A 72,089-nucleotide genomic window follows, 5' to 3' on the forward strand; every position below is an offset into this window, starting at 1 on the left:
CTGCCCTGCATAGCGGGTTGTAATAAAGTCAAAAAGCAAATATCCAGCTCAACCGAAATTGAAATGAGATCCGCGCCAAAGTTCTCTGTTACCAAACGGAGCAGTCCAACACTTTGCCAACCATTTCATCTGCCTCATTTGATTGTTTTTCAATGCCTTTCACCAAACTTACATTGTAATAAAGCCATTCGTTTGAAATACAAACCAGCGCTCCACACACATACACACACCATCAGCTGCGAGTGGCTTGATCGATGAGGCTACTTTCGTGATTGAATTTTTAATATCACTCGCTCGGTGCACTCCATTTAACCCGACCCATCTGCACCGTACGCGGGGGGGATTCCCACTTCGTCGTGTAAATAATATTATTACATTCTCCGCGGCGCACTTTTCCACGCGGCTGCAATACAATTACATCAACTTAACAATAAATTAAACACTCCACTGCCGCCGGTCCGAACGCGGCTGCTGTTAATTGTGGGTTTTGTTTTGCTTAATTTCATTCCGAAACAGAGCCACAGTTTTTTGTCGTCTTCTTCGCAGCAGCAGCATATTTCTTGCATCCAGCGAAACCGAAGTGTTCGTTGAGTTTTGGCATTGTCCGGGACGACACGGTCCCGTCGTCAGGCATGTCCGGCTGGTTGGTGTGCACGACTGCATCAAAGTGCGCCCGTCTACACGATGATCATCGTTCGCTGGCGTCGTCATTTCAATGTAGTTGATTTGTTCTTTGTCTGGACGTGTCTGATGAGACGAACTGTGCTGGGGCTTGTTTTTTTTCTCTCTCTATGGGTTTCTCTTTCTTAAACCACCATGCTCGTTAACCGTCACAAATCAACCAGCATAAAAATGGCGCTAAAGTCTGTCCATGCTTGTTTGGGGTAGCAAAAGTATCCGCCGTACGGTGGGACAATAAGAAACTGAATGTTTTTCATCCCATTTTTTCTCTCTCGTTTTGTGATATACTATTGCTTTCCAGCCATTCGTAGCCGCTTGTTGTTCCGGGAACATTTTTGAATGTTGTGCATTTTCGGGGAAAACTTTTGTTGCCCCGGAACCTCGTTTCACTGGAACCGATCGGCAAAGAAAAATAGAATGTGAAAAGGCCCGAAAATGTACGTCGGAATGCAACCATCAGCGACGCAAGACCGGTGTATGTGTGCGAGAAAGGATGCACAAAACAAAATGGCACTGCATACGCTGGGCCCGTTGAAGAAGGGGGAAAGGAAAAACTTTTCCCTCCATCCCACCACCTCCATCACCCAGCGGGAACAATACGAATAAATTGAGTAGTTTTACTCGAGAGCGGAACGAATTTCCGCCAAATACGGCGGACTAATGAATAGTTTGTTCATTAAAAGTAATACGGTTTTTGGCGTGTATGTGGCGCAGTGAGAAACAAGCGGCGCGCATTTCAATCGGCACAACGAAAGTTGCTGCCAGAATTTAGCCGCTATGGCCAGCGAAAAGGGGCTTTCGGTATGTGCGAGGAAAGAGAACAAAAAAATGGTGATCGTACAAAAATGTGCTCCGCAAAACAAAAAATCCCAAAAAACATTCATTCCATTCCACGAACGATCGAAACGATGGCGAAGGTAAGCCAGAAGGAAATGGTTAGCAGCAATGTTGGGTGGAAGTTTTTCTTGCTGCCAACGTACTGTCACTTGATAAAGCTGGCCATCACCTTAGGCACTCCCAATGCGACACGCTCACGTCTAACGCTGACGACGGGGCACCAAATGGTTCCGAAAAGCCCGAACCGAATGGATCAGTCCGGCTAAGCGGATCGGCCCTAGTAACGAAGCGCCACTGGTTACAGCGCAATCAGCCGGCTGCATGGTGAGTGGGAAGGAAGGAAGGAAGCACGGTTGCAGTAAACGAGACTCAGAGCGATAGAAAAAAAGGCAAGTGGATGCAAGAAGAATGGAGAAAATTTGAGAACAATTTCTACCTTTAGGATATGCATTTGGGATGTACACGACTGTCGGATTCATGTCGAGTGCGGTGGGATGGTTTCGGTGGAAAAAATGGTGAGCAAGAAACAAGCTAAGCTTTTAGACTTTCCAGAACAGTGGGTTATGCGTGTGGTTTGGTATTATTATATTCTTATTTTATATTTATCAGTTTTTGGAAAACACCACTGAGTGTAGGTAGTACAAGCATAAATTTGTCTACCAAATTATAATTTAAATGCCAGCTATAATTTTACAATATGGCTGCGTTGTTCTTCAAGAACTAAGAAATGTAAGGAAATATTTAACGCCTATTTGTTTATAACACTTATTAAGAGTTCTTTAAATTGATTTATCTATATACAATTGCTCTAATTCCAATTGTATGGATTCTAACAGAATATACATGCTCATTTTGAACATCAAACGTCTTTTCAAACTGCGCTTAAATGCCAATAGCCTTAAAAAAATTTTTAAATTAATTTTTATTTTAAATAGGTCATGCAAATAAATTTAATGATTCTGGTAGATTCTGATAAAGCATTATTTTTATACTCCAACATAGAGATACAATACAAAGAGTCGAGATAACAAGTGCGATGTTGAATATGAAATTCAATTGCACTTCATATTGGACAAAAGGGACAAAGGGGATAATTGGACAAAGGGGAATTTTAAGGATTGTGTTTAAGGAATTTGTTTGCATAGGGTGGCTTAAATAGGTAATTATTAATGTCAACTAATAGAATTTTTTGATTCCAACCAACGACGAAGATCAATGTTAAATACTATTGATAGTACACCCATTATCGAAGAACTACTATTCTCCTTCTCATTCAAAGACGATGACGAAAGACCTACATTTGTTCAAAACAGTTTAAATAAGCTTTTTATTAAGGAACACGAACAATACGGATCACTGATCATAGTTAAGCTTTAAATAGCGCATAATTTATCATACATTTTTTCCAATGTTTAAGTCGCTGAATTCTTTCGTCACTTTCATGGCTGGCTGCTTACACAGCTGATGGAGTGTATGCTAATGGTATTACTACTGTTCGTAGGCAAGAATAAATAGCAGGCATTGAAGTAATATCAGGAGGATTTCTGGAATGTGCAATATTCTCCGAGCTAGCTTTAAGGCACTGCTACTCCAACAAAGTAACTGTTTGTCAACAAAGGTAGGAGTTTTTATGGCTGGAATATGCAAATGAAGTGCTTCCCAAGTTCCTGGAAGCACTAATTGGTGCACTGGGACTCTTATTCTTCGAGAACCATCGCATAGACAGCATCCCAAAATGTTCGACATTGTACCACGAGTCTAAAAGTTAAAAGTAAAAACGTATTCCGTAGTTGAACATATTCAATAACAAACAGATCTCAAACTAAATGTAACTTATAGGTTGTTTGACATTTTTTTTTTGATTTTTTTTATTAGACTTTTGTCTTGAGTCATTATTTGTCCAAAATTCGTCTTGAAGCAATGTGCAGAGCAGTCGAACCTGTTCCTTAGTTTAAACCCTGCCCCTTTGTTTCTTTGTCCGAATTGAGTTTCGCCACCGAACACAATCCAAAAGCCGTAAATTACGATCTCACTACGCCGAAGGACAGATTAATGTGCCTTAACCCTTAAATACTATCGTGTACACGCAACTTCATTACGCCTTGTATTACCAGTACAGCAAAAAAAAGAATCAATCTGCATGTGATATAAAACTTTATAGCAAAAATAGCAATAAATCAAGACAAATGAGCTATAAATGTAAAGCTGGAAAAAGGGCATTCCATTTACCGCTTATCTATTGAAGCGACACTTTTCGGTCCGGTTGAAACCTATACACACACACACACACACTATCCGCTGAAAACTTTCGTTGACCACATTTTTACCCGTTGTGACCACCCATGCAGCTACTGTTCCGTGCAAAAGGCGCGCCGGCATTTACAGTGCTACGGGCTGATGATTAAGTTGTTTGTACATTATGCTGTGTCGTTCCGTTCCGTCCCGTACGCCGGATCCTGGGGTTCCTCAAAATGAACGTCCGATACGTCCGGACCGCTTGCTCGAGTGCGGGTGGTGTTCTCATGACTTGAGGGGATGAATGTTTTTTTTTTCTTTTTTTTCGTTGCATTCGTCCTTATTTTTTGTCATTTGTCGCTTTGAGTGTATGTGATATTCCGTATTTCGGTTGTTTTCTTTGGGTCATTTCTCCCGCTGCTTCGCCATCTCATCTCGCCATCCCCGTGAAACGTCGTTTCACATTGGTTGCATTTTTATCGCTCACCGCTCTCGCTCGCTCGCTCTGTACAAATCTCTCCAGGTACGTGCATATTTACTCATCTTGTTGTATTGCTCTCACACTCACAATTTTCCTGCCCGGTATCTTACTCCTTCTCACAATTCATTTGATTGCTCTCCTTATTGCGATGGGGGTGGGATGAGGGGGTGAGAACGAGGGCGATGAAGTGGGCAATTTTTGGGAGTTTTGTTTTGCTCGTCACTATCGTTCCATTTTCACCCTCCGGCCATCGCCCCATCCATGCACAAAATGGGCCAAAAACTTGACAGAGAAAAATCGGCCAGTTTTGTGACGCAAAGTAGCATGGGAAAGCAACAATAACAACAAAAAAAACCAAGGCCCAACATAAATGATCCCCTGCCATGATGCAGGACAATCCATCGTCATAACGGAGCTGACCGATGTCTTCAGGAAAATGAGCCTCCAAGGGTACTGGTAGATGGGGGCGGGGGCGGGGGGGTTCTTTTCCGGGAATGAACGTATTCCAGCATCCTGCGTAACGCGCTCTATCTTCTAATGGATCCGACCGGTCTCCCTTTGCATGGTCATAACCTGAAAATCTGCTCCGAGTGGGACATTTTCGCAAGATTATAGTAACCGACTCAAGTGACCGGAATGACTCCGGCTGCTTATGATGTTGGTTGCAGTGTTCGGTGTCATAGCCGTTGGACAAACTTCGGGAAGAATCCCCCCCCGGTGAAGGTCTCCGAGTGGACCGCCGACCCTCCGTGCTGTTACGTAAGAGCACCATCCGGACTCAACTCTATTTTTCCGGTACTCCGCCGATGATGCCGCTTACTTGCGCTCTGCTTGACTTATTTAATCGGATATCAGATTCTTATCGTGTTCGGGGAGTTTGCCGGTGTTCATTTCTGGCTTTTCTTGGGTATCGCTGCACGAAGACGGTACCGTGTGCGTACCGTGTGGCTGTGCTGGGTGAGAAAGCCCAAACCCTGCTCCGACCAATGCGGCGAAACGATCATCCACCGTAGGATTATTTTTCTTCCTGCCCGTGAGCGGAACAGGGGGGCCACATACCCACAGGCCGAGGGTCAGGATGTGGACCGTAATAAATCGCCCGGACTATTGAAATAAATGCAAACATGTTAAAACGGTGATTTACCGAGCACTACAGCACCGTGTAAGACGCTGCAGCACTGGCGAACTACAACAAACCAGCTCGCGGTGGCTAGGTCAGGGACAGGGCGCTGGACGGTTATGGATGGGTTGGATGGCTTTGGGTTTTCGGGACGGCCCCACTCGGAGCGTGAGTGAAAGAGTTGCACTTGAGCGAGGAGAGTGGGAGAGTGAGAGCGAAAGTGAACGAGGGTACAACGGATGGATGGCTCTCAGATTCGGCATATCTGGTTGTAAGTTTTCCAGCTCAACGCCAGACATAGACATGGTGAGTTTTCCAAACATCCAAACAACTGCCGATGCTCCACAGTACCAGAACCTGCGGGGGAAAAGTCGAGCAGAGAGCTATCTCCGACAATGGCCGACGCATGCGCCTTCCGTGTTCCAATAGGACCAAGAGTCCTCACGGTGGTATCTCCACCATGGCACAGGTGAGCGTGCGCGCTCACACACGCTCTCACGAGACCACCGAGCTAACCTTGGGATAGAACAAGAGCCACGAACGTCGTGCCCGCTCGAACGCATACCAACACGTCCATAGCACACCAAGATTCGGGCTCTTGCCTCAAAGAGCCTCGCGCGAGTCCTCCTGTGCCTGTGCCAAACAAACGTAACGCCCGCTCGCGCTCACCGATGGAGCCTGCCTAGTGGAGCGACCAGGAATTTCTAGGACTGCGTGCGTTAGACGAGTGTTAGCATCCGTACCGTGCGCACCAGTGTATGCCAGTGCTGTCCCAGTGCCCAGTGTGTCGACCGTTTTGCCAGCGTGTACGTCGCCTAACGAAGCAAGAAAAATCACACGCACGCACACAACGCGAGAAGTTTGGATTGTTGGGTGTTTGTTGTGTGTGTTTTTTTTTATTACGCCAAAACGCGGTCAGCCTCGCGCGGGTCGGTAACAAAGAAAAAGCTCCGGTTTTAGCAGCTTCCGGTTTTGTGTTGTTGGAAAACGGTTGTGTTCGTTCGCGGTGCAAAACCGACGGCTATGGCACCATGGTGAAACTGATGTGACAACCGATCCGACCGTCCGACCGAGTGCGGAGTTGTGTGAGTGGGTGTGTATATCTGTGTCTGAGTGTGTGTGTGGCTAGGTGTGTTAGTATGTGAAGGGCCTTGTTGTTGATATTGTTGTTTGCTACCTTCGTGATGAGCCTCCGCGAAGAAGAACAACAACGCACACACACACACGCATACACACGTAGGCTGCTCGTAACAGCAACGCAATTGGTGGCTCAAGTGAAAGCTGTCAAGCTGTGAAGGAATTAGTATTGAAAACAAGGTGAACTTGACTGTTATTTGCTCGAACTCGCTGGTTTGAGGTAGCGTTGAGCAAGGTGAACTCAACCCAGCCGGGCGTTCATGCGTGCGTGCGTTCGTGCGTGCTGTTCTTCCTTCATCTGGTTCGTGACAGAAGGCAGAAGGTTCGTCACATTCGTGCGACGGTTACCCATCAGTCATTTAAGAGGATTATCATCAAAGCCCCCGTCGTAATCGAGCGAACGATTTACTCGGCACGCGTATAATTAAGCACGTTACGAAGGCGTGCACCGGTGTGGGGTGTGTGCGGGTGCAAGGGGTTAAGTGTGAGTGACGAGGAGTGCAAAGTGATAAAAAAGGATTATTAAAAACAACAGTCAATAACAGTGGCGCGGCAGTGTTTGCTTACCGGTTACGTTATTGTTTAAAGTTGAAACACCGAATTGCCTACATTTAGGCGCAATTTATATAGCATACTTCACTAGCAAAGTATTATTGAAAAAGAACAGTTTTGTTCGAAGTAATTATTTATAATATTTGAAATGAAATAAGTGACTTTTCAAGCTCTTTGTTTCTACTGTCTCCCTGTATGGGATGGGCTTTATGATTTAGTGAGTGGACGCTGCCCAAAATCGTATCCCGCAAAAAGGACCGGGCGCCTCCATGGTGCGGGACCCACGGGGTTGGGCCGAGAAAGGATCGATTGTGAACAAGGCAAAGTTCCGTCCGTTTGCCAAGTTTCTTGTTTTGTTGCGGCATGCATAAGCAATGGCTCCCGGGTTTAAGCGTGTCTCCGCAACGTGAAAAAGGACACCAAAACAAGACAAAATAAAGAAAAGCGCACGGAACAAAAAATAACCTTGTACGGAGGAAAATTCTCGCACCGAAAAAAAAAACGGAAAAGATTTTAAGAATGTTTTGTCCCCCCCCCCCTCACCCTCCGTCGGTGGGTTCTTTGAAGATACGGGGAGGGTGGATTTTTTTTTCCATCCATCCTGTCCCTATGTGCGTGTCCGGTTGCGTGGAATGTGGAACGATTCCAGTGTGCCGCGTGTAGGCGAAGTGCGTTAGAAGGGTTTTTTTTTGTGTTAAGCGAAATGCAAATAAAATACCGACCGCCAGTTAACCGCAAAAACCAACCAACACGACCATCAAGATAGTGCGCATAAAAAGTACGCGTAGCGCAGAAGGCCAGGGGACAGTATGCTTCCTTTTTTCCCCCCCCCCCCCTCACCGGGCGGCAGTGTGACGTTGGTGGCGGCGATGAGCTCGGCACAATAAGCGGCCACATCTAGGGGTGGCAAGGAATACGAAATCAATCGGTGCCGTAGGGGGCCCTACGTTTACGACGTTCAAACGCAACCTACCCCCTCTTCCTCTTGCCCCTTTCCACCGCCCGAAGTGAACTACAGGACCAAACCTTCCCCCTTCCGCCCTTTCCCACCCCCATTACCCCTGAGTGAGTGGCGACCACCCGCCTGCTATGCTGGTGAATGTGCGTTACATAATCTGATCTGATCTTGCGAAGAAGAGCTTTCGCTACGTGTGCGAGTGAGTGCAAGCGGCTGTCCGGTGTGTGTTTTTGTGTGCGGTGTGAGCGAAACAGTAATATCACTCCGTGGGATGAGTATGTGCGATTAGTAAGCATTGCGGGAAAGGTGAACCCCGTGAGAAAGGGAGGCAGTGAACGTGAGAGTGAAAAGAAAGAAAGCGAGAAAGAGAGCAAAAGCACTTTAGCATACTAAAAGCCGGAGAGAAAAAGAGAGAGAGAGAGAGAGAGAGAGAGAGAGAGAGAGAGAGAGAGAGAGGGAGAGAATGATGTTTCTGTGGCCCGAATGTGCTACCCTTATCGAAAGCTTTTCGCGAGCATCCGCCGCGTGCGTGCGTTGGTGTGCGGGCTGACTCAGACGAGATGCTGAATACAAATAAACCTGTTCCTTTTTTTTAACTTCTTCATTTTTGCTTCTCAACAAAAATCCCTCCAGGAAAGCAGATCGGTGTGCAGACTGAGCGGGAGCGAGATAAAGCGCAAAGTCTTCGTGGTGGTGATGTTTTCCTTCCTAGCGAGTGTACTGTGTGCATGCAGCAGTGTGTAATAAAACAAGCAAGAGAGAGAGAGAGAGAGAGAGAGAGAGAAAAGGAGTGAGAAAGCGAGAGAACCGATAGCCCATGCGGCAAGTGCGGGACAGCCGCATCGCGGAAGAAACGTGGGAAAATATTATAAAATCCCAAATAAAGCAGCACACACCTTTCGTGTGGGTTGGGTGGGCTTTTTGCTGAAGGAGGGAAAAAAGCGGCACAGTGCAGTGTGTGCGTGTGTGTGTGAATATATTAATGTGTGTGTGTGTGTTGTGTGGTGCTAATAAAATCGCATTTTCCAACCCCGGCACTGAAAACTGAGTTTGGATAATTTAAGTACCACGGGGCCTCGCCTCGGGATGGTGAAGCAGTGAAAATACGGGGGCGCGACAGGCGACAGTGGTGGAGTAATCTACATACCAATAACATACAACTTTACCCCCTTTTTTATCGGTGTTGTACGTTGTTTCGCATTTATTAGCAGACAGCAGCAGAAGCAGCAGTAGCAAACGGCAAGGATACATATACATTATTACTTCTACACTACATCGAGCGCGAGGCAGAACAATTAAGCTGCGAACAGGGCAGAAATAAAAGGTAACCGAAAAACCGAACCGATGCTGTGCGTCATTAAATTGTAGCATGTGTATGAATGGATAATTTTTATTGTGCGTTTGCTACTTACATAACCTTCCTGCCAGCGGGCGCGCGTTTGACGTCAGCTCAGAAGCGCATTATAATGTTTTAAATTATTCGATTCGCCGAACCCATCCCAGCAAAAACATCGACAGCTCGCCTAAAAAAGGGAACTCACACCCCAATCATACTGCCATTCCGTTCCCGCTGCTAATGCGAGCTTTTATCATTCCGCTCGACAATCAGGCAACATTAGGCGAAGCAACAGTGCGAAATATAAATTAGGATCGTACCAAAACAAAAAAAAAATGATTGCCCAATTTGAAGAACGAACCAAAAAACGGGGGGAAAAAAACACCCGGCCCGTCGATTAAGTTCAAGGCTGATTGAAATCCTTACCCATTCGTTCCTTTTCTTTACATCTGCCCTGCGATGTGATCCATCATTTTATCCGAACGGCCAACCCTTGAGATTAGACACCATTTTGAATGGCAAAGTTCAGACGCTAGGCATTCCGCAGCGGTTTCTTTTTGGTGGCGTCTTTTTCCCTTCCCCCTCCCCTAGGGGCCTGTGTTTTTGCCGATTCGCGAGAGGCTGGCCAGTGCTAATTAATGAGAGCGCTGAATAATTAATGGAAAGACAATGTCAAATTGGTGTTTGCATGGGTAATGGTTGGCACCGAACTGGTCCGAGGGAGAGTAATTTATCTGTAAGTAGAATGGAAAACCCGTGTGGATAAAAAGGAATTATTAAAATTGCGTCGCTGGGGCACCGATGGGTGGACATCTTTTCCCGGGCAACCGGAAATAATTAAATCTCCCCGGACATCTCGCTGCCTTCTCGGCCCAGGATGCCGGATGTCGATGGAGTGGTGGTGGCGGTTTTTTGTTCTATGTTACTTTTTGTTTTGCTTTGTCACGCGTACGATGCGTTCCGAGAATTGGGAATGTAACCTTCTAGGTACGACGCGATGGGGTAGGATTTCACTTCATTTTAATTGATGATTGGGTGCGGCTCGTTCCTAGCGCCAGGTACATCCGGCAGATCGACGAAACTCTTTTACGATGGGATCATATTTTTTATTCCACGTAATGATGCAGACATTTTTGATGTTTTCATGCGAATCGGTGCGAGCACATGGAAAAAACGACAAACGTATGAATATTTGTTTGCGTCGAAAATTATTCCTGGAAGGATTGGTTTTACTTTTCCAGCTTGTTGAAGTTGAAGCAGAACAACAAAAACGAAGCCAAAGGTTATTTTTATGGTCGAGTGGTAGTAATCTGATTTTCACATGAGTTTTTCTAATAAAACACGTTAAAAAGTTTCTTTTGAAGTTTGCTAACATTTTCGGCAAACAGAGAACCGAGAATTTTCTTGTCGCCGTAAAGTGAAGAGCAATGCCTCGTTGGGCAATATATTGCAATATTCCAATCAATACTAAGAACAATTGTTAAAGGTGAAGTAAATGGATTTCTAATGCAATTTAGCTAATACTCTTGGTACTTGAACTCTACTGCCTCTTGTTTGATAAATAATGTTATTCAGAAAGCTAAAGAGTTAAATAAAACGTGTTTATTAAAATTACATACTTCTAAACAAAAGTTCGGGAAGAGGTCTATGTTATATTATACGGTAGATACTGAAAATATAATTGGATACAAGAATCACATTAATTTCTTACTCTCAATAAGTCGTGATTTGATGGATAGAGTAAGCCATAGTTAGGCGAATGAATTAAACATATCGATTCACACACAATGTCGGGAGTATGAGTTCGGGGAATAATGTTGAAACATAATGCAACTCTATGAAATTGCTTATAAAATAATCACAAATGACGATCGCTTTATAATTCTTGACGTCTTGGGTAAGCTATACCAATCGAAGAATAATTTATCACCCTATTACAGCCCACGCGTACAAAGTTTACATCCAAGTGGGATGTAACTTTCTAGGACAGCTCGAAAATTCTAGAAACGCTTAGGGACCCCATCAAATTCTATTGAAATCTATTGGAAGTTTGCATAAATTCTCCTTCGCCTTCGTGTTCTCGTTCTTCTCTATCTTTCACTTCTTGTTTTTTGGTTAAAAAGCAACTGGGCATGACCGTAGCCGGATAATTTGTCGTTGCTATGGAGGAGCAAAATGTGGATGGAATTTGGTACCGATGCTACCATGACTGAAGCCGCTACCATCAATACCTTCGGGCCACCTTTCAGGATTTAAGTAAACATATCATATGCTGATATTCATTTTACTTTTGCTTGATAATCTTAACCGAGAACGTCATTTCAGATTTAAATTTATATATCTGATATGATATCAGAAAGGTGTACAACAGGAATAACTCTAAAGAGAAGTAGTCCTTTCCTTCAAATGCTCTGTGAAGTTTAAAACAATACAATGTAACAATTTCGAGTTACCATTAAGGTAACGAGGTTAAGGTTGCTGTTTTCGTTCGAATTGGAATTGTTATGCAATTTTCGTGATGGATTCTTCATGCAAATCGTCGAAGTTAGTTAGTCGTCTTGAAGAATTGGTCTTCTTCTCCTCTTTCTTTTACAATTTCTATGAAGATTTCTACTTATACACTTCATAGCATGACGGCATTTCGCCGTATTGTCAGCTCTAATTAGGCTGAAGTGAGTACAATAAGTTCACAAAGCTTTTCCATCTTTGTGAGTGTTTCTTCATTTGTTTTCTTCATTTAATATAATATCAATTATTTATTATTTACCTCAATGGATTATAAAGCAAGACTTGAATTAAAATTTACATTTACATTTACAGGAGTGCATTAGTTTAATCGTAATTTCATTTAATTTGACATCTAGATGAGTTGTCAAGGTGTTTAGCTTGCTAATCCAAGGTTATAAACTCATGTAACTATTTAATACGTGTGGCAGATTTCCTATGTAATCCTTTACTCTCATAAATAAATAATAATTTACAAAATCAATTTAAAAGTACTTTGTTGCTTGGATGAAATATAAAATCAGCAATGAAAATTCAAATACTAACCGACTAACTTAGTAGGCCATTTTATTTTCATAGCAAACTATCAGCATTTAATTCTCCGTATTTCAAAACGAATACAAAAAATACTTGTTGAAGGTGTAACGAACCTCAACCACCTGTTCCCGTTCCAATTGCGAGTTTTATTATCCTGCATTACTGGCGAAACACTGACCTGAAATGGTCATTAAAATGTTCTTCCGCGCTAATGTAAATATCATACTCCCTTAAAACCACATTCATTTTTATTCTCACTGCACTATAAACCATTAAAGATAACTTCCAACTAAAAATCATATCTTCCACCGTTGGCTTTGTTGTGTTTTGTGCCGCCTAACCATACACCAGCAGCAAACAAAAAAAAAAACAATGTCCCACCAGAACGAAACGAACCATTATGTTCCCTTTGGTACGTGTTCGCCTATGTTCTGGCGTAATGTTCCGGCTGTTTAAAGCAAAGTGTGGACGATTTATTGCATCAAAACGATCACGGGCGCAAAAATAAAACACATAATTCAGCGCACGGCGCAAACCGTTTGCACCGGGACGACGAGAAGTCCGTGTCGTGAGGTTTGGTTTCCCTGGCTGCCTGGTGGTACCGGGCAAAAGGACAACATCTGTTGCGCACGGTGCCGTAATATGGTGACGAGAGTGTCATGTTTACACCTTCTTTTATGGCCACCGAATACGCGGTTGGCAGGTCCGCTTTCTCGGGTCGCCCGGCTAAGAATTCCACCATCCACCAGTGACTACCTTTTACGATACCAATCTCTTGGCAGCGAGTTTATGGCTGCGCGCGCGAGCGGTAGTAGTTGCCGAGCGGAGGGAAGCCGGAAAACGTTGCGACCTGAAATCCGACGACCTCGGCCGACCTCGGCGCGTTTTTATTTGCCTTTTGCGCCGTGCCGAACACGCACTGATAGTTGACACTGACATTACGCGTGTAGTGAATGTGTGGCCACTATAATGTCATGTTACCCTTGTACTACTTGTAAGCAGGCTGGTTCGGGGTTAGGGTTCTTTTGTTATACGGAGGGGTGGTTCTGTTTTTCCTCCCCTAATTATGTGTCCCCTGTACTCGGCTGTGTGAATGCTCAAGTGTTCCACGTCGTGCTACATCTCTTCGCCCGTGACGTGTGCCGTGTCAGGCTCGTGATTGCGCTTCAGTCGTTTCGAAGCGGAATCGAATTATTCAATTTACTACGCTGACGTGCGAGCCCGTAAATGCCGTGGCCCCGGTACCGAACGTCATTAGAAGTCAACTCTGGTCGCCATCAAACGCACTGGGCGTTTTTTTTTTGTGTGTGTGCGTTTATTTATTTTATGTCACACCCCTGTCATGGAGCAAGCTTCAACAAGTTCTCCGTGTAATCCTCCGAGACTACCTCCGGGATTCCCAGACACGCCAGCCTGTCAGATCGGCCAGTGAGTGGCACGTCAGTGCCGTAAATTCCCCATCGGGGGTAATGATTCTTGCAGCCTCGCTGAGGGACTGAGGGGCCCCAATAAACCGGGTTTCGCATGAAAGTGGGGGGGGGGGGGGGGGAAAAAGCGCCGTAACGAACCTGCCACGGAGCAACTTTTCCCGCGTGCTGCGTCATGACAAGTGCGTATTTGTTGCGTTGAAACTTTTCCCGGGCCCAAATCCGGGATCGGTGTGTTGCTGGTAGATGGGAGAAAATAAAAACACTCACAGCGCTCACGTTCGCTGTCTTGACTTCTTCCACTTGCTCAGCTGTCACCTTTGCACGGTCGGTGTACCAGACCGGCCCGTGTGCTATCAGCCCGCAAAGCCCTACTCGAGACCGTTCGGTTCTTTACAATTCGTGCTACAATTTAACCAGCGCGTAAACATTCGTTTCGCTTGCTCCATCTCGACCACCCAATGCTGCACATTTATGCACACGGTTTATGTTGCGCGCGGACATTAACAAAAGCGATGACGACGACGACGACGGCGACGACGAGAACCATGCCATCAGCGATTGAATAAAGAAAGCATACTGAGAGTCGCTGGCACGGAAGATGGCTGAAATGCATTTGATTGCTCGAAAGTGTGGCATCTCGGTGCATGCGGTTCGGGGTTTTTTTTTTTTGTGCCACCGACTGTCCCGGAGCCATCCCGGCACAAGTGGCCACTCGTGCAAGGATCCACTCGAGGCGACACGACACAGAAAACTTTACACAATCCATTCGTTTTCCGGTGCGTTTCTATGTACTTCCGCGTTTTTTATGGAGCGTCTGCACCGAGCGGGCAACAACTGTGGAGGGTGCTTGTAGCGGGATTTGGCTTCGCGTACTTTATCCTCGCTATGTATTTTTTTTCCACCGTTTCAACTGTTTATCATTTTATCTTTTTTTATTTTGCTGGTGGAACAAAAAAAAACCTGGGAACGTCGACGAGCGACAAAGATTTGTATTTCGTTCAACGCGGAAGAATTCTTGGTGAGAATACTCATGCATCGTCGGGGTTAAAAGGTGAAACAGGTACAAATAACACCTTTGGAACCGTTTGGTTGACGTGTTTTTTTTTTTTTGCTTTATGGCTCTGATTTGCTGTGAATTCCATGGTGTGTTTTAATTTTTCTCTATTTTTCCCGTTTTTTCTACCTTGACAGCATGAAATTTCCTTTTATGTCACTAATTCATATTGCGACGAGAAGCACGTCACGCTGTTAATACAGACGCAGGAAGAGCGGAAGAAATTTTCGTTTCGTAATATGTAACTTTTTCCAGTTGCATGAACTTGGTTTTGAGAGGTAAACTGAATTCACGTCATTTTTACCCATTAAGCATGCTGTTTTAAGTGGGAAATGTACGAAACCGATTCTGGACCCTCATAAAGAAGGGGAAACAAAAATTTCCACCATACATGAAAAAGTTTATTGGTGGAATTAAAATTAAGTTTTCTCGTTAGTATGTTTTCCATACATATCGCTCCATACACGCTTGAGCTTTTAATTTTCTATTGATGAGTTTTATAACCGGGCTAGATCAAATGCTTACATCTAGTGTGCAGCGAAATGGAAATGGAAATTTTGTAACTGTAATTGTATGGGGGTTTGTTGTCCGTCACTCTGTACATGCAATTTTTATCACCATACATCACCCACCAAATATGAGTACATTATGTTTTGTGACAAAAAAGCGTTCAATGAGCGAAGTTGTGCACTAATAATTATCACATATTTAGGCATCTTTAAGATTATGGAAAATATATCAAAATGTTCATATATTATGGCATGACATGGTGCAGTGGCGAAGGGAAAAAGTACCGTCACCATATTCGCTACTCTCGAATATTGTTTACTACATTTATTCGGTGCTTGCCGTTCAAAGAATATATAATCATTAAATATCAAATAAATCGACAAGTAACCAACGAACAGCTCCAGCTGTAAAATAATGGCTAAGCAAAGCAGTGCATGTACTCAATGTTTAACAACGATTTTTTCTCAAAACAGTGTTTTACAAAATGGTATTCAAAATTCAAACAACAAAGTGGTATTCAAAATTAACAAAATGATATTCCAAAGTTGGAAAAAATGATTGCCGTGAAATTTTTCTCAAATGATTTGTACTCTATAGCTAAATAGTGAATTTAAAGTTTAAATTTTGGGGTTGAAGTTTAAATATTTACCCTTTCCTTATATATTAATAAATAATTTAATATTACTATTAGTTTTTTGATGACATTTTGTAATAATTGCAAGACGAAGATTTTTTCTTGATGCATAATATAGAAGAACTTTCAGAAGAAGAAGACAAAGAAGACAAAGAAGAAGAAGTTTCTGATGAATAACTTTTTCCAACATACTAATTGGAATATTAGTCTCTGTAAGAAATCAATACGCATATTTCTCCTTAACGAATCTTTTGAGAAGAGTCATTGATGCTTAGTTAAAAACATTTGGAAAACTTTAGAAGATCCTCAAGACAGTTTAGAAATCAAAAAAAAAATTATAAAGTAGGTATGCGGTTCTAAAACCACGTTTTGGCCTCTAAACGTTCTCACGGTCGAGCGCCATCATTTGCCAATCTAATGTCACGGCCTTTCCAGCGGACACATCTGCCGCAAATTGGCTTGGAGCTATCAAACCTCCTCTAGCAATGTGAACGAGTTAGATGGATTTTACGATCTGGGTCGTTTGGTGTCATTCTCATGACATGACCAGCCCACCGAAGCCTGGTAGGTTGTGAGATCATCCTAGAGTTCACAGAGCCAGTCATCCACACACGCTGGGTAAACCATCCTTCTGAGCATCTAGAGAGTTTCATGAATTTTCCGCAAAGATTATGTCTCAGATGCAATAAGAATAAGATGATGTTTAGGATGCAATTCCAGCTACGTCCTTCATTGTTCTTAAATGATTCGTTATTCCAGCTTTTAATAAACAATAAAACAAAACTAATTAAGACAACGAAATAAGATTCAAAATAGATAAATAAGTATTTTATATATCTTTTAAAGAGGCTAGTGTAAATAAATTAAATAATCTTTACAGATACTTTACTAGCCTCTAAAAGACTTCACTTGTAAAAAATTGCATCCACTTGTATGTGTAAACAATCATTTACATTATTTTTTCGGACTATTTTAATTATTCAAAAATAAATAAAGAAGCTGAGAGTTCCATAAATGTGGTGTAGTTGAAAATGTAGTTCATCCACACGTAAGCACTCATAATACCACGCAATAAAACAATACGGCAAATAACCAATCAAAACCATAATGTGTGCATGTGTCCTGGTTTCCCGCTGTATCATCAGCACCAATCAACCTCAATCACTTCTTAAGCCTCGAGTGTCACCTACACCAACAAAGTGTGTGCTTTTATCATCCTTCCCTACATGACATATGCCTTGTAACCGAGCATCGTATCGATCCGTGCCGGTCCGGGCCAAACGGTCAGCAGCGGCCGGCGACCTACGGCGCGCTGGCCTCGATTGATTTTTCTCATTAACGACGCTACCAGAAAGGCTTATTGCCTCCTTTGATCCAATTCCGCTAAAGCGATACGACACACGTCCAACCATTCAAATGAGATTATGCTTCATTTCGGTGCTCAAATTGGCAGAACAACACGACTGACACGAGCCGAACATCATCATTCAAATGCAGAAGCAACCCGTGGGCAACATGGTTTCGCATTGCACTCCCTTCCAGCGGGGGGGTGGTACCGTCCGGGGACAAACTGTTCCTAATTGAAAATCCTTTCTTCATCGGAAAAAGACGACGGCAGAGAATGAAGATGAGAAACAAAAAAAAAACCAGCAGCAAAGCAACTAAACCTGAGTTGCCGAAGCTCAGTGAAGCTTTTTTTTTCTCTGGAGGGAGGGGTGGACAGGCTATCGTTATAGCTTTACCCGCGGAACACGGGTAGTTTCTGCTGCTGGTGACGGGTCTATTTTGGTGTCCCGTCAAAAGTGCTATTCGTTTTGTTCCAATGCGAACGTGTGTGTGTGTGGTGTTGCTTTTTATTCTTGCTGCGACTTCGACTTTATTGTTCGGTTGTTTGGAAGATTGTATTTCCAGGATTTTGGGAATGATGGGGTAGTGGGAGGTGGTATTCTTTTCACCGTATACCACCTGACAAGCTTAGTTACGAGCTTTTGCTGCTTTGCAGCAGTTGTGGGAGATGAAATTGTTTTTCGTCCGCAACACGGTACGCAACCACCAATCCTCGGAAAGGTGAAAGAGCGCACGCTTGGCAGCGCTCGGCTTTGAAAATTCAGTCGTACAAATTTAGGCCTTCGGTGGTAAAATCTTGCGCCGCTGATGTTGTGGCTTGCTGTTTGGAAAACGGGGGTAGAGAATGCGGTGAGGCACATTCCACGTACAAGCAATCTGCCACTCCTGCTGGGTTTTGGGGGATGAGGTGACAAAATCTAATAATCTAAAGTTGTACACCGGGACAAACCACTTCCCGACCGGGGGGTTTTTGGTCTCACACACACACACATACGGCTTAAACCCGGCGAGCAAACAAGCTGGCTACAAAGCTGGCAAAGGTTGAAAAATCCGTTGACAGCTTATTAAAAATCGATCCATTCCAGGCACGTCTCGGATTGGCTTTTCAGCCAAGTGCAGAGCTCGATAGTGCCATCCGTATCGCGTTCGCCTAGAGCACGAGCTGAGTTAAGCGGATCAGAAATAGCGACAAGAACAAGCCCTTGCTCAACATCACACACGGTCGCCGCGTGCCAGCCCGGAAAAACCACGCGTACTGGGGGAAAACTGTCTTGTCATTGTGGGCAGCTGTACAACCGCCGGCCTGCTGTCCGGCCCCGAATGAGGTACGCGAGTTGACTGCCGCTTGACACATTTGTCGAGCCGAAGGCGTTCGTCCGGCTAACGGTTGACGGGGTTGACGGTTTTCTTACTAAGCGGGCTTAATTACTCGTGTGTGGCACTAAACTTCCCCGACCGCGCTCTCGTTAGCTGCAGCTGGGCATGATATCTTCAGCGGTAAGTTTGGTCCGGTCACCGCTGTTGGACACACATCCAAGAGACGACCGAACTCGGACGGATGTACACCCGACCACCGGGAAGATGCATTCCCCACGCTCGTCCAGCAGCACATAATTATAGCTGGATATTTATGAGCACCCAAACCCCCCACTGGCCGACGCTTGTCGCTTCGTTTTGCTACATTGTCGTCATCGCACCATCGAGCCATCGGGTGCGTTTCAGATCCACTTGGCTTGGAAGTCATTTCAGGAGTTCATGACATGACCATTACATTAACGGGAATTGTGGCCGGAAATGTTGTCCGTCCGAGTGCTGTACTTTGCACGCTGATGATACTTTCATCGCAGCCGAAACCATTTGCACATTTCGCTGCGCGCGGACGGAACGTAACATTCGACGTTTATTGCTGTTTGCCAAACATTGATGTGTCTTTTTTATTGAAACCGTTAGGACGGGGTTTTTGTGTGTTTTTTTTTTGGGTGCCGCTGTGCGAGAAAGTTTTGATTCAATTGTAATGTTATTTTAGCTTTTTGTTTCTTGCATGGAACCGGCATCGTAGCAACCGGCCCACGGTTAGTATCTTTTTAATGCTGCCCATTGATGAGCAGTGCCATAAACACATCTCCGCACAAACAATAACATGGATTGGGAAAGTAAATAATGGTACGATATAGTTGTAGCGCAATAAAAAAAATGTGCTGATTGAAGTTGGTACAATTTTCGGTGTAAATGTATTTATGTGGAAAGATTCACATCGAATCTGAGGTAGAATTTGCTATAAGCTTTTCAATTCATTTTTATGCTTAAGAACAAAAAGGACAGTTAAATTATAATATATAAGAAAGTTTTAAAAAATCGAAAAACATCTAAAGAGTTTTTTAAATATTTTTGCTAAAAAAATGTTTGTAAATTTTTACAAACACTACATATTTTACATATGTTATCACACTATCATCAGGTCGAAGAATACTCCAAGGCAGCATAATTATTGGGCCGTCTTAGAAATATCAAATTCTTCAAAAGTGTACTTGTTTGATTGTTTATTAAAAAATACTTGAATTATTAGAGACTTTTGGAGTTTTTCAAAAAATTATGGATAAAAATGTCAAATGCCAGATGATTTGCTGCTAAGCAATTAGTATTTATTTTGTATTTGTTTATTATTTGAAATATTTATCTGTTATTACTGCATAATCTACCCGTAAATGATTTAGGTTCTTTACGTCATTTAATTTTTATCGATGCCTTTAACTTTATTCGCGTATCGTTCTAAATTATTTTAAAATTTCTCAACCATTTTCATTCTTAATGAAAGGAAAAGGTCCAGTGGACTTACCATTATGTAACGCACTGTCACAAAAAAATAATCTACCAGAAACTGGAAACTTTCCATGCGTACGAAGCTCATCAAACATGCATATAATCATAAGCATTAATTGAATTAATAATGAGCTTCCGTAGGTGGGCTCCCGCTACCCATGCATGTAATAAGTTAGTATTTATCTTTCACTAACATGATACTATCACCACACTGTACCCTCGCATCACACTGCGTAACGATGAACACTTGTGCTCCCTGTTGCCGAAAAGTTTTTCCTAATCTGTGCCTGTAACGGGAACAAAACGAAAAGGAAATAATACACACAAAATCACCCATTGCCAACGCGGCCAGTCTCTATCCGATAAGCCCCCGGGAAGCTTCTGGACGGCTTCTGTTCGTCAAACACACACACACAATCATCATCTTCAAACCGGCTCAACTCGTCGACAAACGCCTCTTGGCATAACTTTTAATAAGTTTGCCCACAGTGCCGGCTGTCGTTGCAACCGAGTGCAACAATCCTGACGAGTGCTCAAGTTTAGTGGTTCGCTTTCTGGAACGGAGTGCAGCCAACTCTCGTCATTACAGCGAATGTAAGCCGAGGGAGTGGAAGCGTTCCCATCTCGAGGGCCCCCGTTGAGTATCCGAAAGATTGTTTGGCAGCAATGGCTATTGTTCAAAGGGAAGTATTTATCGTAAACTGATGTACTTTCGCTTTGCTGGAGTACCTCTTCATATGGGTTTCGGGCGCAGACATTGTGATGTGCGCGCTTCAGCGTCAGCTCAACTTGGTGCCACGGGTTGGTAGCTGAACCCATCCAGTGTGCTGTTTGACTTGCTAAATAAGCGTTGTTTTTTCCGTATGTGTGTGTTCTTGTGACTCTTCTGTGATATCTCACTTTAAACTGGATGCAAAGATTGTTTGGAAAGTTTGCCGTGCTGCTATAAAGTTGTTAACTAGAATAAATAGAGTCTGCTCATATGTAGCGCTATGCCGCTTCGTTCCACAACATAAAACTACAAATCGACAAAAACTTTCGCACAAGTGCCTTTCTTGCTCCCGGGAGATGCGGTACGATCCATGTCCAACCGTACACGATTTGATGGGCATCGTCACTGGCGTGACGTTTCTAGTTATGGGGTGGTTTTTATGGGATCAAACATCATCCAAGCCGGGCAATTTGTGAAAACCCTTCCCCTTTGTACCCGATTCTAAGTTGGGTGGGTGTGTGTGTTTTTTTATAATGGTGTGCTCCTTTTTGCTTTATCTAAGTTTGTTAGTTACGGGTGTGGAGATCGAGCCATAAATATAAATTGAGCGAACTCAATCCTTCCAATCCCGAGTGCTGCAGGGGTTTGTTTGCTACCCCCATTCCCAAAAACCAAGTGGAACGCAGTTAGTTAACAACATTCCGATTAAACTCGGATTACGTACCGTCATTTGTTTTCTTTCCGCACTCGGTCAGTGGTCAGCGTACCCATTCCCCGGTCTTATCGAGAGCCGGCACACAAACCAACGGGCCTTTCTGGATGTGAAATAATACCGAGCGCCCCGAGATCATTTCCCACCGACGCAATCGTCGCACGAAAAACAAAAAAAAAACCCAGAACCCCAGCAATGCCGAGAAGTTGAGCTGAATGATTCGGGGTGGGCAGACTCAAGCAGACCGAACAACAACAAAAAAGTAGCGAAATGGCAAGGCTTAAGGTGGGTTAATAAATTGCGTAAGGCCTTTGCAAACGAAACCGGATCCGAAAAATGGTGGAAAAATCGGGAAATAACAACATGCAGCTCCAACCAACGACAGATATGAAGATTGTTTCTCCGAAAGCTCGTTCCTTTTCGGTTCCGGTCCATTGAAGGGGGTATTTGTTTTTTTTTTGTTATTGTTGGGAAGGGCCCGCCTTTTAAGGCGACTGATGGGATAGGAGGATGCAAATGGGTCCTCAATTCTGACCATTACCGGGCCCGGGGTAACGTACGGTTCGCGTGTATCTTGTACTTTTTGCCTGTTTTTTTTCTGCACCTTTCATCGTTTATATTCCACTTTGGCGATGTTGAGCCGAACGGTGGTACCATCAGGGCCTATCCCCCGCCGCGGGCAAGGTTTGACCGAGCTTACCCAAGCTCGCACCTTCCACAATACCCGGAGGGTGCTCGTTTACACCCAGTGCAACAATTTCTATCCAACCGGCATTCAAATCGATCCGACCCCAAAACAACTTTCAGCCTTGGATGGGGGGTAAGTTTAAAAGTAAAAGAGTGGTAGGTGTTTGTCCACCCACATCTCCGCCCTTCCAGCCAAATACAGCGGACCGGTGCAAGGTGTGAATGTCGCTGGATTCGTCTCGCTCGTGTCAACCGTGTGTCGTCCGTGTGAAATTCATTTTTCAATAACCTTTTAGCTGCACCGTGTGATGGCTTCATTTCCCGGGCTGCAAATGGCACGCCCGGGTTTATAAAAGGTTAAAAAGGTGGTGTGTCGGAGGTGGCCCACAAGTTGTCCAATGTCCGGCCCCGGGTACGTGACAGCTGAGTGACAAAGCTATTTATGGCTGCCACTGCACATTAGTGTGAATGGGTAGCGATTTTTCTCTCCCTTTTATCGGATAGTTAATACACTGTTTTGCTGCGGAACTTTAGTTTCATATATATATATATGTATACTTTTTTTTTGCTGTACACTTACCCTTTGGGCGGTTTCAGCAAATGGAACAGCAAAAGCAAAAAAGTTAAAAGCACTTCCGATGGGCTCGTCATTTTTTATCATTTCTGGTTCTGGAGGCGAGATGAAATGGCTGAATTGCGAGATAACGTTTACGATTTATGATTCCAATTTATGCTTCACATCTACCACTAAAAAACACTTTACAACTTTACTAACCGTTTTGTATTTTTTTTTCCATTTTCTACCTCTATTTCAGGTTTTCCAGTATATAGTACATAAAGGCAGTAGCTGTAAGAGAATCACAACCCCTACCCCGAGTCACACTACACGGCGTATATAGCTTCTACTAATCAATATTATCATTACTACTGTTATTGTAAAGAGTTCGTAGAAGTCAAAGGCAACGCGATCGCTCATACATATATTCCGTAACCCGATAGGCTTGTGTATATTTCAATAATTCAGTAGCAGTCACCGAACGAAACACAGCCAGCTGTTCACTAGTTACGGAGCTACACAGCCGTTTAAATCACGTACGAGAGCAGGCGCCGACGTACACCCCGGGCTAGACACATCCATCCAGAAGCAAGCGGGTGGAAGATTGGAAAATTAAGCTCCTTCATCTCCTACGCAATAACGCGAGCGTAACAATAGCGGAGCAGCATGGAGTAGAAGCAAACCACACGAGAAAAAAAAACACTGCTGGCAAGAGTAATAAGTGTTAATACCTGCGAGGTACGTGTGGGACAGAGCGAAAAACAAAAACTCACATCGAGAGAAGGAGTGCAAAATTAAATCCCTTTTCCGATGAAAACCCAGCCAAGCACCGGGAGTGCTTTTATATATGTAGCAAAACAATAGCCAAACGAACGCATTATTACGGTGGATACCGTATAAAGCAAAGCAACAACAGCAGTAAGTGAATCAGATCAAGGGTGAGATCAAGGGCTGAGTGACCGAGAGAGAGAGAGAGAGAGAGAGAGAGAGAGAGAGAGAGAGAGAGACAGAAAAAAAAGAGTTCCCCCTTGTTGGATAAAAGTTTGTGGTAATTTTTTGGACGAGATCATCGAATTTTGTGTAACGAAAGTCACGGGCGCAAAAGGCAAACACTGCCCCGGAGCTGTAGCACATTGAAAAATAAGCGAAAAAGCGTCATCACCGTGCCAGACAAGTTCAAACGATGTGAGCCGTAAGCAACCTTTTCTACAAAGAAAAAAAAAACCCACACTACCGCAACACCGGAACAGGACGATAACAGTAACTCAACTTCAACAACAGCAACAACAACAACAACAAAAAACACACACAAAAGAAAAAAGAAAAAAGAAAAAGGGAAAATCTAACGGAAAAGCAAAAAGTAAAGCAACAGTAGCAAAGAGAAGAGAAATAAGACGAAAAAACAAACAGCAAAAAAAAACCAACATACAAACAAGGTGAGTAAAATATTAAGAGTTCAATTTGGAAATGAGTTTAAGATGAGATGCTAGCTTTTGGTCGACCCCCCCCCCCCTCTCCTCCCATTTTCATCACCCTTATCAACCCTCTATAAGGCGGTGGGTAATATGTGCTTGCGCTGACGTTGTTTGCATGCCGAACCAACTTTAGCTGGGGTGTTTTTTAGTGCGAAAAGGAGCTTACAAAAGTTTCTAATGAATTTAACATGAAAGGAAATCAAGTCAACTGTCTCGCCCGACAAACTTTTCCCTTTATGTTGATGTTTTTTTTTTCTTCTCGCCCACCCCTCCCGCCCTCTCTTTTGTTTCGCTTCGCTTTTCCCACCCGTTAATCTTACAGATATTCTCTTTCTCACTCTCCGCTCGGCGCGCTTCATCTCTTCTATTTGCAAAGTATAATTATTTTAGAGTTTAATTTCTCGTGCAGCGTTCAACCGGAAGGGACGGTGGCAGGGTGGGGGGAGAAGCTTTTCGTGTGCTTTTTTTTCTTTTGTTTGTGTGAGGGTGGCAGCTGTGAGGTGGGGGCTTTCATTTTTGCTGTGGCATCGAGATGATTGCAACGATTACGTGGCTTGTTTTCAATTTATTTCAAATTACTGCCTGAATGCCTGGAACTAAGCGCTCCGGTGCGTGGGTTTTTACAGTTACAGGCAACCATTGCTTAATTCCACATTAAGCGAAATATCCGCTCGGCAGTGGTAGACGACACGAGAAAGCACGGGGTGGGCAAAAGAAAATATAATTCTTTACAAACGTTCACCTGGTGGGTGGTCTTCCGGTGTGCATTAATCCGTTGTACCCTTGTTAAGATGAGGGGGGCTGGATGGGGAGAATAAAAATCTAAATCGCCCACAGTCACCCACAGCGATAAACCATAGGTACCACTGTGTCGGTCAGTGTCAGTCTATTCACAGTTAGACACTATATTTTGAAGAAAGCCGAATATTATTCCACCCAAAGACCGGCCGGACACATGCAGGAGACGAAAAGGGAGTGGAAGAGGCAGGGGGGAATTTCAACGACAATTTACACCCAACTCCACAAAGAATCTCACCCCTCCCCCCCCCCCCCCCCCCCCCCGCCAAAAAAACGCTCATTATGTTACGATCGTTTGGCCTGGCCCGGCCATTCTCGTTATCACACGGTCCCACCCGGGGAGTTTTCCATGCGAAAAGAAAAGGGTTTTTGTGGTTGTTTCTGTGGCCAGGCGCAGCGCAGAAATAAAGTTGACAATTTTACAACATTTAACCATTCCACCCTGACCGTAACTTCTGGTTTTCCTCCCATACCCCCTTGCCCTTTTTTCGGCAAACTTCTCGCACCTTGGGTCAACACCTCGAAACGGTGCGTTTGGTGCGCTTTTAAAAAATGAATATTTATATGCTCGGCACCGTTTAGTCACCGCAGCGCGCAAGTGAAAGGGATGAACATGTACCGGTCGAAAATAAAACGAACAGAAGAAAATAGTCCTGCGAAGTAAGCAAAAAAAAAAACAAGCTTACCAAGTTGGTGAACAATAAAACAGTCAGGCTCTGGCGGTGATACCAACGCTCAACCGGGGCCGCTCAAGTCGACTCGGAGTTTGGAAGCTTTCGGTAGGCCTTCTTTTACATTCAAGACGAACACCGACGGTAGCGCCATGCGATTACGGTGTAAAATGAATGCATAACACAGGGGGTGCCCTGAGAGACTCCCGGGACCCCGGGTGGCAGCGTGCAGCAGTGACATGGCAGGTGTTGGGAAACTTTTGAATAAATATTGCTATTTTTCATTCCCTGCCGCGGTGTGACGATCGTGGAGGGTTTTTTTTTCGGTGAAGTTTTCACTTGTCTTTCGTTTGCTAACGTGAAATGTCCCGTGTTCCCGTGCGCGGCTTGAATTCGCTGACAGTTGTCAACTCTTGCGGTTTTTTTTCTGGGACTTTTTGGGGCTCTCCAACACTATTCGTTGTGCTACGTTTCTTATTCGTTCACATTTATTTCGTGTGCTTGGTCTTAACCACAGTTTTGTTTTTCTTTTCTATGTGATGGAGAGATGCAGCCCAACAAAGCAATAGCTTTGTGGGTTTGACTCTGGGAATGACGTCTACGGGCACTACAGAGATACACCCAGGTCGTCCCGAATGTCCCGAAAAGACCGAAAACAAGAGGACTTATCGTGGACAAAAGAAAAACTAGCGAAACACGCAAGTGAAGATGAAGCAAACACAAAAAAAAAACCCCGAAACATTTCACATTCAACTACACAGCTGCAACTCACCTTGTTCTTGTGGCGGTGTTTGGAGGTCGTGATTCAGAAATAACTTCTAGTATTTTCCACCAAAGCGGGATTGTTTTTATTTTACTTCTTTCTACTCGGTGTCCTTAAATTTGTTACACTTAAAGGAAGCGAAAGAGAAAAAAAGAAAACAATGCGCCCGAGCGAGATAGCATGAGGGACAAGCAGAAAAAAATCACACACACACAAAAAACCCAATGGTCCTGATGATGGCGGTTTCCCGGTGGCCCGGTTTGGTCCAAATCATGGCCAAACCATTATAATCCGGCTCGGGGTACACCGTTCTTGGGCGCGCGAGGGTTTTTCGTACGTTCGCGCTCTCGGGCGAAAAGCGCTTTTCATTTGATTATAATTTATGGGTGGCAAAAGTTTTCAAAATTGCTTTCGCTCATAAATTGTGCAAAATTACTTTAGGTTGTAAGAAGCGAAAAAAAAACTAACACGAGCAGGAAGAAGAATGATGAAAGTATGGCCCCAGCAAACGGGGCCACGTGGGTAGGGATGTAACTACGCAGAGAGAGAGAGAGTGTAAGCGTAGAGGAAAACAAAGAAGATAAAAAAGCAAAGCAACCACCGAAGAACAAAAATCGTACCAAACCCGCACACCAAGATGGACTTACACATTCGCACAAGTGAGGTAGAGAAAAATTTAAAAAATGACGGTGCCTGCTGGTTGTCGGCTTTTCTTTTTTCCTTTTTCAAAAACCAAGCAATGTGGTTGTCTACGGCAACACCACCACCGACAACAATAATAAAAAAAAAACTCGAACGTCTTCGCAAGGAAATACGGTCATCAAGTTTTTCCAACCACAGCCACCAGGAGGCGTCCATATTTTTTCGTTTTGCTTGCTGCTGTCCTTCCCTTCGTTGGCAACCTGGCAGTTCCGGGGACCTTTTCTTGGTGGTTGGTGCCTACACATTGATTACGTTTAACGGTGGTTGTGCATCCAACTAAAGACGAATCGGCCGTATCCGTGCGACGCACGCACCCCGAAGGAAAATGACAAATGAGGGTGAAAAAGTTAAAGTTTTTCCCAACCTGCCGTGTTTCCATCCTGGCACAATGCTTGCTGTACCGTGCAACCTACCATTTGAGACCGGCACCGGTACACACGAGTGCCGAGTGTTTGAGTTTGCTTGCTTCCGATTTTCTGCTATGGGTAAAATGGTACTCAGTAACTCGACTCTGCAGAAAGGTCAACCGATCGCTTCGAAAAGATCGCTGTGCGCTAAGGTCTAATGCACAGTGGACGCAAAACTTGATAGAAGTAAATTTTTTTATCAGGTAGGATGACAATATATTCATTATACTAGGCATTCCAACTATTCCCGATAATGAGAGTAAATAAATTGTAAAATGGAAATAATTTTTTTTCCTTCCTCATACACTTTGTCCAAAAGCACGATATTACATTCTAAAAGACACTTCTGAAATTATAATTTTTGACGCTTTTTCAAGAAGGTTACTTAATTTTAAGAAGAAACGCAAATTAAATATTTATTTTGTATAAGTATCCTATATAAAGTTCTAAAACTGCATTAAATTCTGTGCTTGTCCTCAATATAGTTCTGAGACGTGCACGTTGTCCAAAACTGGCGAAGCCATCTACTGCGCTAAAGGATTTTTCTCCCCGTAGGACGAACTCCACGAGCTGTACGACGAACTCACTATCGTACAGTTAAAGTTGTCAGATTTCAGGTGAGCTGGTCAAGTCAGTGGAATGGCCCTGGATGACCTCAGACTAGATTCCAGTTAGGTCGTCTATATGGAGAGATGAGGCATTGTAAGCCCTATTTCGAAAGCAGATATGGCCAACCGGTATAATGGCTCAACCAAGAGGATTAATAAGAAATTTTAATATGAAAGGAAAGCAAACAGAAATCCTCATACAAAACTCCACGAACTGTCAAATTAAAAAAAGTACGTGGGTTTCTGAGTCCCCGCTAGTTGAGAATCGCTTAATTCGCATTTGTTTTATTCCAGTTCCAAGAAATACGTTTAAAATTAGTTTAAAAATGTTTCTAAAGTCCTTTTGCGTACGAAACTGTCAAAACCTTTTAATTTTGTCCCTGCCTTCCGATAGGTTGCACCCACTGTGCAATGGTGACGTGTGACGAAAACTGGACGGTTGCGAAAGGGATAAAGATACGAAGTGGCCGAGTGGGTCAAACAAAATTTCCTAATTCGATAGAGTTTACCGAAAGTCCAAAATAAACACAGAGAAATTTAGTTTCCTCGAGCCTTGCGGGGCTCTGAGCAAAATGGAGCATCGTGAAAAAAAAAACCCGAGGCAGTTAAGCGAGCTGGCCGTGCAAAGTTTAAGGTCTACTGTGCTGCTGCCCTCCCCGTACTGCAGCCTTCCCGTAACACCGCAACGCAGACAGTGCCCGACCGGCTCCGGGTCCGCGTCGCTATCTGTCTGTCGGATATAAAAGGACAACTAATGAACTTATATGAATTTTTATCCATGCCCAAGCGAAACCGAACGAAGAGTTGGATGGTCTGGCCGCCCGAACGAAATAAGAAAAACACTCGAAATACGGTACACAAAGTTGTGAGGGCGGAAAATTGGTTTTTCTGGCTGACCAATTCTGATTCGTCTCGATCGGTCGTGTTAGGATGTTGAAGTGCTGGTGGAACGTAAACCGCCGGGTGCCGTGTTAGCCGGGAGCTTACTGTACGTGTGCGTGCTTTGTGTGCACGTGGAGAGGGTGAGAGAGGGACACAAAAAAAATGCATGAAAAGGCAAGAGAATTTTCACTTTTGCATAATCAACCCCCGGTGCTCGGTATTATCGAACACCCGTGCACCGCTTCGATGGTTGGGCGTTGGTGCTTTGGGGGGTTTTCCTTCACAATAGTTACGGAATACGGATGTGTTTGTGCTGCTGTGACGCTGTACCAAAAACCCTTACAGTAAACCCTCGGGGTCAGCTCGGTAACGATCGTGCTCGGCGATCGAGTTGAATTAGCTGAGGTCGGTCCCATTTTCTGCACAAAAGGTTAACCAGGCCGGGAATGGCACAACCAGCAGTGGGAACAGAAAATATTATGATGATGAGAATCAATCTATTGTGTAATAGGTTGGTGAAATTTGATCCTTTATCGGTGGCCAATCCGCTGGAAACACTTTCCCCAACGCCTCCCTTCCCCTCCCTCATCCTCCGGGGGACAGTATTATTGAATTTTTCTCTCTCGCTTTCACCACCCACTTTATCGCAACTCATTTTTATCGATATGGAGGAGAGAGACAAAGAGATAGGGAGGGGGAAAAGTCAAAACCAACTCGTCGAAACTTTTTCCCATCACCAACCATTGCAGCATCCCGCAACGATACGGGGACAGGCAGGCCGGCAAGCTGTGCAAGCGCCAAAGAACAAAGTGTCGTCGAAGCAATTAGGTGACATAAAGTGTGCCGAAATTGAATTTTAATTTGGGCAGCCTTCGGTTAAGCGCGGACCCATTTGCAGCTATCAAACGATTCGTTCCCGGCTTGTGTGTGTGTGTATATTTCCGTCGTACGACCACCGTTAATGAGCAGCAATGCTGTGCGGTAATTTAGCGGCAGGCCATTTTCATGCACCACATTAAGGAAGCCCCGGAACGGTGTGTGACAGTAATGTTGGAGTGAACACGACGAGACTAACAAAAAAAAAGGGAAAGAAATGAAATCATTATAAGAAAGTACCCACATCGTACCCACCCCTCACTGGTGCAAATTGGCAAAAGGAAAGGAAGACCATTAGCTTCGGCGAGGATTTTTGGGCAAAGCGGGACTGTGTTCGTTGAAGAAAAATTTGCGTTTAAGCAAACAAAAGAAGTCACAAACAAAAAACCCTCCCCTCCCCCGCTGCTTCTTTGAGGAAGATTTTAAGCTTTCGATAGAGAGAGGGACACCCCAGCAAATTCGGGCCGGGACATTCCGGAGTGCGGCTTATTGAAGCGTGTCGATGAAGCGTGAGGCTTCTGTAATTTTCCATCCACACTTTGCGCCGGTTTTTTTTTGTTGGTGTTCTTCGTTTTTCTCAAAGTCGTTTCTGGTTTCTTTTCAAAACGCTTCCCCCTTTCCATTGAGCGGACCAGACTAGCATTCGGTGCCAAAATCGGTACCGACGTCGATCATCGCACGGTTGCATTTTTTCGAAAACATTAGGATCGTTTGTGTGGACAAAGAAAGGAAAGCGGGGGTGAGTCAAGGGGGGAAGGGGGGTGAGTCAAGGGGGGAATGGAATTTCTTCCACCAATAATAACTCGGTCCGGTCCAGGGTGCAGTCGGGTGGAAGGTGTGTGGGGTTCAGTCGACGAGCGAATGTCTAAATAACCGGAACCGCATGCAAGAAGGGCAAAATAAACTCACCCACAGCTGGGCGCCGGGTGCGCCATTTTTGCGTCTCCGTGTGTGTGTGTGTCTGTAGAAGATTGTTCACTTTTATTCGTTCCTTCCTTTTTTTTGCATAATATAATCAAACAAACGTTTGGAACGGTTCCCAAAATTGTGTGTGTGTGGCGTGGGACCGACTGGGGCCGACTTTATCGTGCCACAGATTGCACGGGATGGCTGCGGTTAGATAACACCTCTATTCCTCTATTATCACTTACAAGCTTACTTTCTGCACCCCGGCAGAAAACGGAAAGCAGAGACAAAGGCGGACCACACCCGCGGGCAAGCAGCCTTATGGAGAGTTTTAAATCCAGATCCAAGTTCCATTAGGCAGACTCCCGGGGAGGGTGGGTGGTTTGTGTCGCGATACTCGGGTCCATCATAAGATTTAATCGTGAGCATCTGTTCTGAAGCTTTGCTCGATCGTTTTTCGCTGAGCAGCCGGGCCGGGCGGTAGTGCAATAAACCAATCGGCATGTTAGGAGACGAGCGAGTGCTTCTTTTCCATTTCAGCTTCCAATTGTTGGTTTGCTGCAGGAAATTATTCTACCACTACAGGGAGCGCTAGGCGCCGGGGTCCCCGGGGCGGCCGGCTGCAGGAGATGGAAAATTGGATTGGATTTGGTTGCGCATTCGCTTCTTCGGTCCAAGGTTCGGTGATTTGGAAATCGGCCAACTGTGTAATCGGGTTGCAGTGCCAGTGTTGCCGGTGCCTGTAAGACCCAGCGCCATGATGAACGTACTCCGGTACGCCGGTACACCGAAAACTCCCCATCGGGACTGTGCTCATGTACGGAACAATCGACTGTCCCTTATGAAAACCATTAGACTTTTTCGTGAGGTTGTGCTTTTCTCCTTCCCTCCCCCCAGCGTTGGTACCGGATTTCTGGGTGCATTTCGTAAAGTTTCATTCCATTTTGCCCAATCCTCCGGACAAATCAAGTGCTCGGTGCTAGAGTGAGTAATATTTATTTCATGTATTTCTACGTTCTTCTCCATTTCCATGTCTGATGCATCCCGGATGCCGGACCGGGTACGCAGGTTCAGTCTTCTATGAATTGTGACACGTCGGTACAGCGCACCGTAGCACGAAGGCCGCACGGAAAATGTCCACTCTGAAGGAACGCAACAAAATGTGCCATTCTAATTTAATATTCATCGTGCTCTTCATTTGTACTGGTAAGTATTACGAAACTTTTCCATTTAACTTTTTCCTGCATGGCTGTGTGTGTACGGGGGAAAAAAGAAGGGAAAATGGATTTAAGGGTAACCATTCAATCGAAAGCACTCATTAATTCTATAGTAAAACTGAGCTTCAAGTATTCAACTCCCACTGAGCAATTTATTATCTTTGTAGCTGTACATTACATGAAGCATTTATCATGCTCTAGAATGCCAACATTAAATTACAGTGAACTAGTTTTTAACCAATTTACAACTTTTGTCTTACAGGGTTCAACGATTTTTGGATCATTTTACAAGGTTTTGTAACATTACTCGGGGCATCTGTTTTGTATCTCCCCGAGGATTTCTCATGGAACTCAATATTATTTTAAATACACTCAAAAGTTTATTGGCCAATTCTCCGAATTATTGTTGGATCATTTGGGTATTTTAAAAATAAAACTTGTTTATATTTTTTTCTAAAAGATTGTACTACTACTTCTCTTTGCTGAGCACGCTCCCAGCCGAGTACGTCGGGCTGATATGGCTAGGATATCAATCCCTTTCCAGGAAGAACGGTCCTAATGGTTGTCCTAAGGGTTGGCTAAACCCCTGGTTGAATGAGAAGCTTTACTATCCTCTTTTAACTTTCTTGTCCTTTTGAGGGAGGATTTTCGAATCCATGTGAAAGAATTGAACCCGTTTCTGAATAATTGTGAAGTGAAAGGTGTAGAGTTGATTTTTCTCCTACATTCAGGAGCTTTTTTTAATTAAATATATTAACAGGAAGGCTCTGCAGCGAAACTCACTAGGTTATCTTTACATATCATAATAGAATAAAAAATAATTGCTTCAACTTTTTCTTAATTTTGTTGAAGTATATTTCAACACACACTTTAATTTATTTGCTTATGGTCGTACAGGAACTCTTTGCATGTTGAAGACATGTATTACGAGAAGTTGTGTTGTGCGTAGCTCATGTTATTGAGTTTCGGAATTCTACGAACTTCCAAATAATGCCAGGATGGATTCTAAAATAACTGGAAAAGCTCTCAGCAAACACTCCAGAGTTCTCAACAACAGAGTTTATGACAATTCCACGAAGTGACATGTAATATTTAGACAACTTTTCTCCAAGAATGGAATGTACTCCATATCCAAACCAAATCTCGTTCGACATAGAATTTCGTTCGATTTTCATGGAAATTTTCCACAAATTAAACGTTCCCACATTAATTAAGCAATCCGTTTCAGCATTCCCCACGCTGCGGTGAAGCTAAATGAATTGCACTTCTCCCAGCAACCGCCGGAAAGGAAATTGCTGAGTGTGCGTTTACAACGTTTAGTCCGCTTCGCAGCAGTTTGAGTGCTCTTTTTTCTTTGTTTTGGTTTTTCATAAATTCGGAAAAACCCGAACCAAAAACCGTTTAGGGAGGGAAATAATTTTCCGCTGGTGAAATATTTTCCATTATCGTGCCTGTCGGGCGGTGCGGGAATCAAATATTTGTAAATATAGTTCATAACTGCCACTCCGTGCGGGTGCACAATGGGCGTATGTGAACCGCAGCCACAGGCCCGCTCCACACCGGCTCTATTTTTCTGGTATTTCCATTCCATTCCCCACTCCCCCCGTTCCGGTCCGGAATTCTCCAAAAGTCATCGAGCGGCAAAGGCTTGGCCTGAAATGATCAAACTTTTGATTTATGTGAGCATGCGTGCCGCGGGTGGTGGTGGCTTCCAATGGCAACTCCCCGTGTGCATAAGGGATGTCGTTTAAGGGCTTTTGTCTGTACGGTGGTGCTGTATTTCGCCGTTTCGTTTTGTGTTTTTTGTTTTTGCTTGTTTTGTTTCATTTTCCTCCCACATTATGCCATTCCGTGGCGACGGTACGGTGGCGTTCCGGTGTTTGACTCGTGCGCTATCTACGATAATAACAGCTCATCAGTTTACATCTTCGGCACGGCACGGCCAAAGTCATAAATTATGCGCGGGAAAAGACCGCGTGCCAGGAGACGGTAAGCGCGAGCGCGCGCGATTCACCACCCGGCGTTCTGGGCCACGTTCTAGGCTAGTGGACTGCCGCCGGGAAAGTACGACACGGAAACCCACGACCCTCGAAAACTACCGGAAGTGTTCTCGAAACTGTTGGGTAGCTTAACGGGGTTGGGGAATTAAATCAATATGTCGGCAAAGTCAGTCCCGGTTAAGGACCCGTCAACCTTGAGGAAATATTTGTGTTTATTCTTTAACTGCAGTTAATCACTGCCGGAACGAAAATTTGGCGTGCTGTGAAGAGGGAGCGAGTGATTCAGTTCCATTCGGCGGTATGATAAATAAATCAATAAGTGATTTCGTCATTGGCACTGATTGGTTTTTTGGTCGTAGAAGGGTTCGACGGGTGTTATTTGCTCTAATAACTCACTCGCAGTAGGCATGGATACGAAATGGTTCTACGAAGTGGAGTGGAAATCAATAGCTAGTTCTAAATTACTAACACAACCGTTAATTGAAATCATCTATGTGGGATTATAGTGAAATAAAGCTGTACGCAAAATGTTAAATGGGTGCCTGCTATAATTTTTTATAGCAAACGGCAGTCGAAGGACACGTGGAACCAATAAAGAATTCATTTATGTATAAATTTTGCTACAGAATTTTCGTTGCTTAGTGCTATAACACTTGAATAAACGGATTAAATTTCCCTGCATACCCTGAAACGTATCCTTGCACTCATGGTAAAATAATCTCCCAAAAATGAATTAAAATAGATTAAATATTACTAGCACTGCATGTTCGCCGCGAAGTGCAAACACATGGTGCTCTTCTGCTGTATAGCCTTCAGCACACGCTAGTGTTATCAGCGTTACCTAGCCACGAAGCAAAAACCATATGCACCGTCACACCGAACCGGAATTTCATCGCCGATGACCATCGGCAGAGCAGCAGAAAGCAATCCGGACGTCCCATTTAAAGCCCTCAACCTTCAATTATCTCGCACTGCAGCTAATCAAACATTTCCTGCGGGTCCCGGCCGGGTCCGGCTTCTTCACGGCCCCGTGATTGTGAGCCACAAAACTAGCAACATCAGCAACGGGCGTTCTATAATGCTAATCATACGTATAAATGAGAGTGACCCTTTTGTTGGCAAATAATGCAAATGAATGTAAATATGGTGTTCCGACCGGATGGTAGCCCGTTTTCGGGACGCACGCGGGGCAGAACAGAACAAACCAGAATTTCTGGTGGCTATTCTTACCGACCGCAGATGAAACTTTGCCGAGCGCAGCCCTGTTACGCCTGAGTGGACAGCAATGACAGCACACGAAAGCACCGGGTGCACCTTTCTCGGATGGCCGGAGTGCATTTGCCGTTTGTGTGCCCGGGTGTAATTCAATTCGAATAGCTTCACGTTTGACCACAGAAACCATCGAACTGAAATGGTAAAACCGTGGACGGTTCCAAGCTTCGTCCGGAGTTCGTCCGGAGTCACCGTCGTGCCCCGGCATCTCTCGCGGGGGGTGGGCAAGGAGGTGGAAAATCCGAAATCCGGCAAACCCCAGCACCGGGGGGGAGCCAAACGGTAGCTAGTGGGTACGAAACTTTCCCTCCTCGGGCCGGTTGGTTCCCGGGCGAACCGTCGAGGGTAGATAATCTAATTAATTTGATGGTAACTCTTGTGGCTGCGGTTTGTAGGCTATTGTTTGTCAGGGGGGTGGGTGGTTTTTGGGTTGATGAGACGTGGAACAAATGCAGGATGCAGAAGTAAAACGGATAATGAATAAAAGGACACATGACGACGACGAACGTCGGTGACCGGTCATGTGTGACGTCGACACCGTCCCATTCGCCGGTGGGTTTGGGTTTTGGCGAAAGATAATAACTGGGCGACAGGGACAGAGGGCTGTGACGATGGTGACGAAGGATTAGCTGATGCTAGCTAAATGCGTTGCTCGATGGTATGGAAAAAAAAGCTGGGCAAAGGATAAGAGCACGAAACAATCGCCCGTGCCTGCAAATCCCGCACCAGTCCATGGGGGAAACCAGACGCCAGAGCGGAGGCGTCCGGTTACTTGTTGACTATCGATTAAATCAAGATCATGGCATCGAGATATAGTCCATTTGACGATGTCGCTCTATTGATAGTGGTGCCGGGATTACGTGGGTGGGAGGACGCAACCCATTATGTGAGCGGCTGATGATACCGGACCGGGTCCGACTGACAGCCTACACCATCGTGGGAGATGTAATAGTATTTCTATGTTTTTTTTTTGCTTTGGTACGCAAAAAGGTCAAACGATAAAAGGACACTCTTAGATTAGTTGTAATCCTTTCCCTTGCTGGATAGTTTTATGCGGAATTAATGAACCCGATAAGTACACCTGATACAAAATGGTGATAGTAAAGAAGTCATTGTGGATGTTTATTTCTGTCCGGTTTTATTGTGTGCAGCGCACGGTACGGTATTACACTGATTGAAATTTTTGTTGGTGCCATTTTCGATTAAACGAATGAAATGGTTTGGATTAAAATGGCTGTTTGAATGAGAGAGATGATTTGAAAAAGCGATTATATATAATAAGCGATAGCACCCACACACAATTAATGATATTTGAGTACGCTTATATGTGAAAATATATATATGAAACTATTGGAAGAAAGTTTAATAATAATCTGATAATTACAAGAGACCATAATAAATATTATCGGATCTCAATGTTTCAGGGTAATTATTAATTATAAATCATTATGAAGATGTGACTATTCAGATACCTAATTATGTCTATTAAATATCGCAGTAAATATAATTAATAACTCGGTTTATTCGAAGCATTTATACGCAGCCTAGTAAAATGTGTATAGACACAAGTTATGATCACTTGTTTCGCTTTTACTCTAGCTAAGAAGTCTTTCTGTGACAGATCAATAAAAAAGCACTAATATTGCTCGAAAATGACTCGGGCAAAAAGGTCATTGAGTTTACTAAAAATGGAGTTAGTGATGCAGATATTCAAACAGCTAATTAAAAAAACTACAGCACGTCATCAAGACAAAAAGGGCAAAAGTCAAGATTTCGGTCGAAAAGTATCTATTCTGCAGTAAGGAATGGTTAGATTACGTCCTTAATTTTGAAAAAAGTTCTGAAACATCTTAACACGGAAGATGCATGATAGCAAGTTACAAGAAGAAATACTCGACAAATAAAGAATGCTGCGAAATCATTAAGATTAGGATTTGTAGAATTTTTAAGTATCTTAACAATACTAATTGAGATCAATTAGAATTTATTGTATTAACTTAGAAATCTTCCTATTTTACAGCTGTATGGTTACATCATAATGATATCATCAAGGCTGGCCAACAGCCCTGGAGCTATTACTCTTTTATGTTGGAGATTGTTCAGTACAAAATTACCAATATGTTGTTATAATACCTGTTTTTTCAGTTCTGATACCTTAGAACTTGACCAATTTCGAACAATTAATGCGATTGGAAGATCAATAGTCCAGTAGGATTTAGTTGACTTTGATAAAATATTCTGAGAGCATTCATTGTTCTATGTCTCGGAAACTTTACTTAATTTATATTAAGCAGTTGATAAATAACTAAACAGTAAATAATTGATTTAGCACTCATTGATGTCGTGTAAAATTAATATCCTTTTAATTAAAATCAGTATCTGGAATTTTAACAGCAAATGTATTCATTAACTACCGGAAATACAAATACCTGTGTACGGCGAACGATTATTAACGCATTACGCAAACAATTACAAAGAATCAAATCACGCTGTTTTATACCCCAAAGACAACTAATTGCTGTGCTGCAAGAATATTTCATTCGTAGCACACAATCAATTTTATTTTCCACCGCCCGGCATACTTTCACACGGCTAATGAGCTCAATTGTTAGCCCCGCAAGCGCAAAAACAAACAACACAGGCTTGTAAGCTTCCGTTGCTGATGGGCTATTCAGATAATATAAGCTTGATGTTTGATGTGCCCGGTTGCTGGGTTCCACTTTCGCCGTGCACACTTCTAATTAGGGGACAGTTTTTGGACAAGAGATTGCGTCTAGAGAGCGCATCAAACGCCGCACCCATCCCATCAGCAATCATTTACTGCCCCGAGCTGGAGTCCTTGGAATGCGCCACTAATCGGCTTGGTGGGGTTTGTTTTTGGGCCAGTCATCGATACACACTAACTCACATGACCCATCAACTCCGGGAACTCCGCAGCAAAGAGTGGCACATTTCACGATCTGTTTTATCGTAATGTTTACGTCAGCCTGATACCGGGGCCCCATAAACGGCCCAAACGACTTTGGAAAACAACTTAATCAAACGCCCCGGTTCGCGGCGCCCAATCGGCAGCCTATCAGCGCTGTGACTACCACCACCGCCACCCCCCGCAAGACTGCGAGACTGTCAGAAGAGATCATTCGGATCTAATCCTGATTTCCCGACACTGCCCCATCATCGCCTTTCGGCCCTTCGGAGTGGCGCGTGAATGCTTTTCTCCTGCGAAAAGGATGTCCACCGTGTGCACCACAAAAACGCTACCCGGTAGCTCGGTAGCGAACAAAACTGTATTTAATTATGTGGCTCATTTACTTCGCTGGCTGTGCCGGAGGCCCTCTGGTGCCCCCCGTATCCGCAAACCCGAGCAAGCCGGCGGATATGACGACTTTTTTACGACTTTTTTATGAACCAAACGTCCAAATGGTCCGTGTCAACGGTGGGGCGAATGGTTTTGTGCGCCGAACCGAACCCTGGGCCCTGGGACCCGGTTAGTTGGAGGGAACTAATTTCAAAACTAGCAAATGCAGAACAACCCCAAAAATAGAACGTGATGGGGATGGGATTCGCCGGAAGAAAAAGAAAAAAACGAAACTACAACACCACCGGGGAAAAGGAATACAACCAACAGAAAAAAAAACATTGTAGAAAATTTATTATGATACGAACATGCTCTAGATGGCCGTCGGTGAAGCGTGTTACATGGCCATGAGAACAAAAAAAAACCCTCCTCGGCACTAACACTAATGTAGCGCTGTACCATCCCTTTTTTTCACTGCTCGTTTAACGCTTCCGTTTCAGATTATGTAACGGGCGATATCAGTACATCCTTAGCCTTAAGTAAGTTGAACTCTGGTGCAACATTTTTCGCTGGACCATACCTAGACGGGAGCGGCGTTAGCAATGTAACTACACAAATCGGAACACATGCATATCTGCCGTGCAAGGTAAGTGTGAACACAGTGTCCTGACCTCGTTTTCGTTGGCAATATTCATTTCCAGTGTCCTCGTTCCATTTTTTTTTCTTTCTATCCTCTTTTCCTTGGCGACAAGTGAACCATTTTTCTTTTTTTTTCGTTGTCTGTGTGTGAGAGAGAGAGTGTGTCCTTTTGGAGCGACCGGAGTGCAATCATCATTTATCCCTTTTCCTTTTCTCACTCTCTTTCCATCGTGAAACAGGTGAAACAGCTAGGGAACAAATCTGTTTCGTGGGTACGAGTGAGAGATGATCACATTCTCACAGTGGACAGGTGAGTAGCGAGATGCCGTGATTGATGCGTTTATAATTAGCCCCCTAGCAACGCGTATGGATGCTGACTGCAAGCGTGCGATTCCATTTCCGCATCGCATGGCCACACAAATTCGTTTTGCGCATTTTGGGCAGCAGTCGCAGCAAGCGATGCATGGGTGAAGCGTTTTACAAAAGAATGTGCCACCGGCACGAAATGAACCGTTCACGTTTTCACAGGATGTGGGGTGGAGGGTGACATTTCAATAGCGGCCAGCCTTCGCTGCCTGATTGCATCCTCACAATGGTGCCATCGGTTCAAAACCAACCCACCAGAGTAGAGGCGGATTATTGACAGCTGTTTGCACTGCAGCAGGCCGGGACGGCAGCAAACAGCCAACGCACGCGGCTTAATGTGGTCTGCAATTGGTCGGCGCGTTTACTGGTGTCCCGGTTGTGTCACATCAAAGCGTGGAAAACACTTTCCCCCCGGGGGGGCCGATGCGACACTCAACCACTCGCGCGAGCACCCTTTCGCTCACACGCGCGCCTCGGATCGCTTTCGTCGGTTTGCCCTCGGGGGGATGAAATCGTGCCGGGTGCTCATTAAGGGTGTCGCCAACAGGCACGCTGAAGAAGGACAATTACCTGTACCCCTTCTCCCTCCCTCAACCCTTCTCCTTCTGTCACCTTTCATTTCCCCACACGGAAACACCCGGGGTCGGGTGTATTGTGCCGATCGCATTCAAGTGCACATTATTAGCGACTTGTTGTATGAACGCATTAACAAAATTATCTTACATCAGCCCTAACGACAACTGCTCCGACACATACCAACCACCGTCAGCCAGTAATTGTGCGCCCTTTCGGGGAGAGGAGGGTGGGTGACTCGCGGTACACGTGAAAGTGCGGGGAAATTATCCTTTGAAATTGTCACCCGAGCCCGGTAAATGCTCCGTGCTGTCGGAAGTGCGATTAAAGTATTCGCTCGATTAGAGGCAACATTCAATCGTGCCTTTAAATGGTCGCTCGTTCGGAAGTAACGGAATTTATTTTTATGTACAGCGGTTCAATAGCCTCCTGATGGCCGGCGCTGTCGTGTCACTCCGATCTACCCTGGGGTGGGAGACACCGGTGAACGTGAAAGACAACAATCGATTATGTAAACATTGAATTACTTCTTTTTTCCAGTTGTTTACGGGCGTACGGGAGTTGTCTGGAGGGAGCAGAAGGAATATTAAATGAATATTTGCTATCGGAGCGTTCGAAGTGATTGTCTACTTTTTTGAAGTTTTCATCTAAAAATTTACTAAGTTTTGAAATGATTTATACTTTGAGGAATGCTTGCAAAATGAACGTTCTCTTTCGATTGTATGGATTCAGATCTTCAATGTTTCAAGAAGCTTTTAGGAGTTACGGTTTCGTGTAATTGATAAAATAAAATTGAAAGAACAAATTCTGATGCTTCAAGAATTCTGTCCAATGTTTGCCATTTTAACGTTCTTGTTTAATAAAATTCTCAAATGTGGTTTTTTGATGCTGTAATCGAGCGTCTACTCAAACAGAATGTTTTTTTTAACAGAAAGCTTGGCTATGAATCTCTGAAACCTTCGAGTTTGCGGTGAGTCTGAACCACCAAAGCAAATTTTGGCATTTGTAGTGCGCTTGAGTGAATTTGGTAAAAGCTGAGCACCAAATAAACCTTGCAACACGCACATAAGAGATGGTAAATTGTAAATTTCAGTTAGCTTTAACAGTACCTTTCGACAGCCACATCGATGCACTTTGAGTGCAAATAGGAAAAGGAGCAGTACAACAGTATGAATAAGTTGATAAACAACTCTTGAAAGAGTGATTTTAGTTTCAACAAATATTTAGAAAATAATTTATGATTGCAAACGTCCCTGTAATTTGGGGACTTCAAAGTTCGGGGGGTTTGACCCAAGGACTACTCTTGACACAAAGAGAAATATTTTCAAGTTTCCGAATACATACGAACCCCACAGCCAATCACAAGTTTATAACATATAATGAAAAATACCAATTACACAGGGATTTAATGCAAAATATTCTTGAAAGAAATGCAGTTTAAAAAAAAATATATAGACAGAATATTTAAATATAGCAATCAAGACAATTTCAGGAATCATAGGATGTAGTTGTCCTAATCCAAATAAAATTAATAATTCAAACCCAATCAGACGTACGATTTAAATTAAATTGTTGCAATCGAAACTAAAAACTGCACAAATTCATTATGAATTGATGAAAATTCCTTGCATAACATCTTTTCGGTGAATTGAAATACTAGGGGGTGGAAATGAACTTTGGTATTTGGCATTGGGCAGTGAATTAGAAACGGATCAATTACGATGAGCATTGCATTTCTAAACAAGCTGCACACGGCGCATCAAAACTCCTTTCCTATACGATCCATTTTTGTCTTATCACATTTCCTTCTGTCAACAGTACAAAGCATATTCCAGTTGTGTACAAAAGAGTTGAGCCCTTTTGTGAATGATTTACCGTTCCGAAGGGAAGATGAGCAGCAATCAATTTCGCAATGCAATTCAGTTTTAATCGAACGTACAAACGATGGGGTGGGAGATACGGGATGTTGCTGATAATTCCAATGATTTCTTCCGCCCGAACTGCGCGGAACTCAAGTGTGCCATGTTTTGCTTTCAGCATATTAATTCTCTCGATGATTTTTACATTTCATTTCACTCCCTGGTACAATATGTTCGATGCCTGCCTGATATTTTACACCGACGCCATCATCATCAACAACAACAACAACATCGACGTCCTTCCGGCATTCCACATCACGACCACAAACCACCGCCTTCCGACACCTGTTCCGACACCAACACGGGAATGGTGCTGACTCACAACAACACAACATGCTGGATGTTTCTAATGCAAATCCTGTCGCAAAAAAAAAAATACCAATCGTGTTGCTGTCCTGCTGTGTGTGTGTGGTGCGGCATCGATCGCAAAACTTGCCATCCCCCCCATCTGTGCAATCAAAACCCCCGGCGCACGGTGGCCATCTCGTGCAGAATGACATTTATAGCCGACGAGCGCTTTCAATCATTCTACGTGGAGAGCAGCGGCGTATGGACGCTGCAGATCAAATACGTGCAGGCCCGTGACGCTGGCATTTACGAGTGTCAGGTGTCGACGGAACCGAAAATCAGCGCCCGAGTACATCTGCATGTCGTTGGTGAGTATGGACATCGATTTTCTCTTCCCCTCCGTAGGGTTCCATATATGGTTTCTCCCCCGTTTTCCATCCATTTCCATTCAATTGCTTCCGGTTTTCGATATGTTCGAGAGACACGCGTTGAAAAGTGTTGTGAATGAGTTGTTGTTCCATTTCCACCATGGAAGTTAATAATGCGGAAGTTTCTAGAACCCTCCAAACAAATGTCAGATAAAACTGTCCTTCAACACAGCTTCTACTCAGAATGTGCAAAATATTACACCCCACACATGCTCCAAGTAACTTATCAATTCACTCAGTTCACTCACAAATCAAGCAATTTTCATCGCCAATTGCAAATATTGATTCCTGCCCCGGGTACGTGCAATCCCGGGGACGGGTGGAATTGAATAGATGTTTGTTTCTTCTGGTGATCTTCCTCTTCTGCACACATCCATCCGGATCCGGCATCCGCAACCGTTGCATGATCCAATACCATCCATCGAAATCCATCTGCAAATGGTTGACCACCACACGATGGCTACGATATCTATTTGTGTCTATCCATGTGTGTGGGTGTGTTTGTGTGAGTTAGGGAAAACTGGCTTACGTTTTAATTAAATTTAGTAGCACAAGGTAGTTGTCTCTTCAAATTCATTTTCTTGCAGGTTGATTACTTTCAATCCACAAAACATACTTTTGCATTAATCTTCGAAGCGCATGGCAAATTGAAACGGAGCAGCCACCACACCAAAACCGTGTGCCACTGTGGTTTTGCTCGATGCGAGTAGTTTTTCCCCCCCCCCAGTGTGGTCAACCAATGGCCGGAGCTATGTGCAAAGGCGCACTAGTTTGTGATGCTATTTTATTGAATTGCCAGCCACCCGGACCTCTGGTTTGGTGTTGGTGTACTTTCGAAATTGGATTTAAACAAAAAAAACACGACCACACACACAAGAGCAAGTCTCTTTGTGGCGCAAACGTAGTGGTAGTAGTTTTAGGGGGATAGGGAAAATCTTTATTACTACCACTTTCCTGTCCAAACTACGTAATCTCCTTGCACGGTCCAATTTTATTCATAAAGCGAACACGACATGATGGCTCTTGACCTGGTCGATATCGAACGATGACGTCGTGCTAGCTGGACGGTACTGCACAGTCACCTGTTTCGGGATGGCGGATAATGGTTGTTCCTGCTGTTGTGAATGATTAAAGCACCCCCAAAAACCTCACGCCCGTCACCCAACCATCGGAGTTCGTTCAAAATTCCTCAATGATTGCCAAGGTCGCTTGGTGTCGTCCGGAGCCCAGCGAGGTAGTACGGGTGGATGCCGGGCCGGAACAAAAGTTGTGCGTTCCGATTTTTCGATCGTATCGCAACGCAACGACGGTTACCGTCCCCGGGTACCCGGGTCGCTTGCCCATTCAATATTCATCACATCTCCCGGGTGCTCGAAACAAAAAGGCCGGCCCTGTCAGGGACCCTGGAAGGCTCCTTGAACGAGGCGAACCGGTTCGCCCGGCTCGTGGCGCCGGGAAGCGATTGCTGTCAGGTTCCTACCGTTACCGGTTGGGTGCACTCGTCAAAAAGTAATACGGTACGCTGTCAAAACCAGCACAACGTACCAGCGCCAACTTTACCTCCGGATGTTGGACACGAAAATGGGCGCACGTGTGCGAGATTACACAGCGTCCCGATACGATGGCGCCCATATTGTAGCGGCGTTACCGAATCCAACGGGAACATTCCGGGAAAATTCAGCGACAAAACAGGCAGACAATGTGGTGTGGTTTTATAATGTTTCCGGGCTCCTATTCACCTCGGCACGGCAGCTCTATCTTTCAATTCCGCCTGGCATTGTACGCAACCGGCCATAAATCGATTCGGCCTACAAGACACTTATTACCGGGTGGAGCCCGGTTGTAGTGGCCATCCCGCAATCAAACCACACGTTGTACGTAGGGCGGAAAAATAGGCTTCCTTCTTGGGAACCGTTCGATTCACCATCTCTCGTGCATCTCGAGACCACCTTAACCAGTGCCGAATAAATAACTTTCGGCAGCGCTCAAAGTTTTGCTGCGTTCTTAATTAAATGCCAAACAGTTTTGCAGGCAGGTACTCTACTTACACGGATTACACTATCAAGCCTGCTGTCACGGAGCCCGGAAAGAGTTCCTCGCAGCCGCGCACCACACATACGAGACGACGCGGACAACGACCGCACGGGGTTCTTACGATCTGATTTCTCCTGTGACCATCATTAGTGATTCGGTGCACGAAGTAAATAACAGCCCGGGAAGCGTTTCCCTCGAGCAGCTAACGGTGCCGTACCGATCCAACACAATCACAATCTCGTACGTCGGGGTGTCTCATGGTGAATTCATGCATGCCCCGACCGACCGTGGTACGTGGGTTTTATTTTCGCCGCGTGTACGGCCGGAGTCGAGTCGGTCGGAAACGCAGACCTGACCAAAACCCAAGCGTACGTGGAGTTCGTAACCGGATGTTCCCGAATCCTAAACCCGACGCGTTTGGTCCCCAGTCCGTGTATCGATTCCGCAAGTGAACACCGGCAAACCAGTACGGCCAGTTATTAGACGGATCGGTCGGGCAGAGTGTGCCTGGGCCGCTGTTTGTTTGGCCCGCTCGGCAAAGCCTCAAAAAGCTTCAGCCTCGTACACTACATTAAGCCACAAATTATTGAATCCCGATGCCAATGAAGCCGAACGCCAGTTGACCGCCAGCCCGGTACGGTGCGAGGTTTCGTACGGGGGTTTCCTTTATTTTTCGCCATTCCTTTTTTTCTTTTGGTTTTGGTTTCACATCGACCGGGAAAAGCAATAAACATGAGTTTTCCCTCCTGTCATAATCATACACCGGCGTTCCGGGGGCGGGGGTTTGGTGGCTTTGATGATGCACAGGCCACTCGGGCCAATGGCATCTCGCTGGTTTCTCGCAACTGCCCAGGTTAGCTTTTCCGGCTCAAGCATCGGGTCGGTCGGGTGCTTTACAGCATTGCTTTGGCAACCGTGGCCATAAAGTATGGTTACAAAATTTCGCCCACGAACCTCCCCCCTCGAGCCCGGAAGCAACCGCTACCGTATTCGATAATCCTTTCCCCGTTGCATTATGATTCGCAGCCCGGATTGCTGGACAGGCCGGGTTGCGAATTTCTGGCGTAGAGCCTTTTCGCTGCACGATATAATTCCATAGAATTATAAACATGGAAGTTTGTTCGGAAACCGGGGAAACGTAAGGGCTCTACTATTGATATTTATTATTCAGAGTGCGTGATAAACTCATTGAAGCAGTGTGTGATGTGTGCCAAACGTGTGTTTTCCCAACAGACATAAAAGATTTGCTACCGTTCCGTTGGGAAGCTGTTTACTTTCCACTTAAAATCCATTAATTTAGTAATAGTTGGTGGTTAAGGCTGTTGAAAACTAAGCGGAAAATGATTGAAAATTATTGCAAATGATTTATTTTCCGACCAATCTGGCAATTTGGAAGCTTTTTTTTAATACATATAATATAATACAATTTAATAATCAAAGAACCTGAGCAGCGAGTATAATCCAGTAAGACGGATCACAAAGGTTGCTTCTGGCTACGGCAAAAACGTACCGGTCGTGGTATAATTTAGCAAAACCTTCCACGAAAACACCGAAAACGCAAATTTGCTACTTTATTAAACATACAGTTTAACTACTTTCTACAGTTCCAGCAAACTTTTTTTGCAAACCGCCCTTCCCCCCTGTTCCGAGGCCGTTTTCCCGAAATGTAAAACTAAAGCCCGTACAGCAATTCAAACGAAATCCATTTCGCAAACGGTAATGCGACCCATCCGGTCCACCGAGGTAGCAATACAACGGGAAACCCACACTTGATGCGCGTGGCAACTTCCTGGCAAATTCGCTCCGTTCGTTTCACCGAAGCCGAAAACTACCCGGAATTTATCGGAAAGCCCCGAAACAAACTTCTTTATTTTTTTATTTCGCTCACCCCGCCACACAGCCTTATTCAAATTTACAATTTCCATTGCAAACTTTTACAAAAACCCGTGAGCCCGGTGCCCGGGCTGGATCTGTTCAGCCGGCGAACAGATTAAACCGCTCCCGCCCGGGAACTTTGGCACACTTCAAAGCTGACCGGTGGAAAGTTGCTCCGAGCAAGCACCGGGTACGAATGGTTTGGCGCAGCACCCACATTACAAGTTCCGTAAGAAGTTTACAAATTTTCTTTTCATCACAATTGCTCACTCTTGCGCCCATGGTGGTGGCGGCCAGGAAACGAACTTGCAAACGCGAACGAAAACTTGCAATCGGCCACTGTGTATGGTTTTGCAAGAAATGGCTAACGAAACCGTTTCATATATAAGCTGGTTTTTTTTCTTCGCCTGCTTCGGCTGTTCGCCAAACATTCGTCATAATTTTGGATTAGTTGCGTTTGTGTAAGCGTTTCAGTTCAAGCATCAAGTTTTCCTTGGAGTTGCTCTTAACGACCAGTTTGATGGTGGTTGGGTAAAGAGTTTCGCTTCATGGACATATATTTCGGGATGGAGTTCACAAGCCACTCACATGAAAGGTGTAACAAGTAAAATAATGAGCAAAGCAGTGAAAAAGATTTCTCATCTTTTATGAAAAGTTTTACCATGTTTATATGTTAAACGATTCAACTATTGAAAAAAAAAACTCTGCAAAGGTATCATTATTTCCTTGCGAATTCGAAAGTCTTGCGTGGAAAAAATATTATTAAAAGATATAAAACGTCTGAAGTTATTTCAAATATTACAAGAATGTTAGTTTGACATTTGGGGCTTAACTGTTCTACAAGTTCTTTAGATAAAGATATGTACTTTCCAAGGACTCTGATATCTGTACATTACAAATCATACAACTATGCACATTTATCTGATACAGCATAGACTGTTTTACCAATAGCCACTGAAAGATGCAGCTTGAACTCCGGTATTTGTGAAATCTGTGATTTGGGAGTTACTCTAGATTGTAAACTGATTTTCAACGCCTACTTTATAACCATTGTAAAGAAAGCTTTTTAAAGTGTTGAGTCTTATCCACAGCCTCACAACTGACATCAGAGATCCGATTTGTTTGAAGGCGCTTTTTTATTGTTTAGTTTGTACTCCTCTAGAATATGCATTTAATGTTTGGAAACCTATAGTTTGGATTACGAAACTTGAGCAAGTACAGAGATGTTTCACGAGTGTGATTTTTCGGCGCATCCTATGTTTTAATTTTGACTGAAAGCCCTCATTCAACGTGCGTTGCCAAGTGCTTGAATCCAAGTTGCCTAGAATCTTTGGAGAGTAGACGGGACCGTGCTCAAGCAATTTTTATTGGTGGGCTGCTTCTGGGCGTCATTGATATGCCTTTTACTCCTTTCTCGGGTCCCTATTTATGTTGTCTACCACGTACTGATCTTAAGAGGCGCACTAGATACGGCTCTAATGTCCCGTTTCTTGTTTGTCTTAGACACTTCAACAGTCAGTATCACCTTTTCGATTTTAGCCTTTCCTTGACCACGTTCCGTTCCAACTCTCGTCCAACTGACATAAGCTCAGGTTAGATTTCACCAAGTATTTAAATTACTTTTTGTTTTCCTCTTGGGCGAACAATTTTTTTCAATGAATACAAATAAAAACTCTGGTATCGGGTAGTGTTCACTGCTCCGAATAGTTCTCATCAATCGGTTCAATAGCCTTCGGTATCCAATGGAATGAGTATCTTTTTCAGATAGTTATCAAATAAAAGAAATTCTGTCTGACACTAAATGACTCTACTTTCCGTGTGAATCCGTGAGTGAGTAAAGTAAACAGTGAGTAAACAGTAAATCCGAGTTGATGAGTTAAATTGACATCCGCGTCTCATCTGAGCAATATGTAATGGTATACCACGGTCTCACATATCACACACTGTCTCACCAAAGTAATATGTTCTGCACTATCGCAAAAAATGATCACAGTTTAGAACAGCTCCTAAAACTTCATACTTTCGATGTCTAATAACAAAGTGAGAACCTTTCTCGGAACCCGACGAACCTCACTCACCTGACTCACTCTGATGTATTGTGAGTTTGATATCCCTCAAAATATAGTGAGTTACAGGTACAAGACTTAAAGCTCTGTACTTCAGGCGATTCGTATTCTCAGATGTCTAGTAGGATGTGAAGATATCCATCACGGTTACAGAAGATCATCGCATTCATCCACAGCTCAAAACATCTCTCCAAACTCTGTTTATTTTGCTTTGGAATCTACGCAACAGAGTGTCCTTGACGAGGAGCAAAACAATTCTCAAGTGTGCCTGAATTAACGACAAATGTAGTTGACTTTCAGCACTCTAATTGACTCGTTTATCGGAGGCACTCCTTCAATTACCGAAATTTACGTCAAACTTCCATAAAAAACCCATATTCACAACTTTTGGTGATGCAAGATAAAGTTCTAATTACATTGACAGTGTTAAGGGCTAATTAAAAACAAGCATTGCGCAAAACAAAAAGAACACCCTCCAAATGCATGCGAGTGTTGAATCGTATTAAAATCTCTCACATCACTCCGGGCCACGAGTATCGTTCTGGCCAACAATGCATGTTTAACACCGAACCAAACGTAGAACACTGCGCATAAAACAATCATGGTACCACCCCGGTAACACAATATACCATTGTTGGCTCGAGTGAGAACAACCACTTCATCCCGGGACGGCTAGAAACAAGCACTAAAATCTGGAAATAGTTCAACGCGCACCCACTTTGAAGAGTTTCGCACAAACACACACAAACACACAAAATACAGGAGCAACGTGCCGGATCGACCGACAAACGCTCGATTATGTTAAGTTGTCCGTCGTTATGAGCAACATCCTGTCCCAACCGATTCAACCTCCCCGATTCGGGCCCCCATTTACGGGGACGGTTTTATTTTTGCACTTTTTATTTCCACGAACCACGAAACGCGAGATGGGCGAGCAGAGATATTTGGAGCGCATAAAACCCGCCTGCTGCTCCGGGTTTGGGGATGCTTCTAGCTCGCTTCCAGCTTGCTTGGATGATGATGCGTGTGTATCACAACGCTATGATAAAGTTGTTGTTCGTGTGGTTCCGTCCGTCGCGCAGCGAGTGCAGCGTTTTTCTGCTCGAATATCGTTCGATAATTTGCTTAAAATGTGTAACCGCTTTCGGAAAAGTGCCTCGCACCGCTTGAAACATCGTGCGATAAAGCAGCAAACAGTCAGCATCATACCGTTTGTGCTACACCGTTTGTTCCATTTTGGATGACCTTTTTTTGCCCGTCTTTGTCCCCTTACAGCACACACACAGTGTGCGCGCCCTCGCAACGCTGAAGTGGCATTCAATGTAAAGCAACCGCGCGCGTTCGAATGGATGTAAAATGCGCCATTCGGTCGATGGCCTCACGTTGGTGGGGCGCGGCAAGCCAGCAGCACGGTGGCACGGCGGCATGAAGATTGCAGCAGGTTTTATGAGCTGTTGCAAGCACTTCAAGCACTTCTGCAACGGTTCCCCGCAAGTGCGCCATATAATAGGTGTTGTTTGGTGGTTTCGGTGGGCCTTGTTCCATCGTAGCCGTGGCCCACCGGTTGTGCCTCGTGGATGATTTATTCAAGTAGATTATATTGCATTAATGGGTCTCCGCTTGACGTCGCTCTAACGCCATCCCAGGTGCAGGTGCAGGTGAGGGTTTGAAGCGCCGGACACCGGGAATCGAATCCATGCATCGCATAGCAAATCGCACTGCTCGCTGCCGTTTGCCATCATCGTGAAGCCTTATTTGTGCTGTGTCGGCCCCCACGAAAAAAACGCCAACCCAAAACGACCTGTTGTAGCGGGGCTGTAGAGGCCCTGCCCCTGTACATCGCTCGCGCAGGCCACAGATCCGATTGACGATAAATAAAACGTCCCAGCAATCGGTAAAGCACTCACAGGGATTAGCAAGGGCTTTTACAGTAAATTTAGAACCATTAAACCGCAGAACCAGCAGAACCGGCCCTTCCCCGCTCGATTGGAGCTGGAGGAAAAGCTCACGACGAGCTTGTGGCCCATGTGCCAAACCGATAGGCGATAACAAAAAAATAAAACAAAAACCCCCGAGAAATACCCCGGGGCTCGGGAAGGGTCCAATGGGCAACGATTGGCCGGCAGCGTTGGCCCATCGAATGCCCGTCAACCGCCCTACAGCTGGAGGCGGCTGTCGATCGGGTCGTAACGGCAGACGGCTTGAGACTGGCTTAAAAGCGCCATAAATTCCCAAAAACCCAACAGTCAGTTTTATTTTGCGATTGTGGCGGCCGGTAAAGGCGGTAGGAAGACATTCAGGCCAACCTCCCCCCCCACGAACGGGACGCGACGAGAAGCGGAAAAGGAGGAAAGGATTCCGCGTCGTTTATGTTCCGTTTCGTGTTTTCTTTTGCTTACCGTTCTCGCCTAGCGACGGCTCGGTGTTCCGTCGTAGAATTTATGTGCTTTTATGTTTTTTTTCTAACCACCACCCCCCCCCCCCCCCCCACCCCCCACGTCCTCCATCAGCACGATGGTGTGGGCATACTTTTGTCGCTGTACCGGCCAACTCGAATCCCGTCCCCGCTGGAAGGCTTCGCGTGTGTCGTGCCGATGGCAATTTCGTTGGAAAATTTGCCGAAAATTGACACAACTTTAGATCGTCGAAATTGAGTGGAATGAAAATTTACTGCGCCCGGCTGCGGGCTCACGTGTGTGACGCTTCCGAAGCTTGTGCGACGATGAGGGGGGAAGGTTGATTGCCGAAATGGCCAGCCATGGCTTTGCTCGACCCCGTCGCGTTGCTCACATACATCGTTGTTCTAGCCTTTATTGTGCCGCTCGGAGAACGGAGAAGGAAGCTTCCTTTATTGTGCAACTTTATTTAAGTCGAGGTGAAGATATATATATAGCTAGCGCTGCCTGACGCTGGGAGGCAATTGATCCGGTCCTACCTCGATTGCTTTCCCCGATATCACACACCTATGTCCTGTTGCCGTCGAGTCGATAGAGCGCTAAAGTGTTACCATATCTTATTTGCTCGCTTCTCTCTTACTTTACGTTTTTCTTTTTGGCTGTGTGTCGCCCCTCGAAAACAGTGCCAAGAACCGAGCTTATAGGGGACTCCGATCGCTACGTCAAGGCCGGCAGTGCCGTCATCCTGCGATGTGTGGTACGGGGCGCCCTCGAGCCACCTTCCTACATCATCTGGTACCACGGTACGCAGCAGATCTTCACCGAAAGCCGGCGCGGCTGGAAGACACAGCTGGATCGCGGTGCACCCGATCTGGACGGAGACATACACAGTACGGTAAGTGGTGTACCTTTCAACCTACCTACAACAAGGTGTTCTTATTTATGGCGTTTTTTGTTCGATAATCGTCTCTATAACTTTGGAGAACTCTTCTTAGAAACAGAATATTAAAACTCCCTGTCTGAATACTTTCAGAATTCTGTATTATTCTGTTGAATGTTAACAGAATTCTATTCCAAGGATTTTCGAAAAAAAATGATCAAATTTTCAAGTGCCTTTTGCAACAAGTTAATCCAAAATTTGTCGTGTGTGCCACCGAACCCACCCACGTGTTCGTAACGAGCAAATTCAAACGCTTCTCCACCCGGTGCACAGCTGCAATAGACACTATCACGAAGCGTTGTTAAAATCTGATCATAAATCAATTGTCTAGTTAACCGCCCCGGTTTTTGCGCCAATATCAACCGTCTGGTCTGCTCAATCCACAGATTGGTTCGCTGATAATAGAATCGACGAGAAAGAAGGACTCCGGAAATTACTCCTGCAGCCCATCCAACAGTCCACCGATCACTGTCTCACTGCACGTTATCAACGGTAGGTTATCGACATGCCAGAACTTCAAATAGACCAAACGGTGCGCGGATATGAACTTTTGCCTGACTGTGTGTGTGTGTTCCATACATGCAACACAGTACCCTGCAAAAGGACTTTACAAAAGCCGGGCCCATGTTCGGTGCTCCGTGCTCCATTTACATAGCCTCAGTGATATTGATCTGGTTGTTTGTGATTTCGTTTGCATGCTTCCCGGCACCCGGCGGTCCGTGCTGCGACCCAACATCGATGACAACTCGATGTCAACCTTGTGACTCTCGCCCTCCGCCTCCCCCCTGCGAATATCTCACCGGACAGGAGAATCGTCTGCATCCGCTGTCACGTCATCGGCAAGATCGCTGTTTGATGGTAAGCATAATTGAATTCTCATTACTGTTGTTTATAGAGCATTCGGTACCATCGTGGTGCTCCGGGCTCGTGGATGACTCGCCGTTGCGTTTGTTGCACTGCATCCACCGCCGCTGCATAAATCATGAACCACGCGTGTGCTATTGACAACATCGGTAACACACGGGGAGGGTACAGGGGTGGTTGTTGTGGAGTTTCGTAAAGTTACCGCGCGCGCACATCACGGTGGAATGGCAGCGGCCAAATGGATGTCGAGGGTGGATCGTTCAATGGTGTACGCTGCAAGCTAAAGCTGTCCAGCTTTTGCAGCTGTGACACCCAGTCCTTGGTACACTGTGCCATACAGCTGGCATTAGACCGTGCTTCGAGCTGCTTCGATATTGCCCTTTGTTTTGCAGCTGAAGTTGAAGCCATGAAGTTTTAATAATATCGTGATTATTAACATCCGTTCCATTACGATGCATGCTTTGGACGCAAGAAAAGGCGCTTATTGCGACATGAAGGTCCTTCGATCAAATAAATGTTTTATTTATTGTAAGCAATAAAATAAATTACCCACATTTTGTTGAATATTTTATGTTCAAAACACCACTTTAAATTCAATGCATTGCTTGCGCACCTTGTTTTTTTTTTTTTCTACAGATACCGACGCAATCAAGATTGTCCAAATTGTAGAAAATCCAATTTAAATTCATCAACCCAAACAAATCCACCTCTTGCTTACCAATGTGCTGACACGATTGTTTCCTTTCTCTCTTTCTTTCTGTCTGTTTGTTTGTGTTTTATTTCTATCTCCACAGACAGCATATCGATGTTCAAGCAGCGCAATCTACAGATTCTACTCCGGCATAGGTCATTTGTTATGCTACTTGTATTGGTTATCTATGCTCAGCTAAGCTGTCATGTGAACTATAGTCTTTAAGTATAACGTTAGCGTATTAAGCCAGAATTAGACAAGCAACATAAAAGTGGTGAAAAGAGAGAAGAAGAAAGCACCGTATCCACGAAAGCAAGTAAACGAAACAGAATACCTAAGTGGATAAGTAATGAAAGAGAGAGAGAAAGAGGAAACTATTAAAAAAAATCAAACAACAGCAAAAACACGCGAAGCGAAAGTAAAGATAAGTTAAATACAAAAAGGAAAAACATATGAAAACAAAACAAAAAAATAAACTCGAACAAGTAAAGGTAATTCGAAAATCATCCACGTCCATTCTCTATCGCTAAATACACACTTAAGAAAGGTAAGATGCACCGCCCCCCGGTTGGGGGGGTAAGGCGTTCCATTGTCCGGGTGGAACGGCGATGATGTGAAAAATTTTGCTCATATAAACCAACAACAACTCACACACACACACAAAGAAGGAACAAAAAAGTGAAAACGTAAAACAAACGAATCGTGACAAGCTACAAGGTAGGAATGATGATTTGGGGGTGGGATGAGTGAGTGAGTGAGAAAACTCTTCGCCCAACAACACAAACCCACAATTCAATGGAGCTCATTCGTGACTGATAAAACAAACAAACAAACAAACGAAAGAAGAAAAAAAACGGGGAAATGTTTCAGTAAAGTTTTGTTTAGAGATGGGAATGCAAAAAAAAAACAAACGGAAGAAGAGGGAGAAAAAACATTAACCGAGGGACTGAGAGATCGTTGGTGAACAATATTCCAGGTATTGCTTTGGTTTTTGGGGTTGAAGTAGCTAAGCTAAGGTTCAAAGGGCTCGATGCGCAAAGCTGCTGGTAGAAAGGGCCCCAGCCCCAGCAAAAAAAAAACGGACTGATAAAGATGACGTTAAGTAGGTGAAGCACCTGCAGATTGTTTTATACTCTTTCGTTTTTCGCTCTCGCACTCTCTCTCTCTCTCTCTTTCTCTCTGATTATTTGTTGCCGGTAGCGGAAGATGCTCCAATACCCCAGGAAACTCCGGTACGGCAAAAAGAGCTGTGGTCACTTGAAGGTTGAATAGACAGAAATGGTCCACAGCTCCTTGCGAGCGTTCTCGTTGATTTGGGGTTATTTATATGTTTTTCGTCCCCCGAAAACGAACTGTACTATAACAAGCAAAAAAAAAAAAAGACAGCAAGAACTGGATAGCACAAACCGTACGAAATGCGGGGGGCACCCAGCATGTGGATGGGTGGATGGGTGGGAAAACAAAAACACACCTTCCAACGCACTCCCATTGCTCGTTTTTTCCACTGACCATCCCCCCCGTGTAAAGCCTTCGTTGCCATGGTACTCGCTGATCGTGCTGTTCGCTCCATTGCTGCTCCATCTAGTTCCAATTTCGTTAAGCAAGTCCCCAAAACTTTACTCCATCAATGTCAGTTTTTCTGCACTTGCTCCTGGGTGAGGAAAAAATAAAGATCAAAATATCCTACTCCATTCCAGTTATCGCCGGAGTTTTTCGGGGAGGAACCTGGCCCACAGTCCTTGGTGTATACTCGATAACCCGGTTGAACTTTTGTGGGGAGGTTTGTTGGTTTTTTTTTGGTTTGTTTTTGGTCGCCACGCCCGTATATGTGTGGGGTTTTTGCTATTCGATCATGTCGTTAGCGTTGGGGCTAACGTAAGTGGGATACCGAGGTGATGATGACGCGTGAGAAGTCTGGGGTGATGATGAAGGGCATATTTTTGTTTCAACATAAGTTCCCATACTGCAAATATGGCAAGGTATGCGTACAGTGTATGAAAATATGATCTAGCCGTATTTTGTTGTTATCGTCCCTGCCGAGGCTTGTGGCATAACTTTCCCAGCATTGATAACTGTTGACTTGGGCGAAAACGAAACATAGCGGTCCTGTTGCGGTCGGTAACCCGTCGGTGGCCACCGAGCGGGACGGGGCATTGACACAAACAGAAACACACGGAAAAACACTCACCCGAAAATTTGGTACACGTTGGGTGTGGAGAGTACGTAAGGTTGCGTGCATAAGCAGATAAACCGAAACCGAAAATCATCGTTAGCAAAGTCCTACTGATACGTTAATATAAATAATCATTTTATTGAACCAACACGGTAAACGATACAAAGCAAGCAAAAAGAAAGAAACATTATTAAAGAAAAAAAAACAACACATGTGTAAGAAACAAACAAAAAATAAACAAAAAACCCAACAAAACACACGATAACCGATAACAAAGCGAAGCAGAAGGTAAATTTAAATGACAAAAGAGGAGAAAAGCAGAGAACAAAAAAGAAAAAAAAAACAATTGTCACACATTCACTCACAAGTTATACTCTATGAGCGATAGTATGGTTTTGACAGTTGGAGGCGCCCAGTAATAACTATTTAATTAACGGTACATGAGGGAGAGGGAAGCAAAAACCAAACCGAAGCAACAAAGCATACAAGCAAACAAAACAAAACTTATCCCATACCCATACTGGAGCGCAAAACGCCGAAGATAGTCGCTCCCGGGAGAAAAAAATGTAAAATGTTATAACTTACTTATACTACTACAAAATTGCCAGCGGAGCGGGTTCATATATACAGCGAGATTGCAAACATACAGCAGCAAACACCCACAGACAGACAGCATTAACAGACGTACAAAAACAACGCAAACTACACGGGCCACAGTCCATGCCAATGGCGTCCATGCCGTGCCGGTCGCCGAGGCGAGAGATCAGTATTTCCATTCACGACATGACACATGCAAAATCAATTTTAATTCCAGTTGAGCGCCAGACATTGTATAAAAAGGCCAAATAAGGGGCAGACTTGGAACAAAGGCAGTGATTAGAGAATGGCCCCCATTGACACAGCGGAAGGGAGAGGGAACCCCATCTGGTCACCCGAACGATCGTGTTTGGCTAAGAAATGCGCAAGAGAAGAAAAATAGTGGATGCCATAAAGGATGCGAATAAATGTTTAAAGCACGTAAAGCATGCATGAATATCGGTACCGGTAACAGTAGCAGGAGAAAACTCAACAAAAAAGCGAAAACATTCACACCTACACACTCACCCACACGCACACACACACATACAGACACAAAAACCCAGCAGTACACACAAAGAAACACTCCGATCACGCGTGGAGCAGGCGATAGGCGAAGGGAGGAAGAAATATTGTAGTTATATATTAGTTAGGTAATTCATGAAAAATTATATTGTACATATTTTTATATTTTAATCCTCAGTTGAATAAAAAACCAAACATATTTTTTTTAATGAAAAATACCGCGGCGTTGTTTGCTTTGGTTGCTGGGATTGTGTGAAACCCGAAACGATATTCGTTCGTTGGTGTGCGTGTTTGTGTCCGTCATTTCGCTTTTCTTTTGCGCTAGACAATCAACGGAGGCAATGAAATGTGAGCCAACAATAACAGTATGCATCCACGAGCGCTGTAAGTATGTAGTTGGGAAAGTGCTGAGGCATCTTATAATGAATTTATAATCGTACCATTGTAAACCAACCGCGGGCGGTAGCTTAACATGGCGATCTTTTTATTTTAGTTACTGTTGGTTGGATGTAGTGATGGGAACAATAATTCCCTGTAGTGGATTTCATCAGAGTGTTGTGAGTTACAATAATGAGCTACGCAGTATAACTCACTTTTCAGCTGCTCCTAGGTGATACAATCTCTGCTCGAATTTTTGTTACTTGAAATTTTGTTTCGAATGTTTTAAGTTCACTCCGCGAAGAACACGATTCTTTTTCGGGCTCTTTTTACAATCCATCGGTCAGTGCAGAAATTAAAATAAAATAGTGGTTGAAAACATTAAGAAAAAATGCTTCTAAAGTGGAAGAGTTAAAAAGAATTGTTAGATGTAAAAGCGCGAGGACTAAATATTCTATTTTTGGATGTTTTTTGTCGAAGTCAACAAAAAGCTTTTCATCAATCAACTGTATCGTTTACGAGCCACTTTTTTGATAGTTATATCTTTTGCAATATTTGATTATCCTAACTGATCATTTCTTCTTTCTCAAACATAATTCAATTCGGCCATTTTGTTTGTGTTTTTATAATATTTCAACAATTATTAAACTTAAAGTAACTTTTTACATCAGTTTCATTTTCGGAAAATTAATTGCTAAAATGAGATGGTTTCTATATTCAGAGAGAGATCTTTGAGACAAGCGATTTAAATCACTCTGAGTGGGTAACTAGTCACCATTTAAAGCTACATCCCTATGTAACTCATTCATTTTTCAACTCATTCGAATTCGCATTTGTAACTTACATCTGTTTTACGAGTCATGAGTGGAATTTAATCACTATGTATTGTTAGTCACCGCGGAGAGTGGAAACTCCATCATAATGATCACTGCTTAACTCGCAAGTGATTTAAATCATCATTAGTGAGTTACATCATGAAGGAGTAATGCAAACTCTTCTGCATTCTATTTAACTCACTCATTCATTTTCGTTCTTTCACTATTTTTAAATTATGTCATGCCCATCACTACTTCGTTGACTCGCTTTTGCTGAGCGTCCCCTGGCAGCAACCACGTGCGGTAAAATATTTCACGCGTCGACTGGTCGGGACCCTACCGAAGCATTGCCCTCGTGTGTTGCATCCCTTCGAATGAGTCCTCATATTCGCTACGATCGAGTGTCTTTTCACGCCTAACCGCATCGCACGGCGATGGAAATATTCCGTTTCCCTTCATTATTCCCACGGTGTACCAGGGCTCATCATTTGCACTAATTGCCTCGCGCTGGAAAGGATGCTTGGTGGTACGGGACGGCAGTGGGCAGTCGATCCGGGCATGGTGTGATTTATTCGCTGCAGTGCATCCGTGCCGTGGCGTTGTGCATCCGCAAGGCAGCACAAAAACAACCACAACCATTGCACACACAAATGATGGACGAGATGCAATGTGTTTTCGTGTTATCTCGACTCATCAAATCGAGTGTCGGCTCTTGGGGAATACGTTTCCAGTGCCATTGTTCATTCTGATTTTATTTTCTGTCAACTTTTCCACAGCTACCACATGCAATTTTTGTTATTACCTCATTTCTCCACTGCCATGATTCACTGCTGTTGGTGGTGCGGTTTTTACTTATCTTCTCCCTTGTATCATCTCACTGGACACGCTTATACATAAACCGTCAGTGAATTGACATAATTTTGAGGTGCTTTTTTTGTTGTTTCTTCATAATTCAACATTTATCTTTTCCATCAACCCTCTGCGGTGGGGGGAGTAGAAATCTTCTCACAATACCACAAACTGGGTGCCAAAAATTCACTCACCACAGCGCACACTTATAAAAGAAACGGACAGCGACAATCTGGCATGCGCGTGTCGCGATGGGAGAAAAAGCAGCTGCTTGCTGCTGTTGTTGTGCATTTTCATAAAACGTTTCAAGCCAATTGCCAAATGCAAAAGCACACGGAAGCCTCCCCTTCTTGAGGGCGGTGTGCTTTATTATCCTTCTCACTTCCTCACTGCTGGCATCGCCGGTTCGCAACCATCCCGCTGTGGTCTGTCCACAGCCCCAACGATGGCTACGAGTTCAAGCGTCAGCTAGTCAAAATGTGGAAAATAATTTCCCAACACTTCAAGCCGGACACGGACGCATCTGAACGCACACACACACTCGCACGCAATGAGAAAATCCACGCGAAAACAAAATGAATGATAAGACCAGGCAAATCAAGCGCCACAGATAAAATGGCGCACTGTGGGACGAGTGCTTGTTAGCTGTTCATTTGCAAAAATTCATTTACTGTCACTATTTTTACATTTCATTCGCTTCCTGCGCAGCATTTTGCTACACTAAATTGTCCGTTTTCCTTCGTCGCATTCACCGTAACTCACTTTCATCTCTTGCTAGAAACATTCGCAAAATTTGTTTTTCTCGTTTGCCACGTCGGCTGTGTACGGTTTCACTGCCAAGCTGCAGCTGTACCGCTACCGTGGCAATCATCTACTGGAGCTGTAATCAGCATATTTGTGAGGGAAAAGCGCGCAACATTTCTAAATGCTTCTAAAGTTGCCCTTGGGGAGGTCGTTGCTGTTTCCTGGGTGGTATTTTTCTTTGCAGCGTCCCATTTCCCTAGCGCCCTGCCCCGGGAATGCTAGAGGGCCCCATGCGAATGATAAACTGGCGTAATCTGAAAGAGATTACTTCCTATTTGATTTCGCTCATCCGGTGTCACGGTTTTGCCACACGGCGTTTTGTGGATGTGACAGGGCCGCCCGCTAAAGTGTGGCTTCCGGTGGAAAATTTAGGGGGAAAACATAAACCGCTCGGCCTTATGTACACACAATGAATGCCAGTTGGTTGGCTTTAAACGCGATTGGCATGGAGAACGCAAATGAACAAAATACGTATATAAGAGTAGATTGTGTGTGTGCGTGTTTTTTTTGTCACTTGCTTCCCGTGTACCCGGTACATTGCCTAATCTGCCTACGTAAACCAGCTTCTCCGGGTTTTTGTCTTTTCCCTTTTTGGTACTATGCTGCATTAGAAGATGGAAGGAACCAATTGGGGTTTTTTTGCTGTTTGGTTTATGCGCGTGTGAGTGTTGTTTTTTTTAGTCAAACGAAGGATTTCATGCTACTCAAAGCAAGGATTGTAATGAGCGTGGTTAGGGTGCGGCTTAAAGCTGGCTGTATCAAAGCATCATTCTAGGCAAACATGTGTTTCATATTTTAATTGCATTAAAATGGCAATGGAGATGGAAACCGTTCGGCATTAAGCACCAGCGCAGGTGATAAATTTATCTGATGTACCTTTGGCAAGCCGTAAGAGTGGGATTACCATAATTAAGTTGGATAAGAACATTATAACGTTTGTTTTATGATTTTTGAGCATTACTGCTGATCTTATTACAACACAGAACGGTTCAAGTTGAAGGAATTTGGATTATATTTGCCGTGGGGACATTATATTGTATCTTTGTTGCTTAGTGCATTTATTTGTCTTCTTCAAACGTTTAATTTATTTGAGTAGAATTAAAATTTTGATTCATTAAAGAAGATCCGAAACGTATATTTTGTTCATTTTAATACGTTTTCTAGAATGTATACTGTTGGTTGTTAGTGTTGTGCTTCGAGTTGGGACATTCATTCATTCGTGATGAAAGAACTTGAGGGAACTGGTTCGCGAAGAACTGAACGATCGTTTCGTTCCTTTGTCTCACATCTCTTGAATGTGTCTCTCATCCCTTATCTCTTTGATATAGTTCGCTCGATCTAGCATTTAAGGTCGTTCACCAACTGTTCCTACATTCGATGGGCAGTTCCCTCAAACTGCCGTTCTAGTTCGCAACAAATACGTTAAATCACGTTTGACCAGCGTTACATTCGTTAGTACAGTTCTGCGTTACAAGCAGTTCAACCTGTTCAACACCAAATATTGCAAGCTAAGTGGCCACGGAAACCCGCCTCCGGAGGGCTGCGAGATCCAAAGATACTAATAGATCTTACAGCCAAGCTCTAACGAGTTTCAATGGCTATTCCGCTTGGGGCCTCCATGGAGCTCGATCCGCTACGGGTTACAATCCATTCTACCTGCGTTTCAAAGCGTTCAAAGTAGAGCATTCAACCTGCTTTACGGTTCGCCTAATTACATTTATATCGAAATCATAATTCAACCGATCTGTCTCTATAGCCAGTTCATTCTGGGGACTCAGTACGCAGTGCGAACTGCAGTAACATAACTTGAAGATCGAAGTTCACTTCAATGAACGGATCGAACATGCTTAGTTCAGGTGATCAACTAGCTCATATTAGTGAGCGTTGCTAAGCGCAATCCTCAAACAAATGAGCTGAGAAATGAGGTCCCTCTTTGCTCACTGTGAGAGGTGGTGTCATGAGCCACCTCTTTTTCAACCATCGTTTTAGTGACGCTCATTTAAGAACTGAGATGCTATTTTCGGGATATTGTTTAAGCGATATTTTAATTATTTTGTTTTTCTTTTTTATCTTTGCTGTTCTTCAGCGCAACGGCCTACTAAGTCATGCTTGATATTTATGGTTTATAAGACTTAATAATTGCTTTAACCGTAAATACTCCCACAACCACTGTTTGAGTGAATTATATACTATAAATCGCTTCATTTCACATATTTAAAACAGTGCTTTAATCAAGTACAACTTTGATCAGGCTTTTTATTGCACTTTTACATTTTCCCATTTTCCCGGGAAACTGTTAAACGTACAGGTAAATTGGAGGGGGAAAAACCAGCAACCAGCAACAAAGCTTGAATGCCAAACAAGCACCCGCAGCAAAATATCTGCGCACGTGCGCTGAATAAACTCTAGCCCCCTGCTAGTTTCGCCCCGTGACGTGCCTATCCCAAAACTTGATGAAATATCGCAACGTCGCGTGTCAGCACGGTTTTGAGCGGCGAAGAAATCAAAATTTGACTTTCACCATCGATTAGCAGCTTCCGTGAAATGAAAAGCTCCATTCCGTTCGGCTAGCAAGACGACACCATCGCAAAGTGTAAGCAGAGCACATCGCGAACAACGGTGATAAGAAAACTGGGCACACGAAAGTTGAGCAAAAACTGGAAAATGGACGTGCAAACAAGACACACAACGAAAATAAAAAAAGAATTGGCCAAACGACATTTGCCGGATTTTTCGCATTTGCCGCCGTCAACGCGTTCAGCGCGATTGTAATGAACAGATTGGTGAATTTTATTTCACGCTTCGGTAGCAATATTGGATGGATTAAATTGCGATTTATTTCGCGCTCGGCAGCCGACTGCTGGAATCGTTTGAAGCACACACTTCTATGCACACGATCAAAGGCGAAGTTCATGCTGTGAGCATTGTTCCGTGCGACCAGCGCTCACTAAGCGCTCGCACGACAAAAAACCGACCGATCGACAGTTTGGTTGACTTTTAATTGTTTTATAGCGGAGTGGGTTTTTACGTAGCAAATGCAAAAATTGGCTTATAAATTACCGAGAAGCTACTAATATTTGAAACTTCAATTATGGGATTACAGAATGGTTAAATTTTATTATTATACATTTTATTAAATGCAGCCCGTAGGAGTGCAACCTCGTCGGATTCTGTTTCCTTCTGGATAGGAAAAAAAACAATATTCACTCTTCGTATTTTATTATTCCTTTCATTCCTTCCCAAAACTGATTGAACCGCGTACTGATCAGTATGTTAATTTAAGGGAAGTATATAGGAAAAGCGGCATCATTCCATCGATTGCATCATAAAATTGTGCAAATTGAAGTATTGCACCGTGCCGGGTCGTCGCTGAATTAAGGCCACCGTGTCGTACTTTGATGGTAATAGTGCAACAAAGTGAAATCCTTATTTGATTGCCCATTGTATAACCAGCCTTTTATGCCCGGTGCCACATTTATTCACCTTTGCTCACTTTCGCCATGTTACATTGCGGCGTGGGGTCGAGAGGGAAGGGTATTATTTTTACGTTTGTCCCAATATAAAATAGAACAATTTTATAGAGCATATAAAAACAGCTCGCACGCCACTATTGCGCGCGTTTATTAACGGCTGATCGGTATTGAATTTGTTTCCTCGCAAGATGAAAGGTGAAATGTGTGTGCTTCACCGTTTTCGTTTCTACCGTAATCGACTTTTTCGTTTGTATTTATTCACTTACCAACCACTTTTGTACACACATCCGCGTAGAGGTGGTCATAATAAAAGTCACCTTTAATTTTTGGACCATTTCAACGAACGCTTCCAATCAAAACCAGCGACAGTGTTGATGGCGATGATGATGATGATGATGATGATGATGGTTTCATGAATTCATAAATGATCATAACCATCATTACGATCAGAGGGTGTGTGTGTGTGTGAGGGGGGTGTTTTGCTCCGAAAATATTCTCATCTTCATCTCCCCTTCCTGCCGCAATCAGCCCGCGGCTAGGGTGGTTTATTTTCGTATTTTACTGCAAATCGAAGCACCGAGCTTTTCCGTTGCTTTTCTTTACCGTACACTTTTACCCCGAAAAAGCGAACACAAACACACGCAGCGTTGAGCACCACCTCCCCGCCACCCACAGCGAAGATACCTCGGGGGCGCTAAAAATTTCGTATGCATCTTCGGAATTGGCGAAATGTAAATTTGAACCGCTTGAACAGCGCGTAAATTGAAATGTGCCATCGGAGTTTGGTATTTTTGGTACGATTTACGAACAGGGCGCACCGAATGGTACCGAAGAAGCGAAAGCCGGAAAGTCTTTTGGTGCGCTTGTGACCATACCAAATGGTACCATTTTCGATTTCCTTCGCGATCACGTGCCGTGTGGGATTCGGTCTGTGTTTTTTTCCCCCCTCTAGCACTCCCTTTCTCTCTCTCTCTCTCTCTCTCTCTCGCGACCCTCGATATTTACACGGACAACCCACCACAACGTGCGCTGTCAGTGTAATCAACTCGTCGCCGAAAAAGTTCAATAATGCTTCCAATATTGACTCGACCCCCAGCATCGGTGCCGGGCGCTGCCCAAAGGAAGGGATTGACTGGCGGAACTGATTTCTTTCACTCGCAGCAGCGTTGGGCATCCGTTCGCGCTGCAATCAACAAAGGAAAAATAACCAACCAGTAAGCAATGAAGCTACTAAGCGGTCGATTCTAATCTAATATTGATTCATTGCTTTATTGGTTGACGCTTTCGATTCGAACGGGCGACGGATGGGACGATCGTCATCGTCACCGTTGTCAATGTCATTCGCGCGAACATTAGCAAACTGGCAGTTTAACGTGAATGCGTCCTGTTCGTGCGGGAGATGGCAGATGGCGATAACGGGGATATAGCAGAGCGCCGTGCACGCTTTCGCCCGGCTACGAACAGCTCGCCATTTTACACAAAGGGCGAGCCAATCGTTGTACTCAAATCCTGCACCGCCCGGTTCGTGCGCCCCGGTGTAAAAGGGTATTCATCAGGACGCGTGGCAAAGGGAATTGGGTTGCGACCGAAGCGAAGAGACAAAGAGCAAAAAGGCAGTTATCCTTCCGCTGATGCTTCCCCGAAACCATGCTGATTCCGGGAAAGTTTTTTTTTGTTTTGCTGCTGCTGCTGTCTTTCTTCGTGGTTTTGTTTTGTTTTGCTGCTTACTTACGATTTGAAATGCTGCCTGGGTGTAGAAATACGAAGGTGGGTGTAGTATTTACGGATGATTGGCTTGGGATCGAGATGCGAGAAGGTGGTCTGTTTTTATGATAACAATAACCTCAACCCCGACACCGTGCACCCTTGACTGACCCGATTTACTTTACTTAAGCCGCTTTGCCGTAACCTTCAATCAGAACGTGTGCGCGCGTGTGTGTGTTACGATTGTGGATGGTGCTGAAGCACACCGTACTCGTATGCGAACAGTGAAATTGTTTAATCAATTTTGTTACATATTTAAGAGATTTGTCACAACCAGATTTTTCCTTAATAACTTTTTTTTATTGTAACAATTAAGTGGATGAAATATGAAAAATAGTTTTATTTTATGATAATGGAGACGCCTGGTGATTAAGTAATGATGGCAACATTCTTCATTTCATTTTTCGTTTCAATTAATTGCTCACTGTCTACTGTTTTCTTTTGACAATATTCATCTGCACAATTAACCCTCCAGTATGCAATCATCTTATTTCCAGTTGATGAATTAACTATCAAACACCACATGGAGACGCCTGGTGGCTTGATCATAGTGGTGAAGGTTGCCACCCAAAACAGAGGAGCAACTATCCGAGTACGAATATTTGAAAACAAGGAGGTGTCATATAAAATGTTAAGCAAAAAATTTCTTAAAGAGTGGTGACAAAAACAAACGAAAGTGGAATCATTGAAAAGCATAAGAGTTTTATTTTATGATAATGGAGACGCCTGGTGGTTAACTGATGGAGGCAACGTTCTTCACTTCATTTTTCGTTTTAATTAATATATTTATGTTTACTGTAATCTTTTAACAACATTCATCTGTACAATCTGTACAAGCCTCCTAACTGAAATCACTCTATTTCCGTTTCCGTAATCTGCAACGAATTTCCTATTTCGTTTCATGGATTAACTATCAAACAGCACATGGAGACGCCTGGTGGTTTGATCATAGTGGTAAAGGTCGCCACACAAACCAAAGGTGCAACTATCCAAGTACGAATATTTGAAAACGAGAAGGTGTCATGTAAAATGTCAGCAAACATCATCTTAGCGAATGATGACAAAACAAAAAAAGTGGAATCATTGAAAAGCGGATAAACACTCAAACTATCAAGCATTATCAAGCGTTTTTCTTATTGGTGATCACTTTGATGACAATTTCAAAAAATTGAGCTCATTTTACATTAGAGATTTGTAAATGTTATTCACCAACTAAGGAAGAATTATTAAATCTCAATGAACAATGTGTTTAAACTTCAGCGTTCCGCGCAAAACGAGTAGTAATGTTGATACTACTAAGATAGATAATTCTAAAAGAACCAATAACTAAGATTTATATTTAAAACGCATATTAACAATAAAAAATAATGTACATTAATCTTTTAACACAAATAAGTAACTTTTTGCGAAATATATCTCTTGTTGCAACAATCTAATCTTCTTTTCTGCTCTTTTGTCCATTAAAAATCAACCCCAATTCCCATTGTGCACAGCATCTGACTTTTGAGACAGCGTGCATTTCGTGTGCCAGCCAATCTTCGTGTGTTCACCTAGACGCACACACACACACACACATCGATCCGACGCAAATAAAACGCATAATGTCTTTCTAATAGCACACGGGCAGGTGGAGTGAACGTGCCCGATACGAAACGGTTCCGGAACCGCAAACGCAATGCTCGGAGCACAACGCAGCGGTGACCCTGTTCACCCCGGGCAGGCCAAGACCTGGCGGGGAAAATGGTTAGCCGGATCCTTTTTCTCCAAGGCAACGGCATTCGCAACGAAGTCAGTCATTCGTTTTTATCTGCTCCTTAACACAGCCATCTCGGAGGCTTTCTTCGGGGTTTCACACCCCGCGCCGACCTGCTGGCCGTCTAATTCTCACACCCCGGGGCGACGAACGCAAAACCTCTTACCGGTACACCCAGAAGTATATCATTGCTGTTGTGGGCCCAACGGTTCGGTTTTTATTCTTGTTCTTTTTCGGATCAAAACACACAGTATCGTAGGATTGGTTCTTCGGTTAACGCAAAAAAAAGGATCACACAGCAGAGGCACACTGGCACGAAATCGAAATGGCAGCTGTATCGAGCAAAAAACCTGCACTTCACCACACTGCGTGCCACTTCTGCCTGGAAGAAATCGAAACAAGACTATGGTGCTTTCTGTTTTCACTGTGTGTGCCATTTTATTTCCCACCAGCCTTGCGTCCAAGAAGGTAAACACGGGGTTCTTCTATTTTTTTTTTTGCTGTACCATAACTGAGCACGAGGCCTTTCCTTTTCCCGTCGGAAACCGACAAACGGCAAACAAATACAGGGGAAAGCGACCCGTATATGGGGTTTCCGATTTAAAACGGTACAACGTTGCAAAAACATGCTGAGCTATTTTTCAAACCGAGCCTGCCGAGTGGCGAGTGCTGTTTTGTCGAGTAATTAATTTGAAACAAAGCGGTAAAAGGGATGTACTCACTTTATAAGTAATCTATTGCCGGAAGAGAAAATATGAATTGTTTTATGAACGATTTAATTTAAAAGGTACCTTTTGATTTAAATACACTTATTCTTCATACAAATTAAGTCGTGCGGTTTGCTTATTGGTTTGCAAGTCGGAATAAGAGTTATAGTTTCTATAAAGTTTGTCTGCAGCATGCAAAATCAGATCTTTGGAGCGCTATGCTATTCTTGTGGAACAACTTCAACTTGGCACGAATTTTAGAGTATCATTTATCATATAAATCCGTATCCAAAATTACTTTAAGACTAGTGAATAGATGTCTTAATAGTATTTAAAAAATAAAATTTCTTATTTTTAGCAAATCTTATTTTTCATAATACTTTATTTGTTTCATCGGCAAAATAATGGGTCAATCAAAAATCCCTTCTCTTTTATTCTAATGTCCGTCATTCTGTTATTAATTAAATAATTATAAATACGAGGTTTTAATATCTTCTTACAAAACATTTTCGTTCATTTCTTTGTCTTTTTAAAGCTCTCAAAAAGGAGCTTTTTGGAGCTTCTCTTAAAGATGATGATGCCTATGATGGTTTTAGCAAAGAAGCCAAATATTTAAGACGGCATCTGTCAAACGCGCGAATATCGAGCGGTACCATGAAACCAAGTTACATCATTCGGAAGGTTTTGTTCTAGCTGAAACTATCTAGCTGTTTTACTTACTAGCTTACTTACTAGCTTAAACTTACTAGCTGTTTTACTTCAATTATTTTGTCTACTTTTTAATTGTTGTGATGTTAATATTTGTTAGGAACTTATATTTAGTAAGCATTTGGTTTAATTTCCGACAAAATTGAAATGTGTTTAATATCAATCTTAATCAAGTAAATTTTGGCATTTAAACAAATCATTCCTAGTAAAAATTAACTATACTACTCAAAACATTAGATTATTTATCCTATTAATTTGCATCCCAGTGTAAAAATTAATTAAATATAATACAAACCACAACATAAGGGTGTTGTGCCATAAAGATTAACTACGCAATAATACAAATTAAACTTATTCAATTAAACTCTACCTGAATTAAAAATATCATATTTCCATCGCTCAATATCAAAGCATTACAAAAAAAAACACAGAATCGATATTGTTCACCAACAAAATAAAGCACCTTTAACAACATGTTGGAACTATGTTAACGAAATAAACGATTTAACACTTACCTAGATAAAAATACACACCAAACACGCACACACAAGCCCACGTGTACCATTCGATAGAGGAAATGAACACAAGCTACTCTAATCACTGTTCAAATCAGGAGTGTTGATTTTCCCGCTCCCCCAACAACAACCACACGCTGTGCGTAGTGTATGCATACGGGAGGCGCACACCGCCGTGCCGGGGCAAATCGTAGTAACCTCATTTGCGCGGAATGATCGCAACACCGAAGGACATTCTCCGTCAATTACCTTTTTTTCGCCCCGTTGCGAGAGTCGAAAATTGGAAAAGTATCGATTTTGCTGCCCATGTTTTCGCTTCCCGCTTGTTCCCAATGTCGAACGGTGTGAAATGGACATTTTATTTTCGCTTCCGGCACTCCGGTTACCCTTAGCGAAGGTTTCCTTTTCACAGATGGGTCGGTGAAATACAGCATTCCTACTTCTCTGTGAGCACTGGGTGTTTTTTTTTCCTTTTTGCGCAGATGATAGATCATTGCGCTGAGTGAAGGAAACGCGAGAAAATGGAAATATTTGCATCAAATTTCTGTACTGTACTTAGTGCTGTGCTTTTGTTTATGATTCGTTGTGTGCTCTCTTTATCCACCGTCCATCCGTCTTACTACCATCGATTAGGGAGTTGACCTCGGTATCCACCTAATACGGGAACCGCACAGTGAAGGAGCTTTCCGTTTTTGTCTTCAAATAAATACGCATCCGAAGCAAAACAAAAAATACGTGACCGCTCAAGAAATAGAATAATTCCCTTGCTCACTAACGAGCAGGAAGAAATCGGAAACAAAGCGCCCAAAACTCGCCGGGAGCTTGAAAAAAAGGGTCTAATCCATCGAGAGGGAATTATTACCATAAACGATACTTTCCACCCCGTCACCCATAACTCAAAGCAGCCGGATCAAGGGTTGCCGAAAGGTGTTTTTTTTTCCTCCCCTGAAGGAATAAAACACAAAAAGGATAAAACCCGGTCCGGGTTGCGCCGTAAGCACACAGCTGGCAGAAACGTACACAATTATCACGCCGCTGTTGCCTGTTTATCACAATTCTATCCCGTGACGGCCTTCTACAAACCCCCACCCCGCAATTGGAATCGAAGTCCGTGCTCGTTGCGTGATTAATTCTGCTTCTGCTACATTTTTCTTCGAGGCAAAGGAAACAAACAAAAAAAACAACAACAACATCACAACACGAGTAACCCCTTGCTTGCGTCCACCTGTGCGCCACGGTTCCTGGTGCGCCCATCGGTGATGAATTAAGAAATCGAGCACCTAATTCTACATACCTAATGAGGTACGGAACAAGGCGATTAGGTAAAAACGATACCGAAAATGCTTGGCCCACACGTACACCAAAACATCGAGTCGAGTGGCAGAAAGCGCACACAGGTCGAGAACACCGAGTGCGAGATCACAGCACCGAATCACCGTACCGTCACCTTTCGTTCACCTTCGCACCAGGACGGGATCTTTGCAGGGTCGATATGAATCAATTTAGATTGGCGTATTGGTTTCTACACGCGCCGATTACGATGGGTTACTCGTTGCTACGGTTAAACGCGTGCTAGACATTGCATCGCACACAACCCATTCATACATTGTTCGCCTTTCCATACACATCTCGCAACACGCACACACACAAACACACATAGTTGTCCTTCTCCAAGCCAATCCATCACACCGCATTGTCGTACGTACGGTGATTTATTCCACCAAAGGAACCCTAGACCAACCCAACCCAACAGAGAAAAAAAAAATGCTGGCATGTGCTTAACAACTTCACCGCCTTCTTTGACCGAATGGCGCACACAAAAAATAATGACGTACGAAAGAAAACTAGCAGTTCGATTGTAACATTGAAATGTCGGTTCACCGCTGTACCGATTGGTATTCGTAAATTAGTACGGCTTCAATCCGACAACCGGTGTTGGTTTTTAGGGGTTGGGGGGGGTTAAATCATCAGCTTTCCGATGCAAAACCACATAATTTATGCTTGATGAAACGCGTTCCGAGAAGAAGTTAAGCATTTCCCCCCTATTCCACATAATACCACTTCGGAGTGGTTTCGATTCGGAGTGGTGGCAGGTTTCAAATTCATGTATGCGTTATGATGGTTTACATTGTTGGGCAAGAATGCATTGGAAAGAGCCATTTCGATCCAGGTGACTGTAGCTGAACATTCATAATTGTATTGTAACATGGGTTTGGAGTGTTAATGTGTAATTGCATTAATCGTGCTTCAGGTGACTGCATTCGAATCTTTTGATGTAGCTTTAAAAAATACCGAAACTTAACCGCTTACATATATGTTCGTCGTTGCGAATCAGGATAGTTGGGATTCCCACTGGAATTTTGGAATTGAACATTTACGATGCCAGATGGTTTAACAGTACATATCGCCAATATCAGCTTCAGATATCCACATCAATTGTAATTCTGTATAGAAAGAACCATTATTGACTTTTTGAAAGTAATTCCAATGTGGAGTACTATTTCTATTTAAAAGTGCAATAATTAATTAAGTGTGATTATTAGCATTGCCTCTACATTATCTGAAGTGAATAGGCACAAATTAGACGCATTTATCATAACAAAATGATAGAATAGATAAATGATAAATAAAAAGCAACATTTTGACAAATCTGCACAAAATTCAAGCATAGAGATATGATCAAGATATATTCATGCTAGGACAGACAAAACCAACACCTTGTACAACCATATCAATTTATATGACTCACCCTGTAGCGCTACTTGAAATAGCAGGAAAGATCACAAAATTGTAATTTAATTTATGGACATGTGTTTGACACCGAAACGTCAAATGTCAAATGTCCAATCTGGCGAGGAGAAGATGTCAGATTGGAGAGAAAGAAGGAGAGTAAAAAAGAAGAAGAAGAGTTTTTTTTTTAGTTGGATATGAGCCCGTGTTTTATTCGGTTCGCTCCAAATATCTAAGAATTTTGTAAATTGATAAAACTGAAAAATATACACAACGTAGGGCCAAAGACATTTAAGTCAACCATTTGTTTTACGTGCACGATCACGGTACGAAGCAACATGTTTGTCGTCAGATTCGCCTAAGTGTTGTAAGAGCCAATAATTTTCGTATAACTTGTTTGTTTTTTAAATCGTAGATATCGTCAGCTTGCTGGTTTTAAATAGGATTTACTAAAGAGGAAACAGGAAAGATGAACAGGAAATTGAACATTTACACATTTTTTATTATATTATTGAGAAAACCGA

General features: G+C 43.7%; 1 protein-coding gene across 1 annotated transcript; it reads left to right on the plus strand.

Annotated features, from left to right (window-relative positions):
* Nucleotides 1–8,776: 8,776 nt before the first annotated feature.
* Nucleotides 8,777–56,381, plus strand: LOC128301105 (zwei Ig domain protein zig-8-like). Its single transcript, XM_053037432.1, has 10 exons — nucleotides 8,777–9,325; nucleotides 23,101–24,277; nucleotides 31,998–32,135; nucleotides 39,217–39,362; nucleotides 39,595–39,665; nucleotides 42,706–42,869; nucleotides 51,984–52,195; nucleotides 52,627–52,732; nucleotides 53,048–53,098; nucleotides 53,899–56,381. The coding sequence occupies exons 3-10, from the start codon at nucleotides 32,063–32,065 to the stop codon at nucleotides 54,018–54,020; spliced, it is 945 nt and encodes a 314-aa protein (XP_052893392.1). The 5' UTR covers nucleotides 8,777–9,325; nucleotides 23,101–24,277; nucleotides 31,998–32,062; the 3' UTR covers nucleotides 54,021–56,381.
* The last annotated feature ends 15,708 nt before the right edge of the window (nucleotides 56,382–72,089 follow it).

Source organism: Anopheles moucheti, chromosome 2 (assembly GCF_943734755.1).
Source record: "Anopheles moucheti chromosome 2, idAnoMoucSN_F20_07, whole genome shotgun sequence".
Classification (NCBI taxonomy): Eukaryota; Metazoa; Arthropoda; class Insecta; order Diptera; family Culicidae; genus Anopheles; species Anopheles moucheti.

What these genes read in the sequence shown, in the direction of transcription:
- LOC128301105 (XM_053037432.1), top strand. Translation starts at nt 32,063, where the DNA reads ATGTCCACTCTGAAGGAACGCAACAAAATGTGCCATTCTAATTTAATA. An exon ending in CGTGCTCTTCATTTGTACTG is followed by an intron (nt 32,136 to 39,216) that starts GTAAGTATTACG and finishes CTTCCGTTTCAG; the next exon opens with ATTATGTAACGGGCGATATC. An exon ending in ACGGAGACATACACAGTACG is followed by an intron (nt 52,196 to 52,626) that starts GTAAGTGGTGTA and finishes CTCAATCCACAG; the next exon opens with ATTGGTTCGCTGATAATAGA.